General features: G+C 44.9%; 1 protein-coding gene across 1 annotated transcript; it reads left to right on the top strand.

Annotated features, from left to right (window-relative positions):
- The first annotated feature begins 14,905 nt into the window (after positions 1-14,905).
- Positions 14,906-59,713, top strand: Kdr (kinase insert domain receptor). Its single transcript, XM_051170901.1, has 30 exons — positions 14,906-15,202; positions 18,922-19,015; positions 21,770-21,966; positions 25,308-25,438; positions 25,671-25,839; positions 26,401-26,540; positions 27,145-27,322; positions 28,745-28,859; positions 28,946-29,109; positions 30,796-30,952; positions 31,840-31,951; positions 32,981-33,089; positions 33,880-34,224; positions 36,210-36,356; positions 37,031-37,162; positions 39,950-40,056; positions 40,501-40,636; positions 40,971-41,075; positions 42,773-42,886; positions 43,408-43,496; positions 44,026-44,179; positions 46,184-46,281; positions 48,480-48,602; positions 48,742-48,853; positions 49,068-49,167; positions 49,534-49,639; positions 51,105-51,256; positions 56,088-56,187; positions 56,670-56,755; positions 58,553-59,713. Exons 1-30 carry the CDS (start codon positions 15,136-15,138, stop codon positions 58,746-58,748), a joined length of 4,035 nt encoding a protein of 1,344 aa, XP_051026858.1. The 5' UTR covers positions 14,906-15,135; the 3' UTR covers positions 58,749-59,713.
- Positions 59,714-71,601: the final 11,888 nt, after the last annotated feature.

Raw genomic sequence — 71,601 nt, 5'->3', positions numbered from 1 at the left:
TGGTAAGTGAAAGTTGGTTGTGGGTCCAGAAAGAAGAAGAAAAGAATTCATTTAGGGTATATACCCAGGAGTGGTATGTCTGGGTCTTGCGATAGCACTATTCCCAAATTTCTGAGAAAGCGCCAGATTGATTTCCAAAGTGGTTGTTCAAATTTGCACTCCCACCAGCAATGGAGGAGTGCTCTCCTTTCTCCACATCCTTGCCAGCATGTGGTGTCGCTTGAATTTTTGATCTTAGCCATTCTGGTAGGTTTGAGATGGAATCTCAGAGTCATTTTGATTTGCATTTCCCTGATAACTAAGGACACTGAACATGTCTTTAGGTGTTTCTTGGCCATCTGACGGTCCTCTGTTGAGACTTTTCTGTTTAACTCTGTACCCCATTTTTAATTGGATTATTTGGTTTGGTGGAAAGATGCTTCACCATACCACAAGGACATATGTTTAACTACGTTCATAGCATCTTTATTCATAAAAGCCAGACTCTGGATACACCTTCAGTTCCTCAACTGAAGAGTGGATAAAGAAACTGTGATACATTTACACAACGGAATACTACTCATCTATTAAAAACAAGGAAATCTTGAAATTTGCAGGCAAATGGATGGAACTAGAAATGATCATCCTGAGTGAGATAACCCAGACCCAGAAAGACAAGCATGGTATATAGTCACTTATAAGTGGACATTAGCCCAACATAGATGTCCTCTGAGAGGGTTGGGACGGATGCTGGGACTCACTGCTGGACTCAGGGAGGAGCCATGAGAGTGGTATGGAAGAATGGGGGGAGGGCATGGAAGGACCCAGAGGGTTCAGGAGCGCCACAAGGAGAACATCAAGGCTAGTGGATCTAGACCCAGGGGGTACAAACTTTTGCACCAACCAAGGACAATGCATGCAGTAAACCTAGACCAATGGACAACTCATTCTCCATGGTTGTGGGGAGAGTGGAGACTGCCTCTGACATGAACTCTGCTGCTCTCAATTTGGTCACTTCCCCTTGGTGGGGAGGCCCTGTGGCACACAGAGGAAGGGGAAACAGGCTATCTGGATGAGACCTGGTAGGCTGTGGCCATAGGGTTGGGGAGGAGGTCTCCTTTTGCCAGAGGTCTCAGGGAGGGGAATAGGGGGAAGAGGGAGGTTGGGTGGATAACAATCTGGATGTAATCTGAATAAATTATAATAAATTAAAATTTCAAATTTTTGTAAAAAGGAAATTCATTTAGGAATTGTAGGTAAGAGCTGTTTTTTCTTTAACTCTTAGGAGAGAGTGAGTATAAGTGTTATCCTAATGAACTATTGAAAGCAAATTTCATCTGTCACAAGATCAATTTTTCTTCTTTAAATCTCACCAGCATTGAAAGGCTCCTGTCACCCCAACTCTTGGATTTTGAAAGAAAGTCTATGGCACCCACTGCTTTTCCTGTAGATCAGGCTCGCAGCTTTTCACATTGACTCTTAGTCTTCCCCTCTCTCATTCCTAATCTTACAAACCTCTACAGGGCAGGTTTGCAAACCTTTGGGTGAGAAATGACTAATTGGGTACTTTAAGAATCGTTAAAAAAAATATTCTAGTGCCATACCTTGTGTTCTCATTAGTACCAACAGACAAATAAAGGCTGTTTCTTTTCATAGTCTGTCCTGTGGCAGACCAATGCCTGGCATCCCAGATGAATTTTCCAAGCTGTGTTTTCAGGGTCTGGGTAGACCAGAGCATGACGTTTTGCTAGGCAGTGACCATGAACTTTTGTTTTGTTTCCTTTCATGGATCAGGTGGCCTTAGCTGGCACGTAAGTCCAAACACCTGTTGGGAAGGGCAGTAAGATATGCTGTGCCAGTGTCTGGGTTCTGGGAAAAGGAAACACTTCATTGAGAATAGGTGCCACCTGGAGGGAGTTACAGTTTGCCAAGTGAAACCAGTTTGACTAAAATAGTTCCTTTGGGTATACGGCGATGTTTTGTTTATCCATGATTTTGAATTACGTGTGTGTGTGTGTGTGTGTGTGTGTGTGTGTGCCTCATTTATGCTCCACAAAAACTAAATCTCTGTGACCCACTCATGAATCCAGTTGCTGAAAGAATAGTTTTTATTTAATATTTGACTCAGTGCAAAGATCACAATTGCTGAGTAAATTTTAACAGGCATAGAAGAAATGAAAATATCTCCTACCTTCAACTATCTCAATGAGGTTCACTCAAGCTATCTAGAAATGACTGGGGTCTCTAAAGAACTGTGCAATATTATATAACTAATAACTATGAAACGTTACTGACAAATCTTCCTCTGATCAGAACTTGGTCACATCCGGGCAATCAGTGGAAGTGAACACAGAATCCATGTTACCCTGCACAGACCTCTTGTGCCTCCGGTTTCTGTGGTGACTGCACACAGCTCTCGAGCTCGCTGAGACGAGTCAAGTGTTCTAAGGCAGCCGTGGCATGTGCCTATGCAAAGTCCTACTTCCCCGTCCCCAGTCCTTCAATGTTCCCCTACTGATTTTCACAAACTTCACAAAAAAAAAAAAAAAAATCAATAATTCAATTTGCTGATGAAACTCAGTATTTTTGGAAAATCATACATTTTGCAAAAATCCTCTAATCTGAGGATTCGTAATTTTCCTTTATCTTGTAATTTAATTCACAAAGCCTGATGCCACGAGAAAAGCCCTATATGAAGACTCCTGCAACTTGGGGTTTAGCTGTAGGCTTGGCTCTTCCTATGAGTTTGGAAAAGTCACCTCATTTTTTTGAGGGTATTTTTCTTTCTTCATCTGTTATACAGGGGAATATGGATGCGTAAGATGGGCCAGGATGGCTCGCTAGTCCCTTGGTGGAAACCGTGAGCTGTTTTGGTCTGCGTCACAGACCGTCACTCATAAACAACAACAAAAAGCCACCTGCTTTGTTTTATTATTTCAAGGTGAACTCACTTTGCCAACTTATTTCTGAGGAGTTTAAACTAATTCTTTTTTTCAAGGGAGAGAGCTTAGATTGGAATTTAAAATAAGTTTTAAAAAGTTTCCAAAACAGGCTTAAAATAGGGCATTAGATTATAAAACCCACAATGGCCAGAACAATGCCCCCGTCCATATCCTCCCATCCGAAGAAGCTGGCAGAAAGTCCTGGCACACAGTAAGTGCCAAAACCAAAGTTTACTGCAATAAAGCACCCAGAATTTAGAGTCAGTGGAGCAGATGGGCAACATAGTATTTTATTTAGATTGAATTTAAGATTTTGATTTTGAGAAAGCTTGGCATCTTTGAAACTGTATAGGACAAGAGAAGTTCTCTTAAGGGTGCAGGAGTGACGTCATAATCATGCTCCAAGTACCACCAACTATTCTACACACCGGAGTACAGGTCCCCAGGTGCCAGCAGAAACCTGTCGAAGATGAATCTGACCGTCTTCATTTGCATGAGTTTGCGGGTTAAGGGGGAGGTAAATGGCTTTCCCAGGCTCTTGACGACCCCAACACGGCCTCCCCACCATCATCATCATCCCTTGTCATCCATGCATCATGGTCCACTGATGCTGCATTAAAACATCACTGCTCCTGAAAGTTCGTTTGGATTCTCTCTTAGTGGCAGGCATTCTAAGGGTTTTGGCCGCATGTGTGACGACAGGGCTCCTCCAGGGGAGACTAGTACACTGGTTTTACTCAACCGATACACGTCATGCTTTCCAAAACCCTCCAGTAAGATTCCCCTGCACCTTGAAGTCTGACAACCATGCGGTCATCACATGACAGATCATATCAAACCTACACTGAAGAAAAAGCCAAGACATTAAGATCATCCTAAATTGGAAGCTATAATCAACGTACCTTTATTTCTCCTTTTCCTACTTCTCTGATGTTGGGAATTGGCTCTGTGGCCTTGACCATCCTAGGCAAGCGTGCTACCAGTGAGTTCTATCTCTGGCCCTTGGGTTTTGAGACAGGGCAGCTCAAGCTGGCTTGAGCTTGGTAGACAGGCTAGGTTCACCTTGAGCTTTCAGTTCTCTGGTCTCTGCCTACTGAAAGCTGGGGTTAGGGGTTCTAACTTCCCTTTAATACATGCTTAGATGTTAATGAGCAGTATGGTTTTCAAAAGGACTTTTGAATTCTTCTTCAGATTGATGGAAATATTATTTCACATAGCAATTCATAACGTTTTCACTAATCAAGATCCAGCACAATATATGATTCTCAGTCTAGTATCTAGAAGGCAATTTGTGTTTACCTTGAAAGAAAAACTACCACCAAATTCCATTTATGGAAGACCCACATTCAGAGAGTTACAGAATTATCACAGTTATTTACAGAGTTGACCACCGTGGTCAACATTTCTGACTACATTTCCACAAAATCACTTTATGGCTATTTCATGTACTAACTTATAATTTTTTTTCTTTAAAGGCTAGGCTCACAATCACAGACTTTTGAACTCTGAATGTCTAAGCTCCTGCTTCTTTCTTTGATGAAAACCTGAGATTTCTTCCTCTTCCTGCATACTAATTAGAAGCCATGAGAGATGCTATGGAAAGGATACTGGTTTGTTTTTCAAATAAAATACTTTAAAATTGAAATTTTCAAATATTAAAAACATGAAAACAGCGATAATTCCTATATTCCTATTACTTATCACGGGTGATTATCAATACATGTCTTTCATATGTCACATACATTTACATATATTCTTTTCTCCATTCAAAATTATTTTGAAGCAAATTTAAGGTAAAGTATAATTTCACTATAAGCATATATGATTCAGAAAACCGAGAAGTGGGGTAGTCTCCCGCTGACTGTAAAAGGCTACCATTACCTTGATATCAGAAACAGAGAAAGAAAACTGTAGAAAGAAACATGTTCCTCATGAAAATGGGTTTTAAACTCTTAATAAGAGCTAGGATGCAGCTCAGTGGGTAAAGGACATACTGGGAAGGCAGGAAGCCCTGAGGGCAGAACCCAGGTGAAGCTGGGCATTGCAGCATGCATCTGCAAACCCAGTGCTCCTGCAGCGAGGTGGGAGACTGAGGCAAGTGAACCCCAGAGGACTGCGGGCCATATCCTGCCATACCCCATGATGAGCAACCCTGTCTCAGATGAAGTGGAAGATGAGGACCAATACCCAAGGTAACTTTTCCTAGTCTCCTTGTGCTCTGTGACACACAAGTGCTTTCTTGCACACACAAATATTCAGACACCCGTGCCATTTGTCCTGGTTAGTTTTTGTCAACTTGACACAAGCTAGGTTATCTGGAAACAGGGACTTCAATTGACAAAAATACCTCCATCTGGTCGCCTGCAGGGTCCTTTCTTGATTAATGATTGACGTAGGAGTTCCCAGCCCGTGGGTGCAGTGCCACCCGTGGGCAGGCGGTCCCGGGTGGTATGGGAAAAGTGGGCTGAATAAGCCCTGGAGAGCAAGCCAGAAAGAAGTAGTCTTCCATGGTCTCTGCTTCAGTTCCTGCCTGCAGTTTCTCACCTGAGCTCCTGCCTTGGCTTTCCTGATGATGGACTCTAACCTGTGATTCAAACAAAGCATCTCCTCCCCAAGTTCCTCATGGTATGGTTGTTTTATGGCAGTAACAGAAAGCGAACTATGGCATCCTACAAACACAGGAACACAGACTAAAAAATATTTAGTAAAATATTAGCAACTCAAATACATCCCTATGTAGAAAAGAAGCACATTACACCCAAGTATGACTTCGAACAGGGATGTGAGGTCAGCTCAATGTTAGAATATTAACAAAAGTAATATGATATAACAGTGAGTGAAATGAGTGTTTATGGCTATTTTAATGTGTGCTGACATCGTATACCTTGACATTCTCGGCCACAAGCAACATTGTAGCTTCTGCCTTGTATGCTGGGTCACTCCCTCTAGGAAAGCCAACTCTCATGTCATGAGCCCATGGGTCATGAGTAACTTCAGTGGACACTCCCAGCATTCAGTGAGGCCTGAGTCCTGCTGGTAGCCATGTGAGTGAGTCACACTAAGAATGGGTTCAGCCTCAGTCATGCTGTCACATGACTGCATTCCTTGCTGACAACAGCCTAACTCATGACCCCCAAGCCTGAGCCACCCATGGAAACTGTCCTTATACTACTGTTCCAAAGAAATGCCAAGAGGATAGAAATACTCTTATTGTTGAAGCCACTGGATTTGGGTGTGTAATAGAGTACTACATGGGCTTTGGAACCTACAAGTAAAACGTTATCATAGCAAGAATTTCTGCCTGTTGGTGTGGCCTTCTACTGGGGTGTTCTGCAGAGGAGCGAGTTAACGAAATCATAAAGAGTATTGAACAGATTGCTAGCAAAGAAGGATTTCAGCATTGGCTGGCTGGCAGCGAGGACGTAAGGATAAGTTCTGGGAAGTATTGGACGATGGAGGCAGCAGCTGGGCTTTCCTTAGAGGGTCATTCAATGACATGACAGAGCTCCTGAGAAACTTTCCTCAGAGGGTCATTCAATGACATGACAGAGCTCCTGAGAAACTTTCCTCAGAGTCATTCAGTGACATGACAGAGCTCCTGAGAAACTTTCCTCAGAGGGTCATTCAGTGACATGACAGAGCTCCTGAGAAACTTTCCTCAGAGGGTCATTCAGTGACATGACAGAGCTCCTGAGAAACTTTCCTCAGAGGGTCATTCAATGACATGACAGAGCTCCTGAGAAACTTTCCTCAGAGGGTCATTCAGTGACATGACAGAGCTCCTGAGAAACCTGAGGCCGTTGTACACAGCATTAGGGTCAGAAGAAGCCCGAGATGGAGAAATAAGTTACGGCGAGGAGATTGGCAGATGTGGGTTTTGACTCACACTGAAATCTCAAGAAAAACTGTAGAAAGAGAGAGTTTTACAAAGAATTGTGTAGGAGGCAGCATCACCAGCTCTAAGTGATAATCAGTTAGTGTCCAGAGTCCCTGCGTTTTGTTTCCAGTTAAGGCTCAGGCTTGTGAACGCAGGACAATGTGGACTGAACTCCTGGCTCCTCTTCTTAGAGGCATTGCTTTCTGTCAAAGATGCTTGGAGCCTCTGAGCTACACAGCACCCTTGTGAGGAGAAAATGAGAAACATATGAGAAACGCTTTTGTACAACAAGAGCATCACGTTCTAGCTTTAGAAATGCACTCATTTGAGCCAGGTGTGCTGACAGGCAGCACCAGGTGCCTCTTTGTTAGTTCCAGACCAACCTGGTCTTCATAGAGCATTCTAGACCAGCCAGGGTAACACTGGAAGACGCCATGTTCTTTTTTTTTAAGGGGAGGAGGGCTGGTTTTGACAATTTAGGATTATTTTGTGCATGATTTTGCTTTGCCACTACCGTTACATTGATGATAAAAGCCAAAACCACACAACAGAACTATTTATACGCCTTTTGATATTGTGTCAAGCTTTTAACATTGTAACAAGACATTGCTCATCTACAAAAGCATGTGTGTGAACAATGCAATCCAGTAACAGTGAAAGTTGCAAAAAGAAAAACCTCTCATAATGTTGTAAGATGATGATGATGATGATGATGATGACGACGACGACGACATACTGGTTATGTGTGGCTATGTGTGATCTATGAGTGGTGGGTCAGCCAGACACACCTGCAGAGAACAGGCAAGCTTGTCACTTCTTTTCTCTCATCCCGTTGTACAAAGAAAGGTTTGTAAAGGCACCTCCAGAGAGAGTCAGAAGAGTAACCAGTGTTAGACATGGATGGGTAAATATCTTGGTGTGCATTTTACATGCGAGCACGCACATACACTTTCAGTCTTTTCAAATGCAAGCTCATGAAGAACTTTACGGTTGGTTGCAGTTTAGAGTTCTTAATTTAGACCTTAAAGAGTCTTCACTGCCTGTGAGTGCAGTGTACACGTATTGCCCCACTTCATTGTCATTTGCCTCTTGGGGTTAAGAGTTAGAAAGGGCGAGACACACACGCACTACACTGTGCTCAGCAGTGCCTGTGGATCAGAGAAAGCACTTTCCGTGATTTATCGTTCTTGAGGCTCAGTTTTGTGTCTTCCTCCCACACAGTCTCTCAAGCAGTTCTTTCTGTCATAACAGAATTTAATAAGAAACATATCAGGAAAAAAAAAACTTGGAGAGTTAGTTTCATAACCACTGATGTCTTATCTTTGGTTTGACAGAAGACACAGAAAGCTGTAAATTTCTATCAAGAGTGTATTGGTGTTCCCAGACTGTTGATTTCAGAAGCATACTTCCTTAACGTTTTTTTTTTTTTAACGGTAACTGGGAACACTCTGTGCTGTCAAATATTGAAAAAGAATGTGAAGTGTTTGAAGGCGCTTTCAGACCCAAGTGATTTTCTTAGAAGATTTACCCTGAATCACGGCAGACACATTCGAATTAACTCAGAACTCAGATTAAATAGATTTTTTTCAGGGAGTGAACACTAAAAGAATCAATAATTTTGACTTTTTAAACGAATAAATGGTGCTATTCTTAAGAGTTACGGCTTTAAAGCTTCTCACATTTAAAAAATATTTATTAGTAAGTTCTCTGTGCTTCTAGAACCAGTAAATAAGATAGTCCTGCAAGGACTGTGCTTCCACACCCAAGTTTTGGAAGGATCATTTTTTTCTTAGGAACAAGAAGTTTGTATGATGTCATAGAGTCATATTAGAAAGCAAATAAACAAAACCTCTTTCCTAGCTTTCTTCCTGTAGATTTTAATTTAAGTGTAGAAAGGTATCAGGAGTGAATGTTTTACAAAGTTCTCCAGCCTAGGAAATCTTGACATGTAGTAGGATAGGAAGCCTTGGATTAATGTTAATAAATAGATCACCTAATAAAACATAACTAATCAAATACATTTAAAATATCAAAAACAATAAATATCTAACCATTAACAATAAATATAAAACCATTAACAGTTTATGTAGTGCCTGAGTAGTACTTTTAAAATCTAAATTTCTGGTGTTTGTGTAAAGAAATCACCATTATCTTGCTATTAAAAAGTAAGCTTGGCATAGTGGAACACGCCTTTAATTCCAGCACTCCAAAGGCAGAAGCAGGCAGATCTCTGTGAGTTCAAAGCTAGCCTGGTCTGCAGAGTGAGTTCCAGGGCAGCCAGAGCTACACAGAGAAACCCCGTCTCAAAACAACAACAGAAATGAGTTAGGGAAGGTGGGCTGGGTCTGTAGGTAAAGTCACTTGCTCTGCAAGCCTGGCGATCCGACAGTCCCTGAAGCCATATAGGGGCACGCTGAGTTTGAGACAGATGAAAGAAAAAGCAAGGGCATGAAGGGCCAGAGAGTTATGCTCTGAATGTTTGGGTTTCCGAAGCTGGAGAATTAGACCCACGAGGATGTCCAGCAAGGATCAGAGACTAGAAGCTGGAGCTACGAGAGGACTCGGAGTTGTCCAGCTTCGCTTGCACGTTGTCCTCATACTGAAGATGAAGATGCAGGGAAATGCGAGCCCTGGGAAAGTCGAGGGAGAGCCTAAGGTGGGTGAGCAAGATGTATCCGACGAATCCCGTCCTTACGCTTGAGCTTACCAGCCAAAAGGAGCGAGGTGCCCTGGCTAGATAGGTGCACAGCAAGTACAGAGCCTCAGCTAGGATGTGACTCCGGAAGCAGAAGATGTGACTCCGGAAGCCGATGGACAGCGAGCCGAGGACAGACTGGGCAGCGTGAAGACAGAGAAGAAGCAAACTTATTTGAGGGAAGAGGCTAAAGGAAGATCTCTTCTCCTTCAAGAACTTTCCTAAGGCAGTGGGGAAGCTTTGAGGAGAAGCAAGGCCATGTTTTCTTAGGATGAGGAAGATGTAACGGTGAAGGTATTGTACACGCCAAAGGCCACTTTTGCTGTCCGGTACTTTAGACACAGCACTTTCCCACTAGGGCTGTTCACTCTACATCTGGAACTGTTATTTATATCATGTTGTCAGATGCATGAAATGACTCCCCGGAGCCTCTCATCTGCCTAGATCCAACATAACCTAATTTTGGCTGATTATCAAATACATCCAAAAATCGTGGTTTTCATTTTATTTGGGCACTTCTGTCTGTGAGACAGGCACTCCTTCATGAGTTGTTTGGCTTATTATGGGGGGCCAGTGACACGGTAGAAATGAATGTTCAGAAGCATCGCTCAAAGGGAATTCTTATTTGTGCCTCAAGGGAACCCTGGAGAGTACATAAAACATAAAAGTTTTCTGTTGCCGTTGAATAACTCTCAATGCTGGGGAAGCAACATTACTGAAAAACACTCTTTATCCTGTAAAGGTGTGAACACTATTGCAAACTACTAGAACTAAGCAACTAGGACTAGTTGCTGTACACATCCTTGATGGATCTGGCAAGTCCTGTCCTTACAGTTGAGCTAAAGACCCAAAGCCAACAAGAAGCATCTGCTGGATAAGGCCTCAACCAAGGTGGAACTCCAAAAGCTGATAGATGTTAACGTGGATGCTGAGGACATTCTGGGCAAAGATCTAGAATACAGATGATATGTCTGGGTACAATTCAGTCCTTTGAAGGCCTGATAAGCCTTAAGAAGGAAGATGGGTAATGTTACTGTAAATTAATTGCTACCGTTTAAATTTAAGTACTTTCTTGGCTGAGTTTTATGGGAGGGTTCAAATAATATAGCTGGAGAGATGGCTCAATAGTTAAGAGCAATGGCTGCTCTTCCAGAAGACCTAGGTCCAAGTCCTGGCACTTAATGGCGGCTCACAGCCATCTGTAACTTCAGCTCCAGGAGATCTGATGACCTGTTCTGGCCTCTGTGGACACCACGTACACACACTCGGTTCATAGGGTAAAGGATTGATTCATACATATGAAATAAAATAATAAAATATAAAAGAAAAAGGAGAGAGAGAGAGAGAGAGAGAGAGAGAGAGAGAGAGAGAGAGAGAGAGAGAGAGAACACATTACATTACTTGGGTTTCATATTTCATCCCTGTGTTGAAAAATGTCCAGGAGGATAAAAGACATTTTTGTAAAAGGCAAATAAGAAATGCCCAGAGTTTGCTAGAGATCATTCTTCTATCAGTGCTGAAGACTAGTGATTTGAAGGTTATGTAGAAGAGGAGGACCTAATGTGAGTGAGTGTGCTTCCTTGGGTAGAAGAAGTCTGATGTCTTTCTTTCTTGGGCAGCATCTCAGAGTTCTGCCTCTAACTCCCTCTTGGCCCCATCTTTCTAAGAAAATGGGTCACTTATGGGGAATGTAGTGGTTTGGACAAGAATGTCCCCCATAGGCTCAGATATTTGAATACTTAATGTTCAGTTGGTGGGGCTTTTCAGAGGGGGGTTAGGAAGCCCAGCCTTGCTGGAGGAATTACGTTACTGGGGGCAGGGCTTTGAGACGATGAAGCCCCACCTTCTACCTCACTCTCTCTGAGCTGTGCTTGTGTTTGATACCATGAACCCCAGATTCTTGCTCCTGCTGCCATGCCTGGCCCACAGGGTAGACTCTTAGCTCTCTGGAACAGTAAGCTCAAATAGACTCTTCCTTGGTTATGGTGTCTGGAGAGTACATAGGTGCATGTATCCCTACTACCAAGATTTTTCCTTTACAGGTAGCACGTGATAAAGACCTGTTTGATCGGTTTTACAAAAAGGATGGCAAGCCCTTAAAAATATGTATTACACTGTAAGATGTTAAGAGTAGAACTGAACCGATGGAACAAGCAAGGCAGGTCTGATTTCCAGCTAACTGAGCCTCCTTCTCCTCAAACATAAAAAAAATATACCATGAGGTAAAAATGTAAGTCGCACATGCAATAAAACAAACTCAGGAACAGAAATAGGTCTGACAGTATGAAGAAAACAGTGCTTGAGAGCTCGCAGAGTGCAGTACTCATGAGTATGGACTGGGTATAAAATGAGCCAACATCTGGCAAGGTTAGTCCTATATCTGCTAAGCCCAGCACACAAACCATGGGAAAACAATTAAACCATACTAGCATGTGGGAACGTCTTGCAGATACGTAACTGACTAATGGTGATGCTTGAAACCACAGCAGCCACCAGAAAAGAGTGGCTTGTCACATTTTAGTTGTGAAAGTGAATTTTTATAGTTTTTTATATACATATTTTTATTATAATTTATTGACATTACATCTTGATTGTAATATCCTCACTCTTAGCTTCCTGTTCCTACCCTCCCTTCCTCTCCCACCCTAGTCTCCTCCCCTAGACCTCTGATGGGGAGGGGGAGTCCTCCTCCCTCACCATCTGACCAGAGCCTATCAGGTCTCATCTGGATAGCCTGCATCCCTTACTTTGGTGGAGAGGCCCCATGGGATTTTTTTAATATGTAAGAAGCAAAAATGTCTTCTCTCCCACCTATATTTGCACTTCCTAAATGTTGGAATTTATAAAGTGTGATCCTTTTGGGTACTGTTTATGACATGTCCCACTGCACACCTCTATTTGGATAGAGAACGCTATCGAATAATTGTGTGTGTGAGTGCTTGCATGTGCGTGTGTGCTCACTCATGATGTGTGTGGGGGTCCAGGTTTGATGGAGTGGATCATCCTGACAGAAGAAAATGTGAGCATCATTTCTCAAGAGCTTCAGCTGTGAGACAGTGCCTCTCACTGGCCTGAGGGGCCCCAGCCGTCATCATGGGCCTCGGGAATCCTCACAGCTCTGCTTCCCTAGAGATGAGATAGCAAGCCTGGCACCACACCTGGCCTTTTATATGTGAGCTTGGGAGTGTAAACTCAGGTTTTCCTGCTTGCAGAGCAGTTTCACCAACGGGACCAACCATCTCCCTGCCCTTCCCTCTGTGGTTGCTCCTTTTCTTTCCTTCGTTCCTTTTAAAAACAGATCTTGTCTTAAAGCAAAGCAAAGCAAAGCAAACAAACAAATGCAAAGCATTTATCAAGGTGAGTGGGAGGGAATACAGTAGACTTCACAGAGATTCTGCCAAATTTGGGTTGCATAGCCATCAAAGATGCATGATTTCCAAAGATGCTATGACCATGGGCCTGCAAACTCTGGTTTGTATTAGAGGAGACACTATCTTCTTAAGTAACACATGGGAGCAGAAGTGCCCAGAATTGTAAATAAGCCTTTGAGACACTTTATTTGGGCATCTTGGTGGAGAAAACCTACCTTCTCCAAGCCAGGATCCGTCTTCCCTCCCTCTACCCAAACCTGACAGAGCACTTCCTGGTTCCTTTGCTGAGGTTTGTTTGCGTTTTGTTTGTTTGTTTTACTCTTCAGGAAGAGACATTTCCTTAAGTATTCTGTTCACAAATAAATACCTTTCAGATAAGAGTACACCTACACAGTGGAACGCTGGTCAAAAGAACAAGTCAGAGCCTCCAGAATGTTCTCCGTGAGTCCACTGTGAAGTGAAAGAAATGAAGTCGCCAAATAGCCCTAGCATGGAGCTTTCAGGAGAAGAGTGGTGGGAAACACACAAACCTAAATGTGCATGGAATTTGCATGCTTCCACCACTGATACCCACACCAAACATTCCCACTATTTTCAAGTATAATTCCACCATATAGATGTACTTTGTGTTGAGATATTTATTGTGAACTTGGCTATAAGACTGTCTCCTGGGCTTGGCACCTGTTTCTAGCACCACTCTTGCGATTTAGTCAAATTGGTGGTCAAGGAACACCTCTGTTTCTCTCCCTTCTTTAAAGAAAGAAAAGCATCCTGTTACATTAAACGTGCCCACCAGTGTAGATCAGACTAGATGTCGAAACAGTAATCTTATCTCTTTGTCCAGTTGAAGGGCTGTTCTTTAACCAGTCATTATAAAAGCATTTGGTTTTAGCTTGGGAGTAGAAGACTTACAAGGTATTTGTTGTCGTTTCCCTGGAGTGGAAGGGATGAAAAAAAAAAAAAGAAAAAAACAAACAAACAAACAAACAAAAAAAACAACAAAAAAAAACTAGGGGCAAAAGTGGTCATTCCGTCCTCTCCAATCGCTACTTGAAGTCTACAAAGCTGAAAAACAAACAAACAAACAAACAAACAAAAAAAAAAACCAACAACAACAGCAACAACAACAACACGGTTCACCCAGGGACAGCTTGCCTCATTTGCTCCTACAGTGACACCCCTGGAGAGAAATAGCCCCTTCTCTTCTGCTTAAGGCTCTGAAAGGGGGCCTGGCCACTGTTGCTGTAGGGGACCCTGGTCATGAAACTCCAGCAGCCACGGGACAGGGACCGGTCTTCTTCATTGTGCAGTTGCGGGGGGGGGCGTGGGGGCGTGGGGGGGGGTCCTAGTCACTGCCAGCTGTAGGGTTTTTTGTTTGTTCGTTTTTTGGACAGAGCCGGGCGGGAGTTCCCAACCAAAATGTCTTCTAGGGCTAGGCAGGTAACTTCAGAGGATTTAAGTCTTCAGATGAATGAGAAAACAGTAGGGACACTGGCAACCTGCATGAGCGCCTATCTCTGATTAAGGCTTTTAAATATGGCTCCGCTGGCCAAAGCACCATAAAACAAAACTTCCAAGCCCTGGCCATCTAGGTCCAGCATTCATTCACATCTTCATGTTTGCTCCAACCTGTCGCGGATTCTTGGTGCCTTTGGACCCCAGCTGCAACAGCGAAGGGGTTCCACGCTTGGAGGAACCTAATGAGGGCGCAGCGGGTCTTGTGTTTCTGGTGATGCTTCCAGGGCAGCATGTGTCTCCTGGTCGGTTCCTGGCTACATTTTACTTCCACCAAAAACCGAAACGCGTCCAGATTTTCGCCCGGGTGGGACTTACCGGGCGGCGCAGTTCCGGGCTAGTGGGGGAGAGGGCGTGGGAAAGCGGGAAAACCCAAACCTTGTAAGCAGTGAGGGGCGTGGCCGGACGCAGGGACTCCCCGCCCCTCCCGGTAATGACCCCGCCCCCATTCTCTAGTGTTTAGCCTGCTCTCGCTCTCTGCACTGTGTCCTCGGGACCCCAAGAGAGTAGGTTGCTCAGCTCGCTACCTAGCACTACAGGAAAGGCCAGATTGTGTTCCACCGCCGGGATAACCTGGCTTCCCGGTGTCCGCGGACGCCGCTTGCAGCCCCGGCTGGAGCCAGGGCGCCGGTGTCCGGCGCTCTCCCCGGTACTGCACTGAGGGGCGCAAACCGCTCCTGCGACTTCTTTGCGGGCCAGGGCTGAGAAAGAGTCTGTGCCTGAGCACTGGGCTCTGTGCCCAGCGCGAAGTACAGGATGGAGAGCAAGGCGCTGCTAGCTGTCGCTCTGTGGCTTTGCATGGAGACCCGGGCCGCCTTTGTGGGTAAGGAGCCCACTCTTTGCAAGTAAGGCAGAGAAGTAGGGTGCGGGAGGAGAGTGGGGATACGAGGAAGAGGACCTAACCCTGAAAGAAAGCTCTAGGTACCTGTCCTTTGGTGTTGTTTCACTTACCCATGGGGAAACTGAGGTTAAAAGACCTTCCCGAAACGACTCAGCCAGGGTTCTAATTCCCGGAGGCTTCGGTTGGAGCGGGTCCTGCGGAGCCAACGCAGCCTCGGGCCGCTGGGTAGGCGGGAGTGGGAAGGCGCCCTGAGCCGAGGCAGGAGATGCCTCCACCGGCAGGAACAGGCGGTAAAACGCCTGGAAGCGAGTGCAAGCCTGCATGGCATCGTACACTCCTCGCTGGGCTGCCGCGGAGTGGAGCAGGGAACCCGCCTCCTGCTCAGCTCTCCTTTACCACCAGCACTTACGTTCATTGGCTATATGAGGTGAAGTCTCTTCACAGAAAGACACTTTTCTCCCGCAACTTTCTTTGGTGCAGAATTGATACTTTCTTGGCTGGAAGAAGAGGCAGCCTCCTCTTCTGTGACAACTTCTCCAGGTGTCTTAAAATAATTGTGCACTTAGTACTCCAAAGCGTTTGGTCCTGGGGTAAACTCGCCGTCAGAAACCAAGTTTCAGAAATCTCTTGGGTTTGTCACCTAGTTATAGGGTCACTTTCCTTGTCCCTTCCCTTCCCTTCCCTTCCCTTCCCTTCCCTTCCCTTTCCCTTCCCTTCCCTTTCCCTTCCCTTCCTTTTCCCTTCCCTTCCTTTTCCCTTCCCTTCCCTTTCTTGTCCCTCTTCTTCCTCCTATTCCTCCTCTATTTCTCTCCTGTTTCCTTCTTGTAGCCACAGTTTTCAGATTTCCCAATTTCCACCACACTGAGGAATGGAGAGTCAGGAAAAAAAAAAAGTCAATTCTGCAGAAACATTCCTTGCATCAGAAGAGAATTGCATGCCTTAAAACACTGGCGCTGACATACATTACCAAGATCATCTGTCTACCGTTATTGAATTTTCCTCATAATGACTTGGTTCATCAGGCCAGCTCCATCATGGATGCTCATTTGTCCCTGACAAGCCCTCACTCTCCTCCTTCCTGGGAAGAGAAAGACAGCATGGAACATGTGCTTGCCCTGTGTCCTACAAAGAAGTGAGTCGCTCTGAGTATCCGTAGTGCAGCACTTTAACAGGAGCCTGCTTCCCAGAATACAGCAGAGGAGGCTGCCCTTTTGGAGTGTGTGACTTGCTTAATTGGATTGGACTATAATTGGTGCCATCGGATTCTAGAGACAGAGGCGCTGTTGTTTTTCCATCTCGTCTTTGAGCGGGAAGGATAACAGTGCACAAATTAATTAATGTTGGCTGTGGGTTTTGAAAATAAAAAGGCTTTTATTGTGTAGTAGCATATGTACCTCTTACAGCCAGAATGAGCTCTCTAAAGAGGAGGGCCCAAGCTTGCCCGTGAAAGCGAATGAAGTTTAATGAGGGGGGGCGTGGGGGGACAGTGGAGTGTTCGTCATTGGTGTATAACTCCAGTTATTGTTGATAACCTTGTTGACTAGATTTGATTGTAGACACAGCCTTAGAATAGCATGGCGTTGTATTTGGTGTTTTATGAATGGGGCGTCTTTTAAAGATGAACATGGCTGGCGCGTCTGCACTCTAAGATAATCCATGGCCGTACTTTATCACAGAGACAGTCGCCGAGAGGGTCCCAGTGGCTGTAGCATGTAAATCAGTGGTAGATGGCTCAGGCCCTGGCTTCGCTTCCTGGCACTGATGCTGGCGGAGTGGGCGCAGCTTACTGAATGGCTAACTTTTTACTACACACTTCCTCACACATCTGCCCCACTAATGGGTGCTTTCTCACTTGGTTCATCCTATGAGTCGTATCCAGCTATTGTTTTCAGCTTAGTGTTTCTCGGTCCTATTTAAAATCTGTTTATCAAGCAAATTGTTTTTATTTTCCATTTCTCAAACAAAGTAAGATTCCGTTGTCGGGAGACTTCTTTACGAACATTTTAATTGCTTGAAAATGTTAGGGACGATGACTTCTTTCTTATTGAAAAGTGTTATATTTATTAATTGGACAAAACTACACAGTTCTATAGCTGTCTTAGGGTGGCCCACAGGGCAGCTGTAACACATCCACAGTGTAAATTTACACATTAAGTGTAAATGCCACTTAAAAAGGCATATTTGCTGGTCTAGGAATGTCTAACTACACCATAAACCACTGCCCAAAACAGAAGTCATTAACGATACAACTAGCTTCTGAGATCTATTAATGCCACTTAATTTCAAATGTTTTAAAAATATGTTATTAATCAGTAAATCTATAGTTATATCAGCAACCTATCAGCATCTGACTAGATTGGGTGTATTCGGAGTGGTATGGTTGTAGATTGTTTAACACATCTGTGTAGGTGTGTGAGAACCCCTACAGTCAGTTAACCGCCTGTCTCCAGTTGTTCACATAGGGGCCACAGTGTCACGGCACTGGTTATTTGCTTTGGCTGTTTACTTATACTTTCTATATTCACATGGCCTCTTATTTGTTCACGTTCACTTATTTGTCCAACAGTGTCAATGCCAGCTGAGGCCTTATGAGTCATCTGTTCTTATTTGGCATGAATTGGAAAGCCTGGTATTATTAATTGCTATTTCTTTTCTTTTGTGACAGTGTCTTACTATGTGGCCCAGGCTAGCCTTGAACTTAAAGGCTTCTTGTCTCATTCAGCTGCACGCTGGGTTCCCAGGAGTGTGCCACCACACTCGGCAAGTCAGTTCCTTTGTAAGCTGAGAGCTGGAACATTTTGATGTCCATTAACATGATGGGCAACTTCTGCGTTTTTAAAGCACCTGGTAGCACTTTACAGTTAGATGACTGAAAACTAGTAATATTACTGTGAAATGACCTGGTAGTGATGTGTGGGGGCTCGTGATGTTTTTCTGCATTTTACTCCTTTAGGTAAGAAGGGTCTTATGTCTCCAGCTTTGTGTTGGTAGGAGCTCAGAGCTTTGATTAATGAGTTGGGACCCCTCCCACTGTAGCTTATTAGATTTACAGTATTTTTAGTTTTTCTCAGAGAAAAAGCTTATTAATATGCATGCATGCATTAACTTGGGAGATGTTTCTCCTCTGGAACTCCTTTCCGCCCGTTTAGATGTGCTGTTTGTGAGACCCACAACCTCAGCCTTTGCTGCTCCTTTACCAAAGGAAGTCTGTTACACTGCATTATAAAAGACAATGGGACAAGGTCACAGTGGCTCCTGTCCCATTCAGGGGTATGGAGATGAGCTGTGTAGAGATCTCTTTGGGGATTTTCATTAATCAGCAATTTAATTAGATGTGTGCATCCTATTTTTTTTGAATAAGAAATGTCAGAGGGTCCTTTCCCAAGGGCTTGAGATCATCAGATGGAGGTTCACCAGGTTTCAACGTCCCGTATCCTTTTGTAAGACCTCGAAGTTGGCAACACAAGAAAACAGGAACTCCACCCTAGTGCCGTGAACTGCAGAACTGTTGTGCTGGTCTGTGACCATCTGCCCATTCTTCCTGTTATGACAGAGCCTGTGGACTTTTTACTGGGAATGGGGCAAAGTAAATCCCTCTTTTACACAATGAATTGCTGAGGAGGCCTTTTCAAACTCGGAGTGTGCATTGTTTATGGAAGGTGTTTCCTATTGGGTCAGATTTTTATCTAATTTGTTTCTAGGTTTGTCTGGCGATTCCCTCCATCCACCCAAGCTCAGCACACAGAAAGCCATCCTTACAATTTTGGCAAATACAACCCTTCAGATTACTTGCAGGTAAGGATTCTTTTTCGACTTCGATTTCCTGTGCAAAAGGACTTACTGTTTACTGAGGTCACAACAATTTCCATTACAGCAGAATTATAATAGTATTGTTGCAATTGTTTATAAGTCACGAGGCTTCTAAGAACTCCTGTAATAATGGACCAATGAAAGAGGCCTTTTCAAACTCTTGTACTCTTCTGCTGGGCCTTTTCCAAGATGTACAAACATTTTCACAAAAGTGCAACAACACACATGTGCGCACATGCACACATGGTCAAAAACTGACATGTAATAGACACTCATGATTATTGATAAATCAGTAAAGTTAGGGACATATCTTTATGAAATACAGTTAAAAGTTCAAGCCGTGTTCACGTCACTCAGAATGGCTTCTGGACATATTTTTAGCCCTTTTATAAGAGCTATATTCTATAGATGAAGCTCCGTCTGTATTAGCAACCTAATTTTCTATCCAGTAATATTCCTGACCATATGTCCTGTTCATACCACAAACTTCATACTCTGGCTTGACGTCTGGGCCTCTTTCCCACTTGCCAGCAAGAAGTCATGCCATTGGCGCTGGATAAGCTAGGAAACAGACCTCTTTGACAAGAAGAGGCCTAAGAATTTTGTCTTTCCACCAAGAGTCAGGAAAGGAAGTGTTGGTGGGTGTGTGGTCTCCGCAGGCCAGTGTGTTTTGGTGGAGATGGTGGCGGGTCCGGCAATGGTGCCATCTGAGAAGAATGCTTGGTGCCAAAAAGAGCCCTGGCAGCTTGTGGCTATTGCTTTATACTGGAAGGATAGCATGTGGCCCACAGAACTACTCAGGTCTATTTTAGATTGTTGTAGGTGGACCAAACCCCAGGCCTCTTGTCTAAGGTCCACAAGAGTCACCAATGCCCAGCCTTTGGGGGAAAACAAAAACCAGAAAGCTGGAGCAGGAGCTAATTATCTTCGCTAAGTTATGGAGTTCTCAGAGACTTTTCTTTCTTTTTCTTTTATAGTAAATGTCTTCATATTTATTTGTAATCTCTGAAAATTTTCAGAGTTCAATTAGATTATATGTATATATATTATTAATTTATTCATATTACATCTAAATTGTTATCTCACCCCTTGTATCCTCCCATTCCTCCCTCCCTCCCGTTTTCCCCTACTGCCCTCCCCTATGACTGTGACTGAGGGGGACCTCCTCCCCCTGTATATGCTCATAGGGGTATCAAGTCTCTTCTTGGTAGCCTGCTATCCTTCCTCTGAGTGCCACCAGACCTCCCCATCCAGGGGACATGGCCAAATATGGGGCACCAGGGTTCATGTGAAAGTCAGACCCCACTCTCCATTCAACTGTGGAGAATGTCCTGTCCTTTGGCTAGATCTGGGTCGGGGTTCAAAGTTTACAGCACGTATTGTCCTTGGCTGGTGCCATAGTTTGAATGGGATCCCTGGGCCCAGACCCGCCCATCATAATGTTCTCCTTGTAGGTTTTTAGAACCCTCTGGATCCTTCTATTTCCCCATTCTCCCATGTTTCTCTCACCTAGAGTCCCAATAGGATTTTCTCCCCTCTGTCCCACTTTCCTGGTAAGTGAATACTTTCATGGGACATGCCCCTTAGGCTAGTGTCCAGATATAAGTGAGTATATACCATTTGACTCTTTCTGCTTCTGGGTTAACTCACTTATTATGATCATTTCCAGTTCAATCCATTTGTCCATAAATTTTGGGAATTCCTTGTTTTTAATAGCTGAGTAGCATTCCATAGTGTATATGCACCACAATTTCTTTATTCATTCTTCTACTGAGGGACACTTAGGCTGTTTCCATGTTCTGGCTATTATGAATAAGGCTGCTATGAACATGGTTGAGCATATGTCCTTGTTGTGTGCTGGAGCATCTTCTGGGTATATTCCAAGGAGAGGAATAGCTGGGTCTTGAGGGACTTTTCTTTACCTATTCTCAGACACAAAGGTCACTTTCTAGCTGCAGTGGCTTCACCTTCCCTCTAGAGACTGCAGGGGGACAAACCCTGGGCTGGGCTGGGCGGGGCACAGCAGATGCTATGACTTCATTGGAGTTTCAATCTCTTTGAATGAAGGCTCGGTGGGTCACACTGCCTTACTCATATTGGCTATCTTCCTTTTGCTCTGTGGAGAAAAAAAAAAAAAACAATAGAAGTAACGTGTGTTTGATGTGACCCTTCCAGGGCACTGTGCGTCTCTGTGTACTCACTTCTTACTCCCTGTTGCTTATACCTGCATGACGACTCTGGCTTCCTTGTCGCTCCTCCAATACTCCAGATGTGCACGGTCCCTGGCTTTCACACTTACCGTTCCTGCTTCAATGTGCACAGGGCCAGCATGGTCACGTTCCTCCCTTTTCTTTGCCTATTGTCTATCTCCCTAGATTAGAGTGCTCTTGTTGTACACTGAGCCATCACTCCACCACTGAGCAGGTTATCCTTGGTCCCTTTAAGTGCTGGGTTTTTGTCCTTAATAATGCTCAGCAATCACGCGTTCGTAAATATATTTACTGAAAGAATGAGTGTATGAACTAACAGAAAACACATGACCATGTGGGTGATTTCTGAAATAGAGTGTTTGATCGTTGGTGACATGTCCATGCAGACTGTCTGTCATCGGCGTCTATCGACTTCAAAGTGTCTTTTGAATAGTTTATATGCATATGAAAGCCAAATCTTTTGTTCTCTTAGTCATAGCCTCATGGCACGGAGTGTCACATTAATATCTTCCTGGAATACTTTTTCCAGGGGACAGAGAGACCTGGATTGGCTTTGGCCCAACAGTGAGCGTGAATCTGAGGAAAGGGTGTTGGTGACTGAGTGCAGTGACAGTGCCTTCTGCAAGACGCTCACAATCCCAAAAGTGGTCGGAAATGACACCGGGGCTTATAAGTGCTTCTACCGTGACATCGACATAACCTCCACTGTTTATGTCTACGTGCAAGGTAAGTGGCGGGCCACATCCACTTGTTATGCCTAAAACGCAACAGGCACAGGAATTGTTGAGTCCGACAACAAGTGGCCTGTTGGAAAACTGTTTTCCAGAAGGAATATAAAAACTGTTCTCTCAGACTCGTGGCAGTCTGGGCTTTGGTGGGAGCTGCATTTCTCTTACCCAGTTGGGTTCCTGTTCTGTGATGCTCTGTATTTCTCTGTACTCCGCCACGAGCTAGGGAGAGTCATAAAACTCCTTCTACTGTCTGAGACCCTGGGATCTTTGAGATGAAGGGAGATTGGTGGTGAATTATAGAGAGGTCTCTGTGATGAGATAGGTTATCTGTAGCAGGGAGGAGGTCTTTGCAGGAATGCATAGGGAAATGCCAAGGACTCTGGAGAGTTCTTTTTCCTCCCTCCCCCATAAGCTCTTTCCTTTCCAGACTCACACTTTAACACGTCACATACCCATGTGCAAAGCACAATACCGCCTCAAAAGAACTGCATGCCTTGTCTTTGCTTGGGTGAGCTGAGAGAGCTTGGGATTTGGAGTCAGCTCCAGGGAGATGCAACCTACAGATGTGAAAAGCCACGTGCTGGTCAGAGCGAGTATTTAACTGTGAGAGGATAACTTAGCTGTCTGGACTTCCTTGGTATACCTCCCCTTCAAGGGCTTATGACTTAGAACTGATTTACAGGAAAACTTTAGTTTTCTGTCAAAGGAACTCAGCTTTGGCCTTACATTAAAGGGTTAGTTTTGCTCTGTAATCAAGGTTATGTACCTTAGCGTTTGTATAGTAAAAACTACAACACAATGTATATTCAGTGTTTAGAGCATAAACTATGATCTTTTACATTTTAAAAATTGCACACCACCTTTTCTTGTGAAAAAAAAAAAAAAAACCCTCTCTTCGTTGATGAGATGCCTGTAATATCACGTGCTTCTCAGGAATATAAAGGCTGCGTTGTAAGATGTATTTGTTACTATTATTTTGTGATTGAGAGTTTTACATGTATGTATGTATGTATGTATGTATATTGTGTGCATGTGTGCTATCTGAGGGGCGTCAGAAGAGAACCCGGGCTACCATGAGGGTGCTGGGAACCGAGCCCAGGTTCCCTGCAGGAGCAGCCAGTGTTCCTATCTGCTGGGCTGTCTCTCCAGGTCGGAGCTGCATTATATCTGACACAGGCATATTATGCTGTGTTTCTTTCAGAAAAGGATGGAACTTGAAAGGTATTTTCTTCATTCATCTGTATGCAACCTTACATCTCAGAGGGTTTTGAGACAAGTGGAAAATGACTTTGAATTTTTTTTCTAAAAGCCACCCTTACCAGACAGTAAGGATCTTCATCAGGGTACCACACACGCGCACACCAGCACTTCCCTTTGACTAGGGTCAGTCTGTGGAAGAGCAGAGGCCGTATCCAAATAGCCCACGATGCTCTTGAGCTTCTTGGTCCTTGGGTAATTCTTTTAAGCAAAGCCTAAGATAGAGCTCTGTGGCCCTGTCCTCACGCCACGGTGCAGCCCTTGGGAAATGTCTGGCTCCCTTTGATGTGGCAGTCTTGAGAGAGGTGACTCTCTCAGAAGATTGCAAGGGTTTCCTGCTCTCAGCCTGTCTGGAAATGCTACAAGAGGAGCCTCTCCCATAGCATCTCGTTACTTCCTTCTCCCCAAGTCAGGAAACCTGGAGACATGTGAAAAGGCATTTCAGGAGTCACAGTAAATATTTTATTTTGAGAGGATGCATGGTTGTTTGGTGTTCTTTTGTTCCCTTCACCTTTAGGGCTACTGAAATAGAGCTGATGTACGGAACACCTTTAGTCTTAAGTCAGGCGGTTAACTTAGCTTCTCAAGGCTTACTTTGAGTGAAGCAAGTCATATAATATTCCATTATCATGACCATGGGGTCGGTGCAGTAGGTGCAACAGGTGGCGGGGGTGGGGTGGGGTGGGTGTGGGGGTGGTGGTGGGCAGGTGTCTTTAGCACTGTTTGCCTGCATACTCAGTGTCTTGGGATATACCACGAAGCTCTGCTCCAGCCTCAGCTTAGCATTCCAAATTGAGCTATCCAAGAGTTTGGTCATGAAATTTAACAACAGGAAAGAAACCTTTGCATGCAGTATTCCCTATGGCTAAGCTTTTAATGGCCCCTCTTGTCCCCACCTCGCTTCCTCAGTCCTCTGACCCATCTAGCAGTGGATGGAGCCAGGAAGCTGGCCTTGGCCTTTTAAGATAATGGCTATGACATGTGGGGGGGGGGGGGGGGGGGGTGGGGTGGGGTGGTGCGAAGCTAGCTGCATTTCTATGCTTTCCAGCTGGGGAGGAAGTCAGATTTTTGCTGTTGAAAGGAATTAGTTACTCTTCTCCCTTTTGGTTTCATTAATTAACTCTTTCTTCACCTGTTACAACAGGGCTTGATCAGATGTGGGGGGGGGGGAGGGGCTGGGAGGTGAGGCACTATCTCTGAGAGTTCAAGAGGGGCTCCAGAGTCTGTCTGGCCTCTGTCTCTAGGGAATGGAGTAAATCTCCAGCCATGTATTAGTCCTGTGGGAATACTGGCTGAAGGATATGAGGACTACTCTGGCTTTCGTCTCAAGCTTTGGCATTTATTTTTCTAAATATTCATTGTCAGAGATATCAATAAGTGTTAAGTATTGAACTAAACATAGTGGCTGTTAAACATTGTTGCATAAAGACCCTGATCTACTGTCCTCACAGGTGTAAGGTGTTATGAAAATTGTTCTTTTGGACTCCTGAATCATCTGATTGTTTTTTTCTCCTAAGGATACTAATTTCTTTCGGGTCATTTACATTATTTGCCTAATGAAGAAATGAAATTTTAGCATTATAAAACTCATGGTTTAAGCGTATGGATTTACATTTAAAAGTGTTTATTTTATTAAAAATTATAGTAATTTATTAAAGCATTTCTTAAATAGATTTTTAACAGAATTTCTTAAATAGATTCTATTTGTTAATGTTCTATGTGGAAGACGTGGAGCTCATTTTTAGAGTTTTCATCCAGTCTCTCTCTCTCTCTCTCTCTCTCTCTCTCTCTCTCTCTCTCTCTCTCTCTCTCTCTCTCTCTCTCTCTGTGTGTGTGTGTGTGTGTGTGTGTGTGTGTGTGTGTGTGTGTGTGCGCGCATGCATATTCATGCACTTCTCTGCCTTTCCTTGACCACATCTTTGGAGCCAGGTATCTAACCCCATGCAGACTAACCTGTGTGTGTCTTTGCCCATGGAAGTTGTCAGGGATAGTCATTCGGTCATTCATTCAGAGTTCACGGACCCAAGAACACTAGCTCTCCTGCTTGTAGCTCACTGAGAGAATTCGCTTTTCTCCTAGATTACAGGTCACCATTCATCGCCTCTGTCAGCGACCAGCATGGCATTGTGTACATCACTGAGAACAAGAACAAAACTGTGGTGATTCCGTGCCGAGGGTCGATTTCAAGCCTCAACGTGTCGCTCTGTGCAGTGAGTTGTCTCTTCCTCAGCCACCTTGTACATTTTCATAGTTGCGTGCCCTTTTGGAGATGAGCTTCCTGCTTCCAACACCACGTCAGTAGGGAAATGCAAAGATCCTTTAGGCAGGGTTAGCAGCATAAGAAATAAACTTATGTTCTTGAAAGTAAGATGGGTCTTTTCTTGGTCATCGAGTTTGGACAGTACTGGGCTAAATATTTCTTGTTTCTTTTTTCCTAATCAGAGATATCCAGAAAAGAGATTTGTTCCGGATGGGGACAGAATCTCCTGGGACAGTGACAAAGGCTTTACTATCCCCAGTTACATGATCAGCTATGCCGCCATGGTCTTCTGTGAGGCAAAGATTAATGAGGAAACCTACCAGTCTATCATGTACATAGTTGCAGTTGTAGGTGAGTGGATATTTCCTTCCTGTGTCACTAACACCATGTAATACAGAGTGGCTTTCTCATGGCGATCTCAGGGAGTAAGGTGTAGGGTGAAGGGCAAGGGATGTTGAAAAAGATTTTTAGCTCAGGATATGAATAACATCTTAAAAATACTCTTCTCTACCAGACGAACTATTACAACTGGGGTTTCTCCTTTCTTGCCAATGCCAAGAACAAAAAAAGTACCAGTACAGGAGCTCATTTTATGAAAAATGCAATATTCAGAGCGCCACTTGGCACCAGTTCTTTTAATTGTATCTATCTTATGAAAGGCTCAACAGTTTACTCAAGTGGCCCACAATGGCCTAGACTTTATTATTCGCCAGGTTACACCATCTTTGAAAATGCTGAAGATAGGGATTTGTAAAGCAGTATAAAGCATTTTCCTAAAAGCTATTAGGAAGCAGTTGAGGTCCCCGAGGGAAAATGATGTCACACACATTGCACCCCACTTTGAAAGGTGGATGCCAAGTCCTCAATCTCTTTTCCATGTTGCTTTCTGTTTTTGTCATTGCCTTGCTCCAGGCTTTAGGATTTATGATGTGACTCTGAGCCCCTCTCACGGAATCGAGCTCTCTGCTGGAGAGAAGCTTGTCCTAAACTGTACTGCAAGAACTGAGCTCAACGTGGGCCTTAATTTCAACTGGCAATTCCCTTCTTTGAAGGTAACACTAGCAGCTCAAAGCTGGAGCTCTGAAGACGTTGATAAAAGGCCATATTGATGTTTTCTCTGGTCAAGTACATTATAAAAGCTTTAGAACACACACACACACACACACACACACACACACACACACACACACACACACATGCACCCACGCTTTTATATATGAGGCATGACAGAATGCATAGTAAGCATGAAAAGATGTCATGCCAGGAGCCCCAAACCCATCCCCCTACAGTGGGCTGTGTCTATTGGTCTCCACTAGGTTATTAATCTTTTGACATTACTCTATTTCTCTGTTCCTCCTTTTAGAGGTGATCAGAGCTATATTTTCTTTAACCAATGATTGTATTTGTTTCTATGGTCCACACACATCTCACGCTCATTGGGTAAAGGTTTCGAAATCCTCCCTCACTCGCACGTATTTCAGCTTCCACTCACTTCTCCTGAATCCCAACATATGCGCTGCTGATGTGCTGTTGAAAGTCTCTCTTATCACTAGCAGTCTTCACGAAGGGACGGGCTTGACTCTGTGGGTCTCTAGGAGCCATTGGAGGGGGCTTCGGCTGGGCTGTGAACACTGCCTGAAATCTTTTGTTTTTCAGCATCAGCATAAGAAGATTGTAAGCCGGGACGTCAAGCCCCTTCCTGGGACTGAGACAAAGAAATTTCTGAGCACCTTGACAATAGAGAGTGTGACCCGGAGTGACCAAGGGCTATACATCTGTGCAGCGTCCAGCGGACTGATGACCAAGAGAAACAGCACATTTGTCCGAGTTCATAGTAAGCCACTATCTTCTTGCCAATACACCGTGCCTGGGCGAGTGAGATGATTTCCATTAATTTAGGTGACCTTGTTTGTTCACAAGATACTCTTGAATTCTTGTCAATGGAGTCAGGGACTTGGGTTCAAAAACCTCAGCTTTAAAATGGCACGTGGTAAGTGCTCACTAGGCATTATTTGTTATAGCTGGCCCAAGGTTATAATTATTATTATAACCAGAGTGTTAATATGTATGGTGATATGTCTTTTTTTTTTTTTTTTTTTTTGAGACAGGGTTTCTCTGTGTAGCCTTGGCCATCCTGGACTCACTTTGTAGACCAGGCTGGCCTCGAACTCACAGCGATCCGCCTGCCTCTGCCTCCCGAGTGCTGGGATTAAAGGCATGCGCCACCACGCCCAGCTATTTTGGTTTACTGAAAAGAAGGCTAAGGGGCTTTCTTGAGTAAGCATGACCATCTCAAATTGGGGAAACTAAGATTGCATGACTTTCTGGGTGGCTTTAGGCAAACCACCCAGATTTTCGGTTATACTTTCTTATTCACATAAATGTCTCCATTTAGATAATTTATGCATACCAGAGCCCTAGCTTATGCTTCTATCAGAACACCTTGCATTTCACATGGAGTAGTTTGTTTTGTAACTTCGGGGTCTTTCACACGCTAGGCAAGTGGTCTATCATTAAGCCACTTTAAGGAAGTGAAGGCAGAAGAGGGAGTTAGGAGGAGTCAGGAGGTTGATAGTGAGAATCCAGGCAAGAGATCTAGAAGACGTGTTCTGGGGCGTCTGTGGAGGAAGTAAGAAGAGACGTGGGCCTGCATGTATTTTGAAGGCGTAGTTAGCATGACCTGCTGCTTGTTTCATTGACAGTGAAACAAAAAACAGATGACTTGAGTTTTAAAACAAGCAACTGAACTATGGTGCCACTAGATGAAGGGGGCTGGGTGGACATGGAGAACAGTGTTGAGTGTGTTCCCTTGGAGATGCTCGGTAAACATTCACGTAGAAATGTCTGATGTGTAAACCTGGAACCCAGAGAAGTCAGGGAAAGGGTTATAAACATTTGTATATGCTTTAAATCTGAGACTAGATGGAAGAGGGAACAGGGAAAGAGAGAAGATCTGAGGAGTGAGTGTTGGAGAATCTCGTGGGAGTGGAGTATGGGTACAGGGTGTTGTGGGAGCAGAGAAGGCTGTGTGGAAAGTAGACTGCTCAAGGCTCAGGAAAACGTGCTAGTGAGGAGAGATGCTGACAGAGGCTGCATGGGAGCTGGGATGTGGCTGAGATGTGTGCGGACTCTCAGGACGGCAGTAAACATGTGTACCCCAGCATCTAACTTTTCACTTAATTAAAAATATACACCAAAAAGGGCATTTACTGTAACTTAGGCATTCACAAGTACCATTGCTTTCCTTTTCTTCTAGCAAAACCTTTTATTGCTTTTGGTAGCGGGATGAAATCTTTGGTGGAAGCCACAGTAGGCAGCCAAGTCCGAATCCCGGTGAAGTATATCAGTTACCCTTCTCCTGATATCAAATGGTAACTATAGGAAATAAAAAACAAGCAGCAATTTGCATTAAGTAAAACCCTTCCCTTGTACTAACTCCTGGGATTATCGTCCACAGGTACCGAAATGGAAGACCCATCGAGTCCAACTATACAATGACAGTGGGTGATGAACTCACAATCATGGAAGTGAGCGAAAGAGATGCAGGGAACTACACGGTCATCCTCACTAATCCCATTACACTGGAGAAGCAGAGCCATGTGGTCTCTCTGGTTGTGAATGGTGAGTCCACTCAGCGTCTCCTCTGTCCAAAATTTAAATAGGAAGAGCGAGAATGCATCTTCCAACATCTCCCAACCACCATTCCTTTGTCTCCTGCTGCATCAGCCACAGCATTAACTGGGCCAGTGCATAAAAATGATGAAAAATGACCCAAGGAGGTCGATTCGAAATGAGATGCTGGATGACATGCTCTGGCCATGCTTCCCTGATAAGTCATGCGAATGTTCTGTTGGTGGTCACATGCAAGGTACCCCCTAGCCAGATGTTTCTGGGGTCAGTAAGCTTCATGAGCCCCAACTGCTCCTGTCCACAATGCTACACTCTGAATGAAGATCCGGGAGATTCTTCTTGTGTTTTGTGTAGCCTTTGAGCCTGGAAATTTAGCTGCCTTAATGCAGTTACGTGGCAGAACTCCTCAAGGGGACTCGTGGAGGCCGGTGTCATTGGCTTACTTGCTGTCTACAGTCAGTGGACACCTTCTGAGTCTGTCCAGGAAAGACTGTAAGCTTTTGATTTAAGAATGATTTAAACTTTACTTTCCACAAGTGAATGTGATAATTAAGTATTTGGGTTTGGGGTAGAAAGGTGTCATGGCCAGGTGAGTGTAGCAGGAACCAAGCTGATTTAAAGTGTCTTTCTTACAGACCCTTCCTAGAATCTTCGTAGGCTAATGAATACTGCCTTCTCAGATGGGAGAGACAGTGTTGAGGATTTAACTGGATTGTTTGGTTAGAGCGCTCTTCCTCCCCCAGTAAATGCACTGATACTGTGCTCCAAGCACAGTTGGAGAAATGCTTCTGGTTTAATTCTTTGTGTTCCTTCCTGGCACCACCCATTAAAACTTCAAGATATTGTCTCACTACAGTAACGTGCTTCCTACGCATCACCGTCCTCCTCTGTGCATCTTCCGAGCACAACTTTCTTCTTTAGGGAGTAGTTTAAAGATGACAAGTTCTGCGAAGGTTGCTTAGAAGCAGCATGGGCAAAGGGCATTCAGAGAGAGGGGAGAAAGGCAAAAGATGACTAAGTACAACGAGAAGAAGAAAATAAGCAGGCAGCAAAGACAGAGAGGCAGGCAGTGAGCATCCCCGTCACTCCACTTCATGAAGTCACCACACTCAGTGCATATTAGCTTTTCCCTGGTGTGTGCAGTGCATCCAAAAGTCAAGCCAAGCTTCTGCTCAGGAGCCAGGCAGCCTACCTTTGTCCTGGGTTTTGCCTCATATTAACTGATACCCTTGGGTAAATCTTTTAATGTTTGCCTCATTTCTTCTCATGTGTAAAGTGAGAGCCACAGCCATGGTTATGAGGACTGAAAGCTGATGTAAAGACCTCAGCAAGGCTAGGGGCACAATCCATGCATTTGCCGTGTTATTCCAACTTCTTACTCTTTGTAGCTTCACCCTATTCTTTCTAGGCTGTAGGACATGGAAAATAATACCCTTAATGCAGAGTGAGAGAGTGAGGCATAGGGTGTGCAGGTAGCCTGAAGTCTCTCAGCCTATCAGGCTTTGGTATTAAGATAGCATAAGATTTCAGGGTTCTCTGTCTCCAAGTCTAATGTTCTTTGGAAGAGCAAGCAGAGTCAAAATCATATGAGTACAAAAGGCAGATCTAGTTGATGAAATCCTCTCTTTGTCCCTCAAAGCAACTAGGCAATTCGCAGGTTGTCTTTTCTGTCTCCAGTCCCACCCCAGATCGGTGAGAAAGCCTTGATCTCTCCCATGGATTCCTACCAGTATGGTACCATGCAAACGCTGACGTGCACGGTCTATGCCAACCCAGCCCTGCATCGCATCCAATGGTTCTGGCAGCTAGAAGAAGCGTGCTCCTACAAAGCCAGGTGAGTGGGGCCGTGTGCTCTGCTTTGCTTGCTGTTGTGTATCCCTTCATGCCAAGCTACGCCATGATCCCATCTAAGCCTACAGGGAAGTTACCCCCTTTCAAATGGTACTTAGACTCACCTCCCACTTTCCTCTGTGCCTTAAGTTTTAACAGACGCCATGGCTTGGGGACATCCCATTATGTGAGTCAGCTCTTTCTTCTTACTTAGCCCTGGTGTATACCTCTCCAAAAAGATGCTATTTGCTGCATTTGCTAGTTGCCAATCTTTGGCTCTTCTTCTGTCTGTGAACTGGAGAGCACCGCGTTGCTCCTCCTTATCTCTGGGAAGGTCCATCGCTCAGAGGAAATGCTGCTGGAAGGCAAGCAGTGATAAACCCAACCCAGGCCTCAAGAGTCCCAGGCCAGCTTATCAAGTTCTACCACAAGTGCAGACATCCTTAGGGAAAACAACAGCCACCACCTTCAACCTACCACCCCAAGCATTCCACTTCCTGTTGTTGTGTTTTGAAATAGCAAACACTGGTTTCTTCCTCAGCTGCTGGCTCTTTCCTAAACAAAAGCCCCTGCCCCAGAGAGATGACTCTAAGAAGCCCAGTGGCTTCCAAGTTTCCTCACCTTTCTTTGAACTAAAACTTGAATGGACTTGTCGATCCAGTTTATGAATGGAGACTTGTTCCTGAATAGCAGCTTCCCTCCTGTGTCCTCAGTCAACTACCTCTCCACCGTTGTTGGCGTCTATTTTTAATTGGCGCCACGTCCTGTAAAGCGTTAGCCCCTGTCAAGAGTTATCACTAAGGACATGATAACCATAGGCTGACCCTTCCTGCTACTACTGAGCGAAAGAGAAGTCAAGTCACGACATGTTGTGCTTTCTCTGTCTGGCAGCCAAGCAAACCCATATAATTGTAAAGAGTGGAGACCTGTGGAGGATTTCCAGGGCGGAAATAAGATCGAAGTCACCAAAAACCAATATGCCCTTATAGAAGGAAAAAACAAAGTAAGTCTGAACATCTTGATTCTGAATATCCCTCTTTCTAATTCTCACTTCTGAACAGTAGGTGGAACAATAACATGCAAAGATTCTCAAATAGTCTGTGTGACATCATCCAAGGTAGATAAAGAAAGTAAGTTTTACACACACACACACACACACACACACACACACACACACACACACACCACACACACACACACACACGCACACACACATACACACACACATACACACACATACACACACACGCCCCCCCCACACGCACACACACATACACACACACGCCCACACGCCCACGCCCACACGCACACACACATACACACATACACACACACACACACACACACACACACACACCCCTTCAGCCTTAAAGAACAAATTTATGCCATCTACAGAAAGGCGGGGATCATCATGTTAAGCAAAATAAGTCAGACTTAGAAATACAAATGCGTTTTTCTCTCATATGAATCAAATGAATCATATGAATCAAGTCTCATTAAAGAAAAATAGACATGAGGGTAGAGAGGGCCCCTTTGGAAGAAGAGAAGGATCATTTGGAGTGAGGAGGGAGAAACATAGGGTAATTGGGAGTGAGTATAATCTAAGTATATTACATACATGTACAAAAATGTTATAATGAAGCCCGTTACTTTGTACAATTAATATCCATTAATTTAAAAAGAGAAGAAAGAACACAGTACCTATAGCTTACCAACAGTCCATTGAAAAGCAATGAAACACGCAGCCCAATCCAGTTTATGTGCCTTTTGAGAGGCAATTCTGATTCTAGTCACATGAAAACTGAAAAGTGTGCATAGCCTCCACAAAGGGAACCCTTGAGGGTTTTCAAATGACTTCTGTATCTCGTGTGTAACTGCCTGGTCAGAGCTGTTTACCTTTGAAAGTGGGCGGTGTGTAGGGAGAATGGCAAAGATGGGTCTTAGCAGCTGCTGGGAGCTAATGGATGTCTGTCTCGGTGCGTGTACATGCTCAGCCTGCATTGTTCATGGCTTGGGAATTGTGTGTTCACAGACTGTGAGTACTCTGGTCATCCAAGCTGCCAACGTGTCAGCGCTGTACAAATGTGAAGCCATCAACAAAGTGGGACGAGGAGAGAGGGTGATCTCCTTCCATGTGATCAGTGAGTAAACCTCTTTGGAGGACGGGGAGGGGGCGTCCCTCAGAAAGTGGGTGTTAAGCTGTGAGGTCCTCTCTTGTCCCTGGGGTTTGAGGGGGTGGGGTGGGGTATAGCTAGGACTTGAAGGTAACGGAAGCTAAAGCTGCTCAGGTAGCCTCTGGGCTTGTGTGAGAGTTCCTGTGCCGTCACTGGCTGGAGAGAGTTTCCACTGGTGCTCCAGGCCTCAGACTCCTTGTTGTGTGTGGCTTGTCTTGCTCGCCAGAGTTGTGTGATCCACGACTCACTAGGGTTCATGAAGTTATCTGTGGGTTTATTAGAGAACACAGTGAGGCTGGCGCTTCTGGGAGTGAGGGAAATGGTGTGAGGGCTCTGTGCTCTGCCTTCCAGCGCTCTGCCTTTGTCTCTGCAGCCTTGTTTTATGGATCCACTTGGGCTGGTTGTACTGGCTGTGAGCTAATTAGTTGTAATAAATATAGTTTTATTATCGTGTATTAATAAGAAGACATTGTTAACGATTCTACGTGATGATTACATGCCTTGTCTTGGTTTTTTTGTTTTCAACTTAGGAATTATATCCAGAACTCAAAGTGGAATGCAGTAAATACTTGGGGAGAATTAGTTCACATTTTCAAATAATGCATTTTGAGAAATGAATTGCCTTGCCTGGCTCTGTCCTTGTAGTAATGGCTGGGGACTGCAAGAACTCTCTCTCATTTCTTCATAGGAGCAAGAAGACAATGGTGTCATGCACCAACTTAAGTCACCACCCTCTAACTAAGGCTTTACATTTCAGGGGGTCCGGAAATTACTCTCCAACCTGCTACCCAGCCAACGGAGCAGGAGAGTGTGTCTCTCTTGTGCACTGCAGACAGAAATACGTTTGAGAACCTTACGTGGTACAAGCTCGGCTCACAGGCAGCAGCATCGGTCCACACGGACGAACTGCTCATGCCAGTTTGCAAGAACTTGGATGCTCCTTGGAAACTGAATGCCACCATGTTTTCTAACAGCACAAATGACATCTTGATTGTGGCATTCCAGAATGTATCCATGCAGGACCAAGGAGACTATGTCTGCTCAGCTCAAGACAAGAAGACCAAGAAAAGACATTGCCTAGTCAGGCAGCTCGTTATCCGAGGTACTGAGGCATCCTTGGGTGATGGCATTGCAACGCCTTAAATGCAGTGTGTTTGAATGCCGTGAGCATAGTATAGGCCTCTGGGAGCTTTTGTAGGAGGCTGGTACACTCCTGGAAACAGAAAAAAGCTAATAGTGGTGAGGTGATAATGTTAAAATTTGAAGACAGCTTGGCTCTTTCCAGCCTTTATGATGAAGTCACTACCAGTATCTGCAAGGGATTAGCTTGAACCAGGGCACTTCTTGCAGCATCTTTGGGCATTCAGTGATTAAAGTCAGCACATTTGTATAACACTATGAGCAAAGAGAGTGCCAGAAACTCATAGTGCTGTCCTGGAAGGACTGGATGAGACCATAGGCAAATACCATCATGAGGTCTCTGCTTGCTTGCTGTTGTCATTTTAGCCACAGAACACACTGGCATATGCTAGGTGGTCATTGGGATCCCAGCCTTATGAACAGTGTGATGAGGGGCTGAGTTTAAGATCTAGAAGACTCCATGAAAGGCGTGTTACGCTCGTTGGCTGTGCTTCTGTGGTATCCTATGTGGTCCAGAGTAGGTGGGGTTCAGGGAGATACGTTTGTGATTAGAAAGCTTTTTCCATTCCCTGTGGGGGTGATCTCTAGTCTTGTCTAACCCTGTGCTTCGTACAGAATCTGGGCTAGCTCTGCTCTGGCTCTAAGAAGATCTGGCGAATTCAGGGGGGAACTCTTTGTGCTTCTTCCTTTAATATTCTTTCTTTGTTGTGCTCGTGCGATGTATGTCTTCTCTGCGTTATGGTGCAAGGAAGGGAAATGCCCAGGTTAACTCGCCTGCACCAATGTTTTCTATGAGTGTCATCTTTCTGAGTGCTTTGGCTTATCGGAGGAAGTCTCTGCAAAAAGACTCTAGCATAAGATTTTCTGTCATTAAAAACTCGAGGACAGAAGGCAAGATATCTGTGAGTCAAGTCATTCCACCTATAGAATGAGTTATATTACGTGAACATTAGTAGCTGGTCCGGATGAGGAAGTGTTTAGGAAGAGATGCGGAGGAGCCTCCTGCCTTAGCCTTGACCAGGAAGGTTGCCATCACAGTCAGTGGGTATGCTTCTATAGGAGTGCCCGTGTTGTTTCCAGAATTCTGTTCTTAGAAATAGAACAGAGCCAAGTGCCTTTGTTCGAACGCGAATGTAGTGCACAGTGGAGACAATCATGTTTTGCTAAGCGTGAAAGGGAGATTCTTTCCACATGATTCTTTTTGGTGCTCATCAAGTGTTTCCACAGAGGTTGGATGACTTTCTAGAGGAGGGTAAAGCTCATCTTTTGCTGTACATTTAAGCCAATGCCCTTGACTTTTGTAATATGTTATTGTTTGGTTTATATGCATCTTAGAGGAAACCACACTGGACTTTTAGGCCCACCAGATTCTACTATTACAACAACCGTTTATTTACTTAGTTAAAGGGACTTGGCTAAGATGCCTAAACCCCTGAACTGCAATTATGTCACCTAAAATTAAGGCAAATGGCCTGGCCCTCATTATATATGACTGATGGTATATAGCAGAAAGAAATGATATAAAGTCATCCGATAAATATGTCACTCCTTATGTAATTGTGCTGAAACTTTGCCCTTCCCAAGAGAAAACATGAATTCTACTCTGTGGCTGCAACTTCCCAGAGAACTTACCCTTGGCAAGAGCCTTGTGGTATTGGAGGAAGGAAAAAAAACCCTATTATCTGAGAAAAAAAACAACCAATCTCCAAAGATTCCCACATATTTTGTGATTTGCAGGCAGGGCAGCTAATGTGAATATTTAAAGCCTGCAGTGTCTTTCTGACTTCGCTCATCCGGCGGGATTGCTGTTGTCAACTTGTGTAGTTTTAGCTCACTTCATCAATGGCTGCTGCTTATGCGGTTTAGAGTGTTTGATAGTCATAGGACACTAAAGCTGCTCTAATTGTTGTAACCCTGGACTCCCTGGTTCTCTGTTTATGTGCACAGAGCGCATGGCACCCACGATCACAGGAAATCTGGACAACCAGACAACAACCATTGGTGAAACCATCGAAGTCTCGTGCCCGGCATCTGGAAACCCTACTCCACACATCACATGGTTCAAAGACAACGAGACACTCGTGGAAGACTCAGGTGAGTGGAACTCATCGATTTCCCCAGTTGTAGATTTTTTTTTTCAAGGACTCTATGTAAGACTGCTATCGCTTCTGGTTTGCTTCAAAGTAGACAGAAAGCAGTATTTAGGGGACTGAAAACGACGGCTCAGTGAAATGCTTGCCACACAAACATGAGGGCCTGCATTCGCATCCCCAAATCCCATGTGGAAAGCTCAGCTCAGCATCCTTCTTAAATCCTCCTGCTAAGGGGCAAGGGTCGGGGGAGGGGGAAGACAAACACATCCTTGGAGCTCATTTGTCAGCCAGTCTAGCTGAATCATCAAGAGCCAGATTCAGGGAGAGACCCTATCTCAAAAGAATAAGATGGGGAACAATAAAGAAGACACCCAATATTGGCCTTGGGCCCCTATACACTGCATCCCCACCACCCGCCACGAACACGCAGGAGGTATGTGGGTACAGGGTCTGGCTCAGTTCAGAGTCAGGAGCAGCATATTGGGAGTCCTGTTGACCTCACATGGGCATCCCGTGAGAGATCAGCTCGGTAATCAATTCTATGTGTATCTTTAGAGTTAGATAATAGTTTGCGATGAAGGTCAGTGGCTATTTAAAAAAAAAAAATCTGTGCTGGAGAAAGAAAGCACACATTACATCATCAGAAACGAAGAGAGCATTTCTTTCCTCTTTTAGGCATTGTCCTGAGAGATGGGAACCGGAACCTGACTATCCGCAGGGTGAGGAAGGAGGATGAAGGCCTCTACACCTGCCAGGCCTGCAATGTCCTTGGATGTGTAAGAGCGGAGACACTTTTCATAATAGAAGGTCAGTGTAATGTCATAGGCTCATCCAATGGCTTGGGGAGGGGGGGTTGCGGGGAATTAACCTGTGCTGTACATAGCCTCAAATACTTCGAGTAGGATGGCAAGTGGGTGCCTCATGATACCTTCATGGCAGTTGAGTGTCCCATATTCCAAAAACACGTAAGAACAGATAATGGCCAGCCTTTGGGATGTTTTCACAGCTTTAGTAGATATTTTGGGGGAGGGGATCTACAGCTAAGCATATAACTCATTTACGAGTCACGTAAGCCCACATAGCCTAAAGGTAATTTTACACAATATTTTCAGTTCACCTACCTCTTCTGAGTGTGGCCTGTCACATGAGATGAGGGTGGGTGCTCAGGAAGCCTAGGGTGCTCAGATCTTGGTCATGTGGAAGTTCCGAGTTAGAGTTTCTTCACTTGTTCCTCATAATCTGTCTTCAGTGGGCATGCATCCTTTTAACCAGAAAACAAAATTAGTGTGTGTGTGTGTGTGTGTGTGTGTGTGTGTGTGTGTGTGTGTGTGTGTGTTCCAGTCTGTACCATATTTCCTGTGTACAGAGTTCCCTCTGTGAGGAAACTTTGAGCCAGGAGTGATGACTATCCCCCTCTCTCTGATTCTCACTTTGTTTGGCCAAGTTAACTTACAGAAATGACACTTCAGTATCTTCTTGGGGAAAAAAAACTAGATTTGGTGTTGGACACTGTTATTCGATTAGTGACAAGGGCTCAGAATTTTCCCCAGAGCTAAGATAAGATTCACTCATAAACAATAGATGATTAATAGATGATGGCTTTTGTGGTGTGCAAAATTGGGAGTTGTTATTGAAATACGAAAGCAAACTTCTCTCCCTCTACTGTGTGTGTGTGTGTGTGTGTGTGTGTATAGGATTGTGTGTGTGTGTGTATAGCATTGTGTGTGTGTGTGTATAGGATTGTGTGTGTGTGTATAGGATTGTGTGTGTGTGTATAGGATTGTGTGTGTGTGTATAGGATTGTGTGTGTGTGTGTATAGGATTGTGTGTGTATGTGTGTGTATAGGATTGTGTGTGTGTGTGTGTGTGTGTGTATAGGATTGTGTGTGTGTGTGAAATCCAATGTTTGTTTTCATCTTAAGAGGAACATCCTTGAGTCATTTTTTTTGTAGCCCACTAGAGAACAACGCAACTATGTTATGTGAGTGCAGGAGGGTATGCGAAGGGATTGAGGGCAGGCAGAGAGGTCGGCTTGACAGATTTCCAAGCTCTGGAAGTCTACATGTTGGTCCCTTTAATCTGTCAAACTCACATCGAATACTGCATCTAGAGCCACTAGCATGCCCTCAAATCCAGAAGACTGTTGATTCCATAAACTGCAGCTGCAAATGGAGATGCCAAAGGGCTTGGCAGTTCCGTCACTTCCAAGGGCGCTCATGTCTTAGTGCCAGTCTCAGGGAGCATGCATTCGCCAGTTCTCTCTGATGCTGTGCCTCTACCCATTAGCCTTCTGCATTGAGTTACTGTGCTTGAGTGGGCACAGTGGCATGGGTACTACAGAGGTTTACCTGGAGACGGTAGCAAGAGAAAGAGATGTAGACACTGAATGCTCCTGTTCAGCCCTCTGATGTTAAGATGAGAACATTCACACATAAACTGCTAGAGACAGTTGGCCCGGTAGCCTCTCTTCTGTCTCTTATATGAAAAGGCTTTCGCAACTTTACATACAGATAAAGAATTACTTCCCTGGGAAGAGCAGAGAAAGCAAACCCACTTACAGTGCACTCTGAGCTTGTCTCCCAAATGGAAATTCTTATTTTGTCATTTAGTTAATTGCTTGTCTTCTGGCTTCTGAGCCATACCCCACTACCACCACCCCCAACTTGAGGCTTGTTTTGACCCCCCCGCTGCACAGTGTGAGTGAAGCTACCAGATCCCAAGTGATAATTGTTGCATCCCCATCACCTTGGTGCTAATCACTGGTGCTGAGAGCCTTCTGCCTGTAATCTCCACTTGGAATGCCCCCCTTTGCCCCCCAAGTCTGCAGCTTTACTTGTCTAGCCTTCCCGCCTCCTTTCACACAGTGCCTTTATCTCAGTGCTGTCACTTTCTTGCTCTCTGTCCCCATCTCTGTGTCTCTGTCCCTGTCTGTCTCTGTCCTTCCCTCCCACCCTCTCTCTTCTCCTCTTTCAGGCTTCTGCCACATAGGGACGGATGGAGTTTTGGTCAGCTCAGTTTGGCCAGACCCAGTATAACGGCCCACCAACCTCGTGTGCCTCCCAGACAAGTAGCTTAATGTCTCACATCTTATTTCTTCATCTGAAAACTGGAGGTTACTGAAAAAGTAAAGAAAGGTGACAAGCAGCGAGTGCATAGTAAGTGTGTGGTCACAAGCAGTGGCTGGGCAAAGGGCTTTACTTATTCCCTTGTGTCGTTACCTGAACAAGCACCTTTCCTGTGCCACACAAGTGAAGACCTAACTATCAACACACAACCTGACTGCATCATGCACAAATTGAAGTATTTTTTTTTCTCTCTCAAAGAGTTCTCTGGCCAAACACATCCTGTATGCATCTCTTAAGACACCCACCCTATGGTTCATTGTTTGAGGATTTGGTTGCTGGATGTTTTCATGAGCAGGATGCTCCTGTAGTTCTTTAAGAATGCCGCGAGCTCCGCCCAACTTAAGGAGTGTGCGGCTATTGGTCTTTAGGAGTCTTGAAAGTGGATGAACATGAGATCTTGCCTTTGATGTCACACCTCTACTAAACACGATGGGTTCCCAGTTATCGATCACTCCAATGTGTCTTCCAGGTGCCCAGGAAAAGACCAACTTGGAAGTCATTATTCTCGTAGGCACTGCAGTGATTGCCATGTTCTTCTGGCTACTTCTTGTCATCGTTCTGCGGACCGTTAAGCGGGTAACAGCATAATCTCCCACCCCCTCCTCCTGGTCCCCATCCCTTGCATGTTGGTTTTGGTGATTAATGGAACCTGACTGGGTTTCTTTCAGCTGCTTCTTCTCATTGTTATTGGCTCAATAGACACATTTTTGCTTCAATACAATAACATTCTTGTCCATTTTCTTTGGATGGGCTATGGGCATTAATTGATGGAAGCCACTAGAGGGGTAAAAGGTTTGGACTGTCCACTGCAATTAAGATTTAGAAACTTTATTCTGAACTCATTTTGGAAACTGAAGAGGCACTAAACGCAGGATTATAATAGAACTGCTCTCAAACTCCGTGAGTTTCATTGAAAAATGAGATATCATGAATAAGGCCCTTATTAAACAATAATAAGTGTACAAAACAACCACCAAACAAGAGGATCTGTGTGTGACTGGAAGGATTTATGCTTTCCAGGCCAATGAAGGGGAACTGAAGACAGGCTACTTGTCCATTGTCATGGACCCGGACGAGCTGCCCTTGGATGAGCGCTGTGAGCGCTTGCCTTATGATGCCAGCAAGTGGGAGTTCCCCAGGGACCGGCTGAAACTAGGTGAGTTGCCAGCTGGTATTCACTTGATATAGGTTTTACCAGCCTTTAGGTAACCCTCCTCCTTTAGAGCCATGACAGGTCTAGTCTATTCAGATGACGTATTCTGATTTATAAATATTAGTTCCATCTCTTGGCTTTGGGGAGTCATCTGTTTAGCCTTCTAGTGGAAAGGAGCCTGTACAGCCATCCAAAGTGGGGCATTTTGGAGAGTGAAGGGAAAAGCCGGAACAAGGGAGTAAAGTGGGTTGTGGGTCTAAACGGGGTACATCATATACCCCTCTGACAGTGTGACAATCAGGGTCTATTTTGTAATGGCCATTACCGTTGGTTCTAGGGAAGCCTCTTGGCCGTGGTGCCTTTGGCCAAGTGATTGAGGCAGATGCCTTTGGGATTGACAAGACAGCGACCTGCAAAACTGTGGCCGTCAAGATGTTGAAAGGTAAAAAGCAAAATGACATTGTGGTGTATCTCTTTCTGGCTGATATAAGGCTTGCATCAGTGGCTCTCTGCATAGGTGGGCCGGAAAGCCTCTGGCTTATACTACCTTGGCACAAATTGGAAAGGGTTTCCTCCTGGAGCCTCATGCAAGGGCACATGGCCTCAGAACAAGGATCAACTTGCACAGCTCTATTTACTGGTCCTGGTTATATGAGAGGAAACTATCTGCTTCTGTGACATTTTTTCCTTAGTGTATTGTTACGTGAGCTGATTATAAACATTTTAGAAATGAGAAAAGGAGCTTGCTATCAGTAAAAATAACAGAATTCAAAGCCATCCTGTTCTTTAGAATTAGAACATGCCAAAGAACTTCATTTATGGAGATACTTTGCAAAGTAAGAGTGGCCATGCAAGCAGAAAAGGATGTGGGTGTTCTTTTAGAAATAAGCATCTTTTCCTAATAATAGAGCTGTGGCCTTGACATATGATAAGGGAAGGCAATGTAGGCAAATCTCCTGCTCCACTTATCCTTGCTTTCCGGAAGAGAGATGCTACTGCCCATCCTCGGACAATGGGTCTGGTGCTTTTCAAAGCTCCCTTCCTCCATTTGTATTTTAATCTAAAGGCGATGGATGTGTGTGTGTGTGTGTGTGTGATGGGTCGTCAGATCCTGAGGTGGGAACCATGTCTGTCAACGAGCAGGAAATGTAGCCATCCACACAGCTCCAATGCAGTGTTAGCCCCATTAGGCTCATGTGCGAACAGCCTTGCTTGTGTGCTGCTCCTTGTTAAATTACTTATTTGGTACAGGTCAGTTGGAATATCAGTGTGGACCTGAGCAAATTTACCATGTTTATTTGTGTGTGTGTGTGTGTGTGTGTGTGTGTGTGTGTGTGTGTGTGTGAGAGAGAGAGAGAGAGAGAGAGAGAGAGAGACAGACAGACAGACAGACAGACAGAGAAGACAGACAGACAGACACAGAAAGAGAGAGAGAGAGACAGACAGACAGACACAAAGACACACACAGAGAGAGAGAGAGAGAGAGAGAGAGAGAGACAGACAGACAGACAGACAGACAGAGACAAAGACACAGAGAGAGAGAGAGAGAGAGACAGACAGACAGACAGACAGACAGACAGACAGACAGACAGACAGAGACAAAGACGCACACACACAGAGAAGCTGCACACCACAGGGTGTGTATGGTAGTCAGAGGACAACTCGCAGGAGCCAGTTCTCTTCTACCATCATGTAGGTCCAAGTGTTTGAACTTAGTTGTTAGACTTGCTGACAAGCGCCTTTACCCACCCCGCTAGCTCACTGGTCCCTAGATCTGAGAACATGTAATGTATAGGAGGCATTAAAATGGCAAGACCCTAAGCAGCCTACCAAACATGAAAAAGAAAAATCCAGTTTTATAGAGACTCTGGATGAGAATCTATTGCAGATATGTTCCGTGTTACAGGAAGCGCCTCCTTAGAGTCCTTTAAATACCAATCATTCAGGGTTTGCTTAAAGTAGAGCTTTGATTTCTAATTAGAAGGCAAGTTTACATTAGATATTTCAGAACCCACTGTTGCCCTGTTACATAGCTATAGCCATGCCACACAGGGAGAGTGAGCTGCACCGTTAAATGCATCCATCATCCTGTGGCAACGGCCACGCTTAATGGTTTTCGTCTTTATCCCGAATCTGTAGAAGGAGCAACACACAGTGAGCACCGAGCCCTCATGTCTGAACTTAAGATCCTTATCCACATTGGCCACCACCTCAATGTGGTCAACCTTCTGGGTGCCTGCACCAAGCCGGGAGGTGAGTGCCTGCTGTGGGTCCGCTTGCCTGCGCTTACCTTCCAGCTCGCTCTCTGTGAGTGTCTGAAGGGAGCAACGCTTTGCAGAGTCCCAACTGTAAGATATACCTCGGGGAAATTTAGTGGGTGCTGTACTCAAACGGTTCCGCAGCATCCTTTGAGTTCAAGGATGGCCTCATCATGGAGATTTGCTACTTGTAGAGTAAGTGTTAGATTGGGAAGATGAGCGCTGCCCAAACTTTGAAAGGAAAGATGCTTTAGAGTCATCTCCCATTCCTCCCACCCCAGAGCCGTCTCAGCTGATTGCCGAGGTTTGATTACACTTGTCGAATTGTCTTTTTTGAAAAGAAAGCGCTACAATAAGAGGGGGTTGGCGTCGGATGATTTCTACAGCCCTGTTCCAGTGAAAGGTTATACGAAGCCTTCTTCTAGCACAGTTTTGGGCTTATTCGTATGCTAAGTATAGAGCTGGAAATGTCCGTGAGGTGCATTTTCCTTTCTCGACACACTATGTTATTTGCAGGGCCTCTCATGGTGATTGTAGAATTCTGCAAGTTTGGAAACCTCTCAACTTACTTACGGGGCAAGAGGAGTGAATTTGTTCCGTATAAGGTATGTCATCTTCTACCTGAGCATGGGCCATACTGTAAAACAGAAGTGGTATGCGTGTGTCTTTTACTTAAAATTCTTTGCTTTATTTCCTTGGTTGTTTTAACTTCCTCTTTTATCTTCAGGAGGTTGTATACTTCTGGTATTCTATTTATTAGGACTTCTAATATTTTGTTTTTAGGACTTTAGCCATTATGATGGCGCTAGATTTGATTAAGGAGGTGTAGGGCAGAGGGGGAATTGTCTGTGGATGATAGTCTGTCTCCTTGCCATATTTGACACCGTGGAGAGTACATCCCTCTGTAAAGAGGAACTAATGCCAGTGTATTCCTGGGAATGAAGAACTTGCCATTTAACGCTGAAGAAGTAGTCAAAACCAGCCTCCCCGCTCCCCCCATTTCAACTCAGAGACTGTAGAATCCCAGAATTGTCTTTCTGGTTTGCTTTTAATAATTTTAGTTGTTTGCAATCTTGCAAGGCACTAGAGACCCTTTTCATATTTGGGGAATTTGCACACTTCCTTCTTTTCCAGAGCAAAGGGGCGCGATTCCGCCAGGGGAAGGACTACGTTGGGGAGCTCTCCGTGGACCTGAAACGCCGCCTGGACAGCATCACGAGCAGCCAGAGCTCTGCCAGCTCTGGGTTTGTTGAGGAAAAATCCCTCAGTGATGTAGAGGAAGAAGAAGGTATCCGTCCTTGCCGCCCATGCCTAATACACTCTCTTGTAGGGAGAGACGGTGACAAACTATTCAGCCATGGGGACAAGCTTCCTGTTTGAAAGGAATCTGAATTCCTAGGTAGTGTCCAGGCAAGCTTAACTGAAGTATGAAATCCCTAAATAGACGGTGAACTCTGCTGGGAGGCAAACCCTCCGCTGGAAGGGTTATCCTGGGACGCCTAGGTGGGCTAAGGCGTCACCAGCAATCAAATCGCTACTCTTGATTCAGTACTGGATTAAAATTTATTGGCAGTAGAGTTTTAGTACAACATTCCGGAAGGGGAAGGGAACTTTCCCATACTTGGCTAGCCTCCATTGCCATAGTGGTTCAGATCTAGTAGTGTGCCTCAGCAACACACAGAGAGCCCTTCAGTTCTCTCTACCCGACCTTTTCCAAGATGGGTTAGGACACAGCCATCATATTCGTCCCATTCCAGCTGGTTTCTCATCTCCCTTCCAAGCACGCTTTTGACTTGTGACTCATTTGGTTGTAATCCCAGTGACATTGATGGGTGGAGCTGGACCTTGGCCACACCCCCAATACTTCAGTCAGCTCTAGGACACACTCACTGTATGTCTGCTTTACTCAGAAGGAGCAGGCACAGCTGTGTTGACAGTGATGGGGATGCCTGGTACCTGATGCTCTTGGGAGTGTGAATTTAGACAAACCCACGCCCATTTCTGTTTCCCGGCCATAAGTGGGGGATCTAGCCTCTTTCTTGTAGAAGCGATGTAGGCAGCTGGTGGCTAGGGCTTGGGCTAGAGAGGCATGGAAAAGCTGTCTCGGCCTTACGTCATAAGGTCTGCAATCAAGTGGGTTGTGTCCCCTCTTGCTCACAAAAGGTCACCAGTGTGTTGGAAACCCAAGGAATTGAGGGGAAGGGGTGGTAAAAATGGCTTGTAATTGCAGGCCTGGACTTTGCTTCCATTTCTTTATCTGAAAAATGAGGAGAGTTTCGATGTTCCTGAAGAGCCCTCTAGCCCTCACACGAGAATTCATTAAGAAAGAAGTCTTAGCCTTTTTTTTTTTTTTTACTTTTAAATATTTTTTATTGAAAAATAAAATCATTCATATTACATTTCAACTGCTATCCCATCCCGTGCATCCTCCCATTCCTCCCTCCCTCCCGCTTTCACCCCATTCCCCTTCCCTATGACTGTGACTGAGGGGGACCTCCTCCCCCTGAATATGATACTAGTCTTAGCCTTTTTAAAAAAGCTAACATGGTTATTATGACAATCGAGTTTGTGTTTACTCTGGTCTTGTGTCCAGGAAGGAGACAGTAAGCCTTATCTCACCTGACCTAAGTTAGGGATCATTTTGAAATACCCATGAGTGCCTCAGTGTTTATTTGTGGTAGTTTGCACTGTAACAAATGCTACCAGCTTATGTAAATTCATCCTTCTTGTCTGTTGTCACTCACTCATATTCTTGGAGGAAAGCTTCCTTGACAGGCCAGATATAATGTGTTTAGGTCTGAGAGTGAGAGAAATAAATCTCTTTCTGGTATTTTTAGTTTTCTGTTGTGGACTATAGTTTGAACTTTGGTCTTTGTCCCAGGACAAAGCCCGGAGAGAGAAGATTTGATGACCCTGAATATTGTTGTTTTATTTTTAGAATTCTTAATATGAGCTATTGTTTTCCTCTCTGGGTTCATGGGGAAAAAAACAACAACAGCTTGAGATAGCAGGCTTTTAAAGTCCTTTCTCTCTTCCTGCTGTCTGCACGATTTCACCTCTATTCTCCCTTCTGGGTTTACTGGCTCCATCTGATTAAAATGAAGAAAACATTGTTTTCCCCAAGGAGTGTGATGAAGGCTAATAATTTGGGAGTTTGGCAAATGGGCAGGGGCTCTGCTTCTGTCTCCTGAAACTGACCCTTGGGTCTTAAGTAGATCAGCCTGGCTGACTTAGACGCAAAGCTCCTGCCGGATGGGAGTACTCAACTGTGTCCCCCTGCCTCTTCTCACAGCCTCTGAAGACTTGTACAAGGACTTTCTGACCTTGGAGCATCTCATCTGTTACAGCTTCCAAGTGGCCAAGGGCATGGAGTTCTTGGCATCAAGGAAGGTACGACAGGTCAGGGGGAAGCGAACCTTCTCTTCGGGTCACAGGCTTAGAAACGAGACACCTGCTTGCTTGTTTCGGGTTTGGAAAGTCATGTGCCAGTTTTAGGATTCTTAAAAGCATTCCTCTGGGGGCAGCTCTGCTCCTGCTAATACAAGGGGGCTAGAGATGTCATGAAATTAATTCATGAAAGTAATACTCATTGACCAACCACTAAGTGCTGGGTAGACTTCTAAGCACCAGCACAGTGAGCCAGCCAAGACAGCTCTGCAGCTTTCTGGTGTATATAGTGCTGGTAGCTGATAAAACAACCAGTAAGCAAATGACATATATGGAAGGCTAAGTGGGACTAGATGTTGTGGGGTAAAGAAAAGCAGGAAGGGCTTGTGGAATGTATGGAAATGGTGTGTTTGCATGTGCATATGCTAGCATGTGTGCACTTCAATGCTAAACTAGGTAGATTAGGAAGTCTTTACTAAGGGTGTGACATTTGAGCAAGGGCCTAGAAGAGGCGAGGGATGGAGTCTTGTAGATATCTCAGGGTAGCGGGGTCTATTTTTAATTTATTTTACATTCATTGCCATCCATCAAAAAGTTATTTGTTATTTTCGTAATTAGAAGGCAGGAAGGCCCGGCTTCAGATGAGGCCGATTAAAACAGCTAAAATTAGAAAGTAGGCCAAACAAAGGCTGAGGTGGGACGTGACAAGTGACAAATATTCCAAAGGTTGTAAACATCACTGAGGTGGGAGAGGGATTGGTGGAAGTCCCTGGTGACCTTGGGAAGGGGGAGATGTGTAGTAGGAAAGTTCGCATTACATTTAGGAAAAGCTCTCTGCTGAGGGCACGAATTTGCTGCAGGCTCCTTGCTGCAGGGAAACCTACTTTAACTGTTTCTTTTGTTTTCTGAATCATTGTAAGGTCTCTTCCCTTCCCCTGAACTGAAGTTTAGACTTTCTCACAGCTTCTAGAACCTCTGAATCTTAGACAGTTCTTATATTCTGTTTCTCAAGGAGAAGGGAGCGAACCAGGGTCCCACGGGATCTGCCCAATGAGAAGGGCCTTGAATCTTTTTCAAAGAGTGTCATTTTTGTAGGTATGAGAGCTCTCTCTTGAGCCAAGTAGTTCCTTCTGGCAACCAGAAGAGAGGCTTGATGTAGTTAGTGACTGAGGAGTTGAGGGAGGCGGGTAGAGCCCGTTCTTTTCTCCCATAAGCACCAGGCGACCTTTTTGGCTATCACCTGGTCAGCCAGCTGATAAGGGAAACTCTTCAGTTAAGAGCAAATTGGAGTACTGTCTACTCTGGCCTTTCCAGCTCTAGACAATGCTACCTGGAATATTCTGGTGCAAAGGAGAATGCTATACAGACTTGGGGTGCCGGGTAGGGCAGAGGCGGTGATTACCAGCTTCTGTGATCACCCCTGTGCTGACCTAGGACTCTCATGTAAGCTTTTCATTCGGGTTTTAAGTTCTCTGTGGGCTCATATGCCCTCTCAGATGGCATGCTTAAGCGCTTGGCTGAGGGCTGTGATCACAGTGGCCTAGCTGCTTAGTAGCTGAAAGTCAGATCAAGTTAGAGGGCAGACAGGAGAGAGCACCGGAGGAACCGAGGATCCGGAGAGGCTTAAAGCCAAGCTCTGGATCACTTTCCAGTACACTGTGGGATCTGATCCACTCCACTCGCGTTGGCCAGCCTTCCCTGGGTTCATCTGCGCTGTAATATCGAACACTTTGGAAGCAGAACTGATTAGCCTCCAGATATAGTCCGGCTTGTGTACCAAGTGGAATAGGAAGCCAACCATGGGCACCAAATCAATGAGAACCCTAAGCATCCACTCGAAACCAATCTATTCCGGGATCTCCTTAGCCTAACCCAGTGTTAGCCACATGGGGCATAAACAAAAGGCTGTGTGGATGTGATCAGAGACACTTTTTATTTTTTTAACGTTGTGTTCATCGGCGGTCTCTAACTTTGTCATTTAAGTCCAAAGGCCAGGGCTGTTTATGGCCTAAGTAGATGTGTGCCTCAGTAAAACACAGACCCTACTCCTGCCATGTTGGTACAAAAAGCCACCCCAGTCCTTGCTAATAAGTTGGTTCTCTGATGCAGGATTTTTTTTTTTTTTTAAGGCATGAGGTCACAACAGATGTAAAAGAGATTAGCTGTGTAGAGACTTACCACACATACTGTTTTCTTCACAGTGTATCCACAGGGACCTGGCGGCACGAAACATTCTCCTGTCGGAGAAGAATGTGGTTAAGATCTGTGACTTCGGCTTGGCCCGGGATATTTATAAAGACCCGGATTACGTCAGAAAAGGAGATGTAAGTCCCTAAAGATGAGCTCTGTCGTCTCTTCAGGTGCTGGGTTCCAACTTTGTGGATTTGTGTTTCAAAGTAAGAGGAGTGTTTTCTTTAGAAACTTGCCAATTTGGGTTCTGATGCTTTGCTGTCACCCCGTTAGGCCCGGCTGCCTTTGAAATGGATGGCCCCGGAAACAATTTTTGACAGAGTATACACAATTCAGAGTGACGTGTGGTCTTTCGGTGTTTTGCTCTGGGAAATATTTTCCTTAGGTACGTCACTTCTCTTTGACCCTCTCCTGGGTGGGAGTTTGGGAGCAAATAAGATGATAACAACTGATGAGCCTTTGTATATCCTTTCCTCTCTATATTTTACCTCCCGCCAAGTGGGATTTCTTGGGAGATTTAGATGGTAAAAATCAAGAGGAAGGACGAAAGGCTATGAGGGCTCCAAATCAAAGAATGTCCCTTCCCTGTCTTATTCCAGGTGCTTCCCCGTATCCTGGGGTCAAGATTGACGAAGAATTTTGTAGGCGACTGAAAGAAGGAACTAGAATGAGAGCTCCTGACCATACCACCCCAGAAATGTAAGACTCTGAAAAGTTCTTCCCACTGAGAAGGCCTCCGCTTGCGTGCATCTGCATCCTGGCCTCGCTTGTGCTCACGTTTCCTTTGAAGCCCTCCTTGGTTACCTCAAGCACGGCCATTGCAGTTACTTGTTATCTACACCAGAGAATTTTTTATTAAAGGTCGATAGAGGTGTGGTAAAGAAGACCTTTTGACAGATGGTTGCTCCTCTGGGTGCATCTGTGTCTCCTGTAGTTTTACATCTCTCCATAGCGTCTCAGCTCTTGGAAGGCTCTTTGCAAATATTTCTGACTCAAGTGCTCATTTTGACCGTTAGCTCTTGGAAGAATGGCATAGTTGATGAAACCAGTGTCTCCCTTGTCTAGGTACCAGACCATGCTGGACTGCTGGCATGAGGACCCCAACCAGAGGCCCTCGTTTTCGGAGTTGGTGGAACATTTGGGAAATCTTCTGCAAGCGAATGCTCAGCAGGTTTGTAACCCTCTACTCAAGAAGCTTGTCCAAAGAGCTCTCAGGTCAAGACTCTGTGATCGAACACTCTGCTGCCTGGGCATTTGCATGGCACCATGTTATTCTCTTGGAAGCTCTGCCTTCCAGTTCTGAGTGATAACGCTTCCTGAAAGGCATAGCTGCTCTTTAGACTGGTGAGATCCTAACTCGTAGCTTGAGAACAGATGCCTCTGTTCCATTCATACGCTGCAGGAGCTTGTCCTCTCCTCCCACCATGGGTCCAGCAGATCGATCTTAAGTCATCAGGCTTGGCGAAAGATGCCTTTACCCACTGAGCCATCTTGCTAGTCCTCACCTACTTATTTTTGTGCCATGTCTTCAGATGTTCTTCTAAAGTTAAAAAAAAAAAAACCTGTTGACCGTGATGGAACATGTCTGTAATCCCAGCATTCCTGAGACCAAGACAAGAGACTCATGAGTTTGAGGCTAGCTTGGGCAGTATAGCAAAAATACCTAAAAAAAATAAGCAAGCAAAACAAAGCAAAAACAAGAATCTGGTTGACTTACAGATGATCAGAAATGGAAAGAACTTCAGTAACTTTTAGTAAATACTGCAGGCAAAGCCCGAACAAACCACACATGCTAATTATGCAAAACCATGACTTTTGGCCCCTCTTGGTAAAATGTCAAACTCTCATGACAGCTCCACAGCAGAGCTCTGCCCTCTTGTTGTTAGAGTCTTCATGGTGTCCCTCACTGTAGTAGGGGCCAGTGGCTTCCTTTTTCCCTCTGCACACTTGAAGGCCACATCCATTGTCCTCAGCAAACTTTCCAGACATTTACATGCACCAGATCATCTTATTTTAAACTTTCTCTTGAGAAATGACATCAGACTGCATTACCCTTTCCCAGAATTCCTATAATCCTGCTACTTATTGCTTTTCTCCTTGCTGCCTTCTGCCTTGGACTGTAGAGGCTCCGGATGCTTTGAAGGCCTGGCTCCCGTGAAGGTCTTTGTGGAGAATTAATTTCTGGGCTTGTGCTCTCATGTCACATCCACAACCACTGCCTGCTTTCTCTTCCCGGCAAGCGTGGCCTCCTGTGCCCTCACTAACCCTGTTTTTACTTAGTCCCTTTATGAACCTTCTTCCACATATCCCTTTCAAGTGCCCTTTTGTTTCTGTCAACCCTTTCCCAATACAGTCTTGAAGTCTTGTCTACAGATATGAAAGCGCGTTCACATGCGCGTGCACACACACACACATGCACACACATACACACAAACACACACATACACACACACCACACATATACACACACAAACACACACATACACCACACAAATACACATACATACACAAACACACACACACACACACACACACACACACACACTGCGAGGCCCCCACCCTGCCCTTTGTTTTTCATGAAAAGGCCCTTGAAGGACAGCAGCCATAACAATAGCACGCTATGTTTATTGTTTCAGGATGGCAAAGACTACATTGTTCTTCCAATGTCAGAGACACTGAGCATGGAAGAGGATTCTGGACTCTCCCTGCCTACCTCACCTGTTTCCTGTATGGAGGAAGAGGAAGTGTGCGACCCTAAATTCCATTATGACAACACAGCAGGAATCAGGTACTGGATGGCCAGCATCCCCTCAGGGGGGCTTCAAGGCCAGTTTGCAGGGGGGCGGGTGGGGGCTGGGGCCGGGGATGGGGTGGGGGGAGGGTGTGTTTGGGGGGTGGGAGGAAGACACTTGGCTAGACTGTCACATACTGCTTCTAGCTAACAAGTTTACAAAGGCAGTGCTCTCCAAAAGTTCTGGAGAGTTGAGCCCCCTCCTATCTGTGGCCCATGTTGCTGGTGCAGTTCTGCCTTGAAGAAGTCTAAGCCTTGTTGGAGAAAATAATTAAAATGCCACAGTTCATTAATCTTTAGGGGGAGGGGGGAGAGAGAGAGAGCCATGTTACTGAGACATCTATATTAAAACGGTTGTCGTGTACACTTTTACTAAGGTGAATAAAAGGCTTAGGAGTGACTCAGGAAGAGTTCTGTGCAAATATGAAACATATCGAGGGCTCTCGAGTGGTGTGGATCCCACACACCACAGGCTGTGACCTCGGTGGGTCTGCACACTACATCTCAGAAATGTCTCCCCAGTCTGAGTTTCAACATTGTATTTACCTAGTGGGATACTTGAGTGTATTTAAAACAAATGCGCTGCGCTCCAGTCCTGGTCTGTGGAGGGGTCTGCAGGCAGCTTTCTATGTTCTCAGTCAATACCTGCACGCGAGGAAAACGCCCAGGGGGTTTCTCACAATCTTAGCGTTGCCTCTCCTAAACCCAGGACAACTTCACTTTGTCCTTCTGCAGCCAGACCTCTTGACAGCATGGATGCAGCTTGTCTTCCTGGGTGTGTACAAGCTGCAGGAGGAATAGGCACAGGCTGTCTCCTGTAGGGGCATCGCCATGGCTGGGCCCAGTTGCTGTGCTGCAAGGCTTAGGGGTGTTTTGCCCTGAGGATTCCCGCACTGCAGAAAGGGAGGGGGTGGGGGGAGAGAGAGAGAGAGAGAGAGAGAGAGAGAGAGAGAGAGAGAGAGAGAGAGAGAGAGAGAGAGAGAGGAACATGTCAACCAGTACACTACCATTCCTTTAGAACAAGAGCAGTCCATGCTTTCTGAAGAATTTTTTTCTATGTATTATCAGAATCTTGTCTATATAAGAGCTTAGGCAAGACAGAAACTATCATTTAGGGTGAATGCTGCATCTAGGTCTTTAGCTCAAACACCTGGGGCAGTGCAAAATATTGTGATTAAAGATGTAGACATGAGAGCTTGGTAAAAGCTGGTGTGATGCCTAGTCCTGCCTCATGGCAGCTGTGTAACAAGTCCCAAATTGTCTACCCGACACTCCCGCCCCGCAACACACACACACACACACACACACACACACACACACACACACACACACACAGAGTCAAGTTTCTTTGTGTAGCAAGGCAACAGCACTGGTGCTGTTTGTGAAAGGCCGCTTGGAGCATTGCATACTGTAATGTATTTCTAAGTGCCTGGCACTTGAAGGCACTTCATAAAGGACAGCTGTTAGGGGGTGCTGCTTCCGGTCCTGCCCCTGAAACGAAGCCACCTCCTCTGATCCCTGACTTAGCTCCGTCTAACCTCCTTCCAAGGAGAAGTTTTCAGAGAGGGAGAGTCTGAAGTTATGAAGTGAATCTCCCATGGATGCAAATTCCTAGTTCAAGTTCATCTGACTCCTGGCTTGGTCATTGCTCCCGCCACACTGTATTGCCTTGTCCTTAATGAGAGAGCCATTTGGTGGCACACTGTCCCCCTCTTCATGCCCTGCGACTTAAGCAGAGCAGGGTTTGGAGCTTGTTGGGTTCTTTGCACATGGTGCTAAGCAGGAGACAGAGTCACCTTTGGGTAATAAGAGGACCAATGTGAGGCTGACTCTAAAAAAGGACTGCCAACACTCGTCCCCTGAAGCATGGGCAAATGTGACACCGTGCTCTTAGCCCCACCAAGCTTGGCTCAGATTTTCTGCCTGTGAGTTTTGAAGGAGCCTCCCCAGACTGGGTTCTCTTTTAGCAATCCATAAACTGAAAAGCAAAACGGAAATTGGAAGTTTTTGTTTGCATCTCTTCTCAACTCCCCTGTTTTTCTTTTTGTAGAAACAAATGCCTCTGTTGCTTTACAGTGGTCTGAGTTATAGACACGTGAGCACACTCCACACAGTAGTGTGCAGCTTCTCTGAGGAAAATACAGAGGCTAGGACATTGCTTAGGGCACGTTCTAGCTATTTTCACACTTCCAGCCAAGTAGAAAAGCTGAGTGTTTCTTGCTTTGCTTCCCCCTAATACTTTTCAACTGTGTTGAATTATAAATGGAGTTGGGCAGGGGCATCACCGTGGGAGACCATCACTTGATTCGTTACCCATGTAAACTATTTCTAAAATATTTGCTCAACAGAAGGGAAGAGGCTGGGGAGTAGGGGCAGGGAGGATCACCTATGCCTAGACTTAGCTTTGTCTCCAATTTCCCCCGTGGATCATCCCTGGGCCCAAGTGTGTATGCTTTCCTCAAGAAAACCCGAATTCACGGGGTTCGTCTCTCTTGGAGGGCAGTGTGTGGACCATCTGTGGTTGCTCGGAGTTTCACCTCCGATTCCAAGCAGTTTACCAGAGACTTCTTTACACTTCTCTTGCAGAGCAAAGCTTAGCGATATGCTATTTTCCTCATTTTGACTAATTGCTAGTGGTAATTAAGTACCGATAGTGGATTGATGCCTGGGAGAGCCTGCTGGCTGGTTGGCTCTTCCTTGATTTGGCCATCACGTTAGAGTACTTGAAATGGTACTAGTCTTTCTTCACCTATCATCTGCTCCACACTCTGGACTGACTCCAACCCCCCCCCCCCCCCCCCCCCCCCCGCCACTCGCCCTGCGGTCGGTGCACACATGGGAACCAGAACAAAGCCATGAAAGTAGTAGGTGTTTAGTAAAGACTTGAGTGACGTGGCTTTGACTCTCTTCTTTCTTTTTCCATCCTGGCACTCCACCGGAGTCAGTGTGGAATGGGGGTGAGAAACAAGAGCCCCAAGTGGGCTTTAGAGCCTGCAAACTTCAGTATGAGCCCGGGGTCTCCCCTTCATCTGCCATTTTCCCATTGGGCATTGGCTTCCTCATCTCCCAGTGGAGATCTGTTTGGGAGACTGTGGGGAGCTGATTCAGGGAGATCTTGGAAAATGCTTTGTTATCCGTGAAGAAGCAGACAGTTTTTACCATTGGGCTCAGAGTTCCAGGATCTGGGTATTCTAAGGTAGCTATGTGCTACTCCTGCCTCCTCACTGGGCTTGGCTCTCCCCTCAGATATCTCTGGAATCCAGGCACTGCTCCAAACCTTATGCGCATTCTGGTCCTTTAATCAGATTCCCGGCTTTCCTGCTAGGTAATTGTGACGTCCCCTAAGGGGCTTCACTGCGTCTGGTCTTACCCTTTTCATTTATGGCCAACTTTCTAGAAAGTGCGTCTGATCATGCCAATCCCATGCTTAAAACCTCAGTGGCCCTTGCAGTGATAGCCTAAGATCCTAATTGTGTGCTTTCGGACAGGTGCCCCATGAGGCGATGCCTGAAGAGCGTTCAGCTCACAGCCTGACCTGTGGTAGATTCCCAAAGGCTCTGTCTTTGACAGTCACTGCTTTTAAGAACTGGAGCAGCAGGCAGGAAACGGGCTTTGCTTGTTCCCTGTGTCACATGTCCCCTTTCCTGTGGTGTCCCCTGAGTGAGGGTGTCGCTGGGAACCTCATCCTCTCTTCTGTGTCGGGGAGGAAATGATCTCTTGGGGAAGAGAAGAGACACTCGACTTCCATTCGTCAGCTCTGCCCCGGCGTCTATGCACTGTGCCAGCAGGCTGCTTGTCGTGGGACAAGAGTGAAGACTATGTTTATCCATGGGCATTTCCTGTAAAAGGCCTTCTTTCTCTATCTCCCTTTGAGCTGCAAGACTTTTTGGTAGGATCTCTCGACTCCCCCAATGTCAAGTGGTAGGCATGAGCAAGCCCCAAGGAGACATCCTGCCTGACCATCTTTGAGGCTCTTTTGGAGTTCAAAAGAGGGAAACAAATGCTGGCTGATAGAGCTTTGCGATTCCTAAGAACACTAACCTTGCCATTTGCTGTGCTGCCCACCTTCCTCATATCCTTGTACGCCACAGGAGGATAGCTATCGCCTATGTGCGTTTATAACGGAGCGACAGAACTATGACTCTCATTGATGTGTCAGTGTGAGACTCAAAGCTGTGCAGAGTGTCTTGAGACTCTGAGGCCTCAGCTTCTTTTCTGAGGCAGCTGTGTGGGCTAAAAGTTTGGCTGGGTAAGGCCCCTCCTCCCTCCCTATGTGTCCTAGGTCTGTATTTAAGCTGACTTGAGAACCCTGCGTAGAAGACAGTATCCCTGAGAGAGCTACTGTTTCCTCTGCCCAGGCCCGCCCTGTGAACATTATGTAGAACACCTTTCTTTGGAGATGGCAAAAAAAAAAAAAAAAAAAAAAAAAAAAAAAAAAAAAAAAAGGAACCATGGTAGCAAGACACCCAGAGCTCACTGGAGGAATGCCACCCAGTCTGGGCCCTTCAGAAGGCAGCTGCCGGTGTCCTCAGTTCAGCAGTGGGCCTCAGAAGCACCATTCAAAGGCACAGGGGCTCCTTTACTCTTCTTAGCTATATTATACTTTTAAATAGACTTTCACAGGAAATTAAGCTTTCTGTGCGTGCTAGCAGAGAAGGATTATTTTTTATTTTTATTTTTATTTATTTATTTATTTTTTTACCAAAGGATGTTTTGAAAGTTGCTACTAAACTTGTGGTCGACGGATAATGAACTTAGGTATCACTTGAGGCCTCCACAGCCAAATATACTGCCACTCAAATACAAATAAATATTTGTTCTCTTGCAGTCATTATCTGCAGAACAGTAAGCGAAAGAGTCGGCCAGTAAGTGTAAAAACGTTTGAAGATATCCCACTGGAAGAACCAGAAGTAAAAGTAATCCCAGATGTAAGTACATCTTTTATAAATACTTGTAGAAATAATACTGGGGGCGAAATACTAGCTAGATAAATATTAGCCTAAGCATTTGAGTCTTAGAACCTCATTAAGGCTGTCCTTGAGGGTATGTGCCATGGGGTCATTGTAGAGATGAATCTTTGGTCTTGCCATAAGAAAGGCACCTAGACCAAAGTTCAAGGTGGTGTATCTGTATGTCCAACTTCGCTCCAGTGCAAACGGTGTCACTGTGCAGGGCAAAGGAGGCTCCAACATCCTCAGCTGGGCCAGACCTTTCCTCGCTCCCTAGCCTAAGTCTGCTTCCTGGAAGCACTTGCTTCCCTTATGGCTTGCACAGTCCCTGGATGCCACACTCTTCCCCTCCCTGGTGGGCCAGTGAATCATATTGTCTCCTATTTGGACTGAGAAATGAGTTTAAAGTAGCTGGTCGTGTGTGTCCATTCACTGTGTCATCGCATTGCCTTCTATAAAAGGACAGCCAGACGGACAGTGGGATGGTCCTTGCATCAGAAGAGCTGAAAACCCTGGAAGACAGGAACAAGCTATCTCCATCTTTTGGGTAAGACACAGCCAAATAAGAAAGATGATTTCAACAGGATTTTTTTTTAAAAAGACCTAATAAAGACATTCAGTGTAGATATAGTTTTCCCTTCTGGTGCCTTTGAAGGTTGATGATGTTAATATCCTAAATTAGCAATTTGATAAAGAACTGAAATAAGCCAAGCAATGAAATTGATAAATCTGGAAAAAAAAAAAAAAAAAAAAAAAAAAAAAAAAAAAAAAAAAAAAAAAAAAAGAGAGATCTGAAGTGAATTAGAGTAACTGGTCAATTTTTCAGACCAAATCTATGACTGCTGTGAGACTTCTAAGCGTATTGCTGTGGGTCAGCGTATTGGCTGTGATCAGTGGTTCCTACCGCCCTGGCCAAATAGCAAGGACATCAACGGATATCAAGAGTGTGAAGGGTTAAGACTTTGCAGATGCTGAAGGATTGTCAAACCTGCACTTAAGGGGTTTTTCTCTGTAATTAAGAACGATGAAATGTAAATAGACACATATTTGCTTGTTTAATATATTTAACATGATTGTTTGAATCATTGCCTTTTCAGTTGTGGGAAAAGTATTAAATTTGATCTCAAGCCATTCCCCCCCTCCCTTCATGGCTCAACAGGAATATGTGATTGCTTTGAATAAGTGTACCTGATTTAAACATTAAAAAGTTATGAAAAGCTATAGTTATAAGAATAATGGGATAATAGCAGTTATTTATTTGCCAGTGGGCTCTTTCTAGGTAAGCATAAAAAGATTTGATGTACATTCAACAGATTGCTGTATGAGCTAGGAATCCCCATGGGTTTGGGCATGAGGCTTACACAATATAGCAATGGTAACAGTAAATTTTGGTGTGTTCTTTAGGGCCCAGTAGGAAATCGTGAGCTCCAATCACATGCTTCCTTCACCGACTCAAACTATACCTATTCAGAATGACGAGGTGGCCAATGCCACGCCATTGTTTGAGACACAAACTGGTTTTGGTGTGGGCAGTGAGGAGTTGGATTGAAATGGAAAAATAATGTATTTCTAGTTCTTTGAACCTACTTGAAACCATATCTGAACACAGAGTAAATAAACTCTTTTTGGTGTGGTTTTTATTATGAATAATGAGGGTAAGACCCCTTAAAGGGCAAACTCTGAGCTTTCCGTCCACACAGCCTATATTTGTTAGTTTTGACATGATTACTATGTCACTGAAAACATTCTCCAGTTGCCGCTGAGTGACTGGATCTCCAATTTGTCCAAAGAATGTGGTTTTGATGAGTAAAAAAAGCAGTTTTTGACATGTCTGGCTTTGACTGTGCACATTCTCCCAGGTTTTTTCCCCCTCTCTACAAATTTATTAACACCTTTCATAAGCCATGTAGACTCCCAAATGACTGAATCGGAAAACCACCAATGAACTTTCAGACCATCCCAATTCCATTTACTATCATGAAAGAGCCCCTTTGGCTCCTATCACTCTATACAAACTTGTCTGTCATCAAGGCCGTAAATCTGTTCCATTGGTTAAGGGCTCTGCATACCTCAGCAGAATTGCCTTTTATCTCATCTCGGCCTTGGAAGACTTGGACCTGAATAAGAGGACTTATCTGCAGCTACCAGCGCATGCTAGTACCTGAAAGTAGACCTTGTCTGAGTAAAATCCGATAGGCTGATTATGGGATGAGTGGTAGTGTCTTGAGAGAGCTGGTGGCTCGAGGGGAGTCCCACCTCCTCGGAGCAGGGAACCTGTTGCGTGTGAAAAGCCAACGTGCAGTCTCGCTCTTTCCAACTCATTTGGTTGTCATTTCTCTCACAGGGGAATGCTACCCAGTAAAAGCAGGGAGTCTGTGGCCTCGGAAGGCTCCAACCAGACCAGTGGCTACCAGTCTGGGTATCACTCAGACGACACCGACACCACCGTGTACTCCAGTGACGAGGCAGGACTTTTAAAGCTGGTGGACGCTGCAGCGCACGCTGACTCGGGGACCACGGTGCGCTCGCCTCCTGTTTAAAAGGAAGTGTCCCTATCCCACCCCCTATCCCCCACCTCCTGGAAGTCCTGTGAGAGGTGCCAGCTTAGATTTTCAAGTGTTGTTCTTTCCACCACCCGGAAGTAGCCACATTTGATTTTCATCTCAGAAGAATGACCTCAGACCGTAAAGAGCTTATCCTCAGGGCGTTTCCAGAGAAGATGCCCGTGACCCAAGAATGTGTTGACTGTACCCTTCTGGTTTCCATTCATTTAAAAATCATATATAATGTACCCTGCTGTGGGTCTTACTGCCAGTTAAAACAAAAGACATTCAAACAGTGGCACTATCCTCCAAGAAGTAGCCACACCTGGGCAATGGACGCCTCTGTGAAACTGGGTGAGGTGGGTAATGTTGGTGCTTTGTGTGTTGAAGAAGGGCGAGACGTCTAAGGGCCGAGTCTACCTAAAAGACTTTGTGGAGGATGTGAGCCAGGAGCCAAGCGTTGAGTGGGATGTGGACTGGTAGGAAGGAAGGCGCAAGCTTGCTTGGAGAGCCGCTGGAGCCCTGCAGATGCATTGTGTTGGCTCGAGTGGAGGTGGGCATGTGGCCTGGCAGGAAATGCAAAGGCTGCCGGGCGAGGTTTCTGCTTTTAGAAGGTTGCGTGCTCTTCGCAGTTGGGCTCCAGGCGAGTTCCCTGTGCTCTTTCCTGCTCCTAATGAGAGTTCCTTCCGGACTCTTACGTGTCTTCTGGCCTAGGCCCAGGAAGGAAATGATGCAGCTTGCTTCTCATCTTCCCAGGCTGTGCCTTAACACCAACAGAGGACATTTGCCGAGGCCCCCTTGCCATGTTGGAGAGCCGAGCTGTGAGTGCAAATTGCAACTCAGGGGTTCTGCCGGGTGGACACCCGCATGCCTGCCCTGGTGGCAGTGTCTGAGGCCAAGGGCCGTGGTGGCTGTTGTAGTGATAGAGGCTCAGACACGATGCATCTATCTGTTTGTTCCTCCTCAAATTTCATTACACCCTCTCCCTCAAGTCCTCAGTTGTTTTAGCTTTGTGGCCTCCTGATGGCAGAAAAGCTTAGTTGGTTTGTCCACTCTCCAGATAAATAATCATTAGCCAGGTTTCAAAATGACCTTATAGCCACGGTTAGAATAACATCTACTGTATTGTTTAGAATTCTAACACATAAAGCTATGTCTACTGGTTTTTGCCCTGTGCTTTTGTTTTCCAAAAGAGAAACTGTACTTTTCATTTGGTACCATAGTATGAAAAGCTGGGAACAATGACTGTAAAACATGCTATGGCACATATATTTATAGTCTGTTGTGTAGAACAAATGTAATATATTAAAACTTTATATTATATATAATGACCTTTGTACCATCTGCATTTTGTATCAGTATTATGTAGCATGACAGAGATTATAATGCTCTCAGCAGCTGATGTCGTTTTACTAAAAACACTGAAAGACTCAAAGGACCCCTTTCGTGTGCAGCTATGCCTGTCATTTCTCTCATCTCAAACAGAGGAATCAGATACAATGTGAGTGCGTTCCCCTTTCTCCTTGTTCTCTGTTCTTATAAAGAATATTCTCGTCAAATGTTTATATGCTTAATAAACCAATAAATGCATTCTGAGTAAAGAGATACAGTGGCACCGTGTTATCACAACTATTTCGTGGCCTCTTCCCGCCCTGTCTTCACTGCAGTCATAATCCACACGGGAACGCGTCCCTGTCACATCCCGAGCGCTGGTGAGATTGGTAACATGTGGATTGGGAGCTGTAGTTCTGTGGCCTCTGAGTGAACCTTAAGGCTGAGGGGCGAGAGATGCCCAGACAAGTGGCCAGTTTGGAGGCCGGGAGCACATGCACGGGCTGCAGGAACACTTCACCGTCTAGGCAAGCCCAGAGTGAGAAATCCATTATTGACCTTTAGAGTGAAGGCATTTGTGAATTCAAAGAGCAAAGCACCCTTAGACGTCTCCGCCTCCAGTAATGCTGGAGGCTGTTGTTGTTTGCTTGTGTTTGGAGGAGACAGGGTGGTTAGCCCAGGCTGGCCTCCAGCTGCCTATGTAGCCAAGGATGGAATCGAACCTTGATTGCATTCCCTCCACCTACACAGCGCTGGGATTTGGGCATGCTCTGCCATATCTAGATTTTATTGATTTGATTTCTTAAATGTAAGATTTTGAAATTTTTATCTAATAAAATATGGCTATCTTTTTTAAAATGGCTTGTAGGGTTTTTGTTTTTATCTTAAGTAATTTTTTTCAAATATAAAGTAACATCAAAATTTAATTTTTTTTATTACATTTTCATCCACCAGAGGTTTCTTTTCATACATGGAGAAGCAAGGTCTAAGTTTTGGGTTTTTTTTTTTAAATAAGCAGATTGTCAAGCATGGCCATTCCGCTTATAAAATATAACTCTTCCCCCTGTGCCTGGAGAAATATCTAGATTGCATTACTTTTCAACCCCTACCATCTTCCTGAGACATTCTGCCCAACTTTATGACCAAAGAGGTAGCTTGTGCAGGGGTGTGTTCCTCACAGCCAGGGACACTGGCTGTGATCTGTGAACCAGGGCCCTGCGGGGAGACCCTCACCCATCCACCCTTTCATCCTTTCTTCATCCTTTCATCCTTTCATCCAGCCCCTTCCAGCAAATGAATGGGAAGAGTCGGGGCAGAAGGACCACAAGAGAAAAAAAAAAAAAAAACCAGAGTTTTCTTCACTTTAGGGAGTAAGAGAGGTTTTGTTTCTAGCAAGTGGCTCCTGGCATCTGTTCTGATGTTAGAGCTTTGGATGCAATTGGAACTGCGCACTTTGTGAAGAATGCTTTTCTCACCTTGTGCAGAATGATTAGAGGTGAGGGTTGGCCTCTAGCTCCTCTCTGTCTCTCATGGTGTTGTTTCTTGGCTGCTTTTTCCCTCCTCTCCTGCTCCTACACTGAAAAAAAAAAAAGCAGCAGTAGCTTCTTAAAGTGCTTCTTGCTTGGTCTTAGGCTCAAAACTTTAATTGGAAGCATTTGGTGTGTTGAAATGAGGCTTTGCCTTTGCCCACAGGGGCTCTCTGCCCTCTCTCCTTTATGCCCTTCACCTCCCCCCCCCCCCAATGTCTTCTGTTCCTCTGTCCACCAGCCCTGTTACTGCCTGTGGCCACCTCCAGCTATCTTTCTGCTAACAGCAACCCTGGAGAGGAGAGAGCTGTGGGAGGTTCGGGTTTCTGATCCCTGGCCAGGCTTCCCCGTGATTGCGCCTTGTCTTATCCTTTGCAGTGAAAAGAAAGAAGAAAATCAAAGCCATAGCCTCCAAGTAGCTAACTTAACCCAACTTTCCTGTCTCCCTTAGCGTCTTCCTTCCCTTCTCTGAGTTGGAGATGTATCCTTGGGTGATAAAATGTTGGCAAACCTAGGAAACTTTCAGGAAAGTTTCCGACACATCTGTCCACATTTAAGAGTAGTGGGCATGTCTGCATTCCTGCCCAGGCAGCGAGCACAGCTCAAAGGGGCTTACATTCCATTTTAAAAGACTGAGCTTTTGGACTAGTGGGATAGAGCTAGCTCGGTGGCTAAGAGTTCTTGATGCTCTTTCAAATGATCCATGTCTGATAACATCAGCTCCAAGAGACCTGGTGGCTTCTGGCCTCTGAAGTCACCTTGAACACACATGGTCTACACCTATACCTACACAGACACACACAATAACAACAACAATAATAATTAAAAAAAATAACACTTTTATATGAAGCTTTCTGTGTGAAGGAGGTAGACACAAACAAAAACATTTTGTATAATTTTTTTAGAACAACTTGGAGTCCAGTTCTGGGAAAATTTGCAAGATGATATAAAATTGTTTACTCAATAAAATAAAATAAAATAAAATTGTTTACTCTATTTTTGACTGGGATGGAGAAAAGTGGTGCAATCTGGGAGGGGCAGCAAGAGCTCTTATCCAGCCAGGTTGGCCTGGAGTCCTGGAGATGACCTGGTAGACACACCATTACCAGCCCAGGAGAGGGCTGACTCAGAGATAAGGACGTGGAATTAGGAGAAAGTGCTTGAGCCAGAACTACTGATAACACAAAGGTTGCAATAAACTGTCACCCACATCAAGTAAATGTCCTTAGAAGACAGTGAGTTACCCCTCAGATTCTTCTCTGTAGCACGGAGCTTTTAACTTTTTAGTACCTCAAAAGTACCAACCTTAGCAGTTTTACCTTTTTAAAAAGTTTAAGTATAATGTAATACAAAGACAATCTGTGTCTTAGTGTTTTATCCCATCTCATTATTTAAAAATAAAAAGTACTTTACAACATAGGATAGACGGATTTGCTGGTGGCAGTGCGCTCACACATTATTTACTTGATTTCTCAAAATGTAAACACCTTGCCAAGGAAAGGGGATAGAGGATAAAACACACTGACCCCCTTCTCAAGTTTCGCTCCAATTTTATTCTGTCTTTCTCCTTTTCACAGTAGATAATGTTTTAGGGGACCGCTTATCCATTTTCTGTCACTACAACGTCACAGTTTACAAAGAAGAGACATTAACTTAATTATGGTGGAGGGGCTTGGAAGCCGACTGCCAACTTGTAAAGGTCATACAGGTATGTCACAGGTGTGGCAGAGCACGAATGCTAGCCCACACCTCCTCTTCCCCCTCCTCTTAACCATTTAATCCCACCTGGGAGGCCAAATCTCATTTCCCCTAATCCCAGTTGCCCCCCCGAAATCTTACCTATAATTATGGTCACCATGTGACTTTGGAGATTGATATTTAGTCGTTGTTTTTGACCCATGAAATGTAAGAGAGCATACTAAACCCAGTAGCGGAACGAATCCAGGAAGGTGAGCTGGAATTTTCTGTTGAAGATTCTCTTACAGTGTTGAGTCTGGGCTCGTGGGCAGTTCACAGAAAGGGAACACAGACTCCCAGCTCAGTCCTGTGATCTGGTATATCCAGCAGAAGTGAAACAGGCCCCCGGTGCTGTGAGTGAGGGAATCTCTCTAAGCTAAAATATCTTATCCTGATAAAGGGGATTTGAAGACATTCCACAGAGAAAACATAACTGGGAATGACAACCCAAATGCTAGGCTAGATCAAAGGAAGCAGAGACAAGGCTAGATGGAAGAGAAGCCGTGATGACTCATAGCCATTCCCTAGGTTAGCAGGGACACTGGTCCACAGTACCCCGTAGCATATTTTGATGAAAAGCAAGATTTCTCACGGAAACCAAAGAAGGGCTCTAAAAGTGTCCCTTAACACAAAAATTTAAATGAGTACGTTTTTATTGGCTTGCTTATATTCAACTCTATAAAATGCTTACAATGTACCAGATGGTCATTGCAAGCGTTTTCTAATTCATTCAAGTAGCAGCTCCTTGTATCCGTTATTTTTGCCCACTGTTGTGACAAAATGCCTGGAGAGAAGTAAGTTGAGGGAGGAAGTTTGTTTGGGTTCAGGTTTGATGAGAAATCCATCATGGGGGCATGGGGCAGCTGCCCACATTGGGTCCGTGCGCAGTCAGGAAGCAGAGAGTGGTGAACATCGGTGCTCAGCTTGCCTTCTCCTCTTTACTCAGTCTGGGGTCTCATGGATGGCGCTGCTCAAGGAGGGCCCCTCTTTAGTTAAACCTTTCCCAGAGGTTGGTCTCCTAGGTGATGCTAAATTCCATCAAGCTTAGAATATTAGCCATCACAGCACTGTAAAGCGAGATATAGTCAGGAGGAAAGGCCTGAGCAGGAGGCACTGAAGGACCCTATGAATAGTTTCCACAGTTTACCAAGAACCAACTGTGCAAACCAGCACTGGGCATGTAAAGGTCAGCATCGTCTCCTTAGCTGCGTGAGTCTAGAGCTCCCTGTGTATCTTGATGTCTCACCTTGATGAGCTGAGCACAGTCTCCTTACTGGCTTCATCATCCTTCATTTGCTCATTCACACCGAGTTCAGGGTTTTCTTAGCGCATTGTAATTCATAGTCACTGATTTTAGAGTCAGGAAACACATGAGACTCTGCTCACTGAGGGCTGAAAAAAAAAACTGGCTTTCTTTTTGCTCGATTCTCCTTCTACTGCAAATTTGAATAACACTATAAACCAAGATGACAATGTAAGTGCTAGGAAAGAATGACAAGTGACAGAGTAGCGACACAGTGGGAATTGATTTTAGGATAAGACAACACTGTCTTCCATATTCTGTTATGCATCTAAAATCTTTCCAGAGGACGAAAATCCAGAAGACAGAGGAAATAGTTTCTACATCTGGCATTAGTTTTGCTAGAAACTCAATAGGAAAGGTCTTATATAAAAATATCTCCTTGGTTGTTTCAAAGTTTTGTCAGGGAGCAGCATCCCCTATGTACCTCTATTGGACAAAATGAAATACATTCTGCCTAGGTTACTTTGGAAGTCCTTTAAGCAGTAGGCAGCTGGGGTCACCAGCAAATTTGAATTTTCCTTCAGCTCAAATGTTATAGATCATACCACATCTGTCTGATGCGATTGGGTAAATACCTTGAGGATTTATTTTGGAGTCAGGGAAGGGGAGGGTGGTGGGGTTTTTTTGTTTTGTTTTGTTTTTGTTTTGGTCCCTTACCATCCAATTCATTAGCAAATGTTAGTACTCTACCTGGTGTCTGTGCATGTAGCCTTTTGTACCAACAAAGAGATTGGAGGGTCAAGATAAAGGTATCACACCAGCATCCGTTCCTAAGTCAGATCTTAGAGAGTTTGTAAATAAAGGTCGTGTGAAAAGTTACAGCAAAGGAACCAACAAGATTGCCCAACAGGCGAGGCCACCTGCTGTCAGTCCTGAAGACCTTGAATTCCACCCCCAGGTGCCGCATGCTGGGAGGAGAGAGCTGTCTCCCACAGTAGACCTCCACACATGCCTTAGCACACATGCACCTACCCACATGCACACAGAAAATCCATAAATAGAAATGTAATAACTAATTAGTATTAACTTTACATAGTGACAAGTGCGTTAGAGAAAATTTAGTCATGATGTAACAGTATTTTCTGGTAACTGTAGATTTGAATTTAACCTTCAATTGTGTTTATTTCATACACATGCAGTCAGTAGGCTGTCACTCCGAAGCTAGCAGCCCCAAAGGTAGAGAATGAGTAATGAGTGTTGACCACTGGCCATATGGCCAGGAATTGGGCCTCATGTGTGAGCTCTTGTGTGAGGCATGTGTATCATTGGGTTACAAGTGAAGATTGGTTGTTAAAGTTTAAACCTCAGTAGGCAGTGCCAAGCCAGGAATTCAGTCTATAGACGACCTCAAGGACACATGAAGAACTTGATGGAAAGTGGTGAGCTGACTTACCCTGTAATGATGAATCAACTAACCACATGAAAGGCATGCGCTAAGATGATCCCCGGTACCACAAAGCATCTTGTTAGCATGTGTTAACTTCATCAAACTTGCCTTTAAGCTAGCCTTATCTATTAGATAAACCCACTGGGGTGTGACTAAGTATGGACGCTCAGCTCAGTGTTGTAACAAACATCTAACATCCAAGGGAAGACCGTGTGCTAATCACTAGGTGTGTGGTCTTGAGTAAGTTACTCCTTTGAGCCTAAACTTCTTGTAGGTGGGGTTAGCTGGACTTCCCATGAAGCCCTGCTGATGGATGGACGGTGTCTGATAAGAATGACATGGCCTTTGCAGGAAACTGGATGGGCCTGGAGATCATCATGTGAAAAAGCACAATCTGGACTTTAGAGAGATAAACAGCATGTTTTACTCTCATATGCAGGGTCTGGGCTTAAAAAAATACGTGAGAGCCAACGAGGCACTGTTCGGGAGGAGGCAAGGTGGGGGATGGGATAGGAGCCAAGTAACCAGCATATGATTGTGAACATGTGACAACGAACTCATTGTTTCGTATGCCAGTTAGGAAAGGTTAGCTATTCTTAGGTTCCTTTTTCTGTGCTTTATTTTATGTTCTAATTTGATATGTATGGGTGTTTTGCATGAATATCTGTGGATAATGTGTGTGTCCAGCGTTCTCAGGGGCCAGACAAGGGCATCAGATCCCCTGGAGCTGGAGTTATAGATGTGTCGTGAGCCATCATGTTGTTGCTGAGAACTGGCCCCAGGTCCTCCGCAGGGACAATGAGTGCTCTCACCCACTGAGCCATCTCTCCGGCTTATTCTTTTCTTCTTTTGGTAATATTGTTGATGGTGCAGTTAGGTACACCTGTGTCTTGTCCAATAGTAGTTCTCAAAGATTGGCAGTTCACTTCCCATTGGCCACCTGGATGGGGGTTTTCAATAGAATCTTCTCTCTCTCTCTCTCTCTCTCTCTCTCTCTCTCTCTCTCTCTCTCTCTCTCTCTCTCTGTCTCTCATGTATGTGTGTGTGTGTGTGTGTGTGTGTGTTTCTCTTCCCCTTCTCTCTGAGGAATTTGTTTGGAAGACTTGCACAGAGATTCTTGTAGCACAAAGAACAAATTTTCTGGGAGCCATCTTAGGAAGAGCTCAATATTCATATTAATTTGAAGACTGAAAAATAAAGTTAACCTAATTTTTCTTCACAAATTTTTGGATGAAAATGGTTTGCTAAGAGTTTTAAACTGGTTAAAAATCTCAACTTTCTAAAAATTAGTCAATTATCAATTTAAAAAAATCACCTCTCCAAATGGCAAGTGTATCCCAAGAGTAACTCATCAAATTAAATTTATCAATAAACCCAAATTTTTAGGTTTATATAAAGTCAATGATAAATTCTATTAAAGATTTTTGCATTTTTTAATTTTTGAAATTAAAATATAATTTCATCATTTCTTACTTCGGTTTCCTTCCTTAAACCCTTTCCTTTCCCTCTACACCGCCCTCAGATTCGTGGCTTCTCTTCTGTAACTGTTATCTCTCTCTTTCTCTCTCTTCCCCCTGTACGTGTGCTCGCGTGCACACACACACACACACACACACACACACACACACACACACAAACACAAACTTTAGTCTTCAGTCTGTATAATGTTTGTATGACTACAATCTCAGGTCTGACCACATGGTATTGGATACTCTATTAGGTTCCCTCTTTCCTAGGGAAGACTACTTCTCCATATCTCAGCATGCCTTAGATACCTGGAGTTCTTTGTCTAGGGACGATGTACCATGAGATTTTCCCCTTCCATATTAACATGTCTATTGGCGTTATCCTTGTCCAGACAGCATGTTAAAAATACATCATGGTAGACTTTTCTGGCATTTTTTGAGACATATCTCACAGCAAATTTTGTGCTCTTTCAATATTTCTGCTCTCTTCCACTATGATCCGCAAGCCTAAGGTACAGGAGTTGAATTGAAGATAATATCAGTTGCTTTACATTTGTTACAAGGAAAAATATTTTTTGATAAGATTACTTTGAGAACTATATTTTACCTATTGTTACAAGGATAAACCTTTGGAAAGTAGTTAGAATCGTGATGGTTTAGTAAAGTGGAGGTTGTAGGTTCTCCTACCAGATCCCATGACTTCTCTAGCCCCTGGGTAGTTGGCTAAGTTTCCAGCACCAGACATAATTTCTCTCTTGTTGTGTGGGACTGAAGTCTGGTTAGCGAGCTGCTGGTTGCCACTGCGGCATGCTTGCCACTGATGCAACCTTAGGGCTAGCATGCCATGCTGGTCATTGTTTTTAGTTCCCAGGCATCATGCGACTTGCTTGCTTTCCTCCCTTGAGCGATCGCATGGCACGTTCTGGTATAATAAAAGCTAGTCGTCAGGGAGGCTTTGTGAAATATTAAAGGAGGACTGAATTTCTGTTCTCTTCATAGTACAAATGTATGACAGAGTCAGTTTCTTAAAAGATAAGGGAAGGGACTTCAATCTCCTGTAAATATACTTAATCAATGAGCCACTGAAACATAATTTTAGCATAATGTTATAATATGTACTTTTCATTAATTTAAAAATCTGTGAATTAATCACATCAATATAAAAGGCTGATTTTTTTTCTTCACCACTTGCTAGACACGCCAAATTTAGGCTTATGAGGCACTTAACACATCTTCAAAGGATACTCCAGTGCCCAAATAATTGAAGCATTTAAATTAGCAGCCAGAAGGACTGCAAGATACCCAGAAGTGGCCACAGTGTTTCCGCCACAGTAGGATGCTCTCTCACCTACTTTGATTGAGGTTTCCTCTCTGCCACCTAGCACAGTGTGCGTGTGACAATAATAGGCACTCACCAAATATCTGCAGGGCTCAGTGACAGACTCAGTCCTGTGGTGACTAGAACTGGAACCAATTGGCCCTCATCACGTTGATTTTGTTGTTGTTGTTGTTTCAGTCTGCTCTCCTTGACACAAGCAAGTACAGGAAATCGCTGTCTTTAGGGTGTAACTATAATTATGGCTTTTCCAGAGGGAGTGAGGGAAGTTTTAAGCTATATATGTTAGTTAAGTTTTCCCATCGTGATGGCAAAGTATTTAGCAACTTAAGGGAGAAAGGACCTATTTTCGCTCATGGTTGCAGGGTATCGTCCATCACGGCAGGGTGGGCGTGGTGATGGGCACAGATGTGGCTATTGCAGAAGGCAAGGCGCATGGAGTTGCTTGTTTCTATCCTGGAAGCAGAGAGAAGGACCAAAGCAAAACCAGGTTGTAAGTTGACAGGCTGAACCCCAGGGTCCCATTTCCTCCAAGTAAGCTCCACCTTCTAAAGGATCCATAATCTTTCAAAAACCAGAGCCACCAGCTGGGACCCCAAGGTCAAAGCCAGGAGCCTGGGGAGTCGCATTCAAATCACAACACTACACAACCAGGGAGGCGTAAGGCCGGAGTTGCCCTGCTGTCTCCAGGCTGATTAGACCCACTTGGACTGTGACACTCAAAAACGGATCCACACCAAAGAATTAGTAAGAGCTGCAGCAGGCCCAGAGGCAGGAGGCAAGCAGGGCCTCGGAATGTAACGAATGGCCAAGAAACTCAAAGTAGACTAGAGAAGATTGCAGGGAAGTGCAAAGGCCCTCTTTCACCATGTGGGGAGGTTCTAGGAACTCTTCTCGTTTCCTTTTGTCTTCTTAAAGGGCAAAGCCAGATCAACGGAAACCATGACAGAGGCAGCACCTGGGCCATCTGATTCCCCATCACAGGGCCCCTCTTTTGTGCCTTTCAGATCCTCCACTCCCTGGGGTAGAAGGTGACTGACTCTTCAGTGAAGCTGTTGGAGAGGCATTAAGAATAAGAGTTGATGGGCAGACCTGGGCCCAGGGGTCCTGCTCAAACTATGGCACCAGCCAAGGACAATACATGCAGCAAACTTCGAACCCCTACCGAGATCTACCCAATGGACAGGACATTCTTCACAATTGAATGGAGAGTGGGGTCTGACTTTCACACAAACTCTGGTTCCCCATATTTGACCACGTCCCCTGGATGGGGAGGCCTGGTGGCACTCAGAGGAAGGATAGCAGGCTACCAAGAAGAGACTTGATACCCTATGAGCATATACAGGGGGAAGAGGTCCCCCTCAGTCACAGTCATAGGGGAAGGGAATAAGGGGAAAATGGGAGGGAGGGAGGAATGGGAGGATACAAGGGATGGGATAACAATTGAGATGTAATATGAATAAATTAATAAAATATATTTTTAAAAAGAATAAGAGTTGGATTAGGAACCCTCCAGGCTGCCTTTACCAAGCATCTGCCTGCAGGGAGACAGATCCAAGTTTGCATCCTGGCTCCATGGCTTATTAGCTGTGTAATCAGGTGCAAATTCTCTCAGCTTCACTTTGCTCATTCATAAAGTGGAGGTAATAGCAGCGCACGCCTCCTAAGGATCAAAGGAGAAAGACGTTTAAAGTGTTTACTATGGTGTTTCTTACATAATAAAGACTCACCGAACACATCAATGGAAAGAAATGTGCCAAGTCTACCTGCCCTTGTTCAAGACCCGTTAACCAAGATTTCTATCTGAAGCAGTCCGGTGCATGCCTGTAAGAGTGCACGGAGTTCTTCTGAGGGCAGGGAACTCAGGCCTTGTTTTCAAAATAGCTGCTTCTCCACATGACGCCCAAGTTTACACACACAGCACTTCGGTCTTCACAGTGGACTCCAGACCTTAGCTTTGTTTAGGGGTCAGGGTGGAATGGCGACAGGAAGAGAAGCTGAGACATCCTGGCCAAGAGCTGGAATCCAGGCTGGGGAGAGCAGGGAAGTGGACCTGTGAGTCACAGCCTGGAAAGGCCCCAGAGATGTTGCTGTCCCTCAGTTTCAGACTCCCCCACACAGGGGGACATTTCCTGCGTTTTGCACCCTGCCCCCACCCCCAAGAGCTTCTTAAAGCAAATTGTGTGACTGAGTTGCTATCATCCAAGGGGAAGAGTGCTTTTGGTGGCTGCCAGCGCTGGGCAACTCCCAAACCTTGAGAAAATTCGTGTGAGGTGAACTGGTCCAACAGCCGACACGGCAAAAGCAGCTGGTAACACCAACTTGTTTCCTTCTGGGTAGAAAGGCGCAACTCACTTGAGAGCCAAAAATGCATAAGCTACTTCCTTCTAGCACGAGGGTGACTAGGGTCCTTCCACAGAGGCCCTGGAGGGTGACTAGGGTCCTTCCACAGAGGCCCTGGAGGGTGACTAGGGTCCTTCCACAGAGGCCCTGGAGGGTGACTAGGGTCACTTTGATTTGGCTAAAGGTGTCCCATCCGTCCCCTAAGAGTGTCATGTTGAAATTTCATGTTGCAGGAAGGTTGGTGTAGGAAGAGCTGGCCACTTGGGGGGAGGAGCTGATGTGTGGTCCTCCTGGTCCAGACCCTTTGCCGTTGACAGGTTTATGGAGGGCAGAAGGCAGGGAAGTCAGTATCCTCCCCCCCTCCGCCCTCCCCCCCCCCCATCTTGGCTGTGACCTCTTTTCCCTCATTTCAGGTTGAGA

The sequence above is a fragment of the Acomys russatus genome, chromosome 28 (assembly GCF_903995435.1).
Source record: "Acomys russatus chromosome 28, mAcoRus1.1, whole genome shotgun sequence".
NCBI lineage: Eukaryota > Metazoa > Chordata > Mammalia > Rodentia > Muridae > Acomys > Acomys russatus.
The sequence above is the reverse complement of the archived record's forward strand: the minus strand, read 5'-3'. Positions and strand labels throughout refer to the sequence as shown.

Excerpts from the sequence above, each read along its gene's own strand:
- Kdr (XM_051170901.1), top strand. The coding sequence starts at position 15,136 with ATGGAGAGCAAGGCGCTGCTAGCTGTCGCTCTGTGGCTTTGCATGGAG. Across the intron at positions 25,840-26,400 it reads GTACATAGTTGCAGTTGTAG|GCTTTAGGATTTATGATGTG; the intron begins GTGAGTGGATAT and ends GCCTTGCTCCAG. Across the intron at positions 49,168-49,533 it reads GACCATACCACCCCAGAAAT|GTACCAGACCATGCTGGACT; the intron begins GTAAGACTCTGA and ends TCCCTTGTCTAG.